The sequence below is a fragment of the Engystomops pustulosus genome, chromosome 5, assembly GCF_040894005.1.
Source record: "Engystomops pustulosus chromosome 5, aEngPut4.maternal, whole genome shotgun sequence".
Lineage (NCBI taxonomy): Eukaryota > Metazoa > Chordata > Amphibia > Anura > Leptodactylidae > Engystomops > Engystomops pustulosus.
In genome coordinates this window covers 727,487-799,575 of record NC_092415.1, presented here as the reverse complement: position 1 = coordinate 799,575, position 72,089 = coordinate 727,487, and positions in this window count along the sequence as shown.

Genomic DNA, 72,089 nt, shown 5'->3' with positions numbered 1-72,089 from the left:
ATGGTGCACAGTTATTATTATGGTGCACAGTTATTATTATGGTGCACAGTTATTATTATAGTGCACAGTTATTATTATTATTATGATTATTATTATTATGGAGCACAGTTATTATTATAGAGCACAGTTATTATTATGGAGCACAGATATTATTATGGAGCACAATTATTATTATAGAGCACATTTATTATTATAGAGCACAGTTATTATTATGGGGCACAGTTATTATTATGGATCACAGTTATTATTATGGATCACAGTTATTATTATAGAGCACAGTTATTATAGTGCACAGTTATTATTATAGAGCACAGTTATTATTATAGAGCACAGTTATTATTATGGTGCACAGTTATTATTATGGTGCACAGTTATTATTATAGAGCACAGTTATTATTATGGAGCACAGTTATTATTATGGGGCACAGTTATTATTATGGAGCACAGTTATTATTATGGAGCACAGTTATTATTATAGAGCACAGTTATTATTATGGTGCACAGTTATTATTATGGAGCACAGTTATTATTATGGAGCACAGTTATTATTATGGAGCACAGTTATTATTATGGTGCACAGTTATTATTATGGAGCACAGTCATTATTATGGTGCACAGTTATTATTATGGAGCACAGTTATTATTATGGAGCACAATTATTATTATTATTATTATTATTGTTATTATTATAGAGCACAGTTATTATTATGGAGCACAGTTATTATTATAGAGCACAGTTATTATTATGGAGCACAGTTATTATAGTGCACAGTTATTATTATAGAGCACAGTTATTATTATAGAGCACAGTTATTATTATGGTGCACAGTTATTATTATGGTGCACAGTTATTATTATGGAGCACAGTTATTATTATAGAGCACAGTTATTTTAATGAAGCACAGTTATTATTATAGAGCACAGTTATTATTATGGGGCACAGTTATTATTATAGTGAACAGTTATTATTATCGTGCACAGTTATTATTCTAGAGCACAGTTATTATTATGGAGCACAGTTATTATTATGGTGCACAGTTATTATTATAGTGCACAGTTATTATTATGGAGCACAGTTATTATTATGGAGCACAATTATTATTATAGAGCACATTTATTAATATAGAGCACAGTTATTATTATGGTGCACAGTTATTATTATGGTGCACAGTTATTATTATAGTGCACAGTTATTATTATGGAGCACAGTTATTATTATGGAGCACAATTATTATTATAGAGCACATTTATTATTATAGAGCACAGTTATTATTATGGAGCACAGTTATTATTATGGTGCACAGTTATTATTATAGAGCACAGTTATTATTATGGTGCACAGTTATTATTATAGAGCACAGTTATTATTATAGAGCACAGTTATTATTATGGTGCACAGTTGTTATTATTATAGAGCACAGTTATTATTATGGAGCACAGTTATTATTATGGTGCACAGTTATTATTATGGTGCACAGTTATTATTATAGAGCACAGTTATTATTATGGTGCACAGTTATTATTATAGAGCACAGTTATTATTATAGAGTACAGTTATTATTATGGAGCACAGTTATTATTATAGAGCACAGTTATTATTATAGTGCAAAGTTATTATTATAGAGCACAGTTATTATTATAGTGCACAGTTATTATTATGGAGCACAGTTATTATTATAGAGCACAGTTATTATTATGGTGCACAGTTATTATTATGGAGCACAGTTATTATTATGGAGCACAGTTATTATTATGGGGCACAGATATTATTATGGTGCACAGTTATTATTATAGAGCACAGCTATTATTATGGTGCACAGTTATTATTATGGAGCACAGTTATTATTATGGAGCACAGTTATTATTATGGAGAATAGTTATTATTATAGAGCACAGTTATTATTATGGAGCACAGTTATTATTATAGAGCACAGTTATTATTATGGAGCACAGTTATTATTATGGTGCACAGTTATTATTATGGAGCACAGTTATTATTATGGAGCACAGTTATTATTATAGAGCACAGTTATTATTATGGAGCACAGTTATTATTATAGAGCACAGTTATTATTATGGAGCACAGTTATTATTATGGTGCACAGTTATTATTATGGAGCACAGTTATTATTATGGAGCACAGTTATTATTATAGAGCACAGTTATTATTATGGAGCACAGTTATTATTATAGAGCACAGTTATTATTATGGTGCACAGTTATTATTATGGAGCACAGTTATTATTATGGTGCACAGTTATTAATATGGGGCACAGTTATTATTATGGGGCACAGTTATTATTATAGAGCACAGTTATTATTATAGTGCACAGTTATTATTATGGTGCACAGTTATTATTATGGTGCACAGTTATTATTATAGAGCACAGTTATTATTATAGAGCACAGTTATTATTATGGTGCACAGTTGTTATTATTATAGAGCACAGTTATTATTATGGAGCACAGTTATTATTATGGAGCACAGTTATTATTATGGAGCACAGTTATTATTATGGTGCACAGTTATTAATATAGAGCACAGTTATTATTATGGTGCACAGTTATTATTATAGAGCACATTTATTATTATGGTGCACAGTTATTAATATAGAGCACAGTTATTATTATGGAGCACAGTTATTATTATAGAGCACAGTTATTATTATGGAGCACAGTTATTATTATAGAGCACAGTTATTATTATAGAGCACAGTTATTATTATGGAGCACAGTTATTATTATAGAGCACAGTTATTATTATGGAGCACAGTTATTATTATAGAGCGCAGTTATTATTATAGAGCACAGTTATTATTATAGAGCAAAGTTATTATTATGGAGCACAGTTATTATTATAGAGCACAGTTATTATTATAGTGAACAGTTATTATTATAGAGCACAGTTATTATTATAGAGCACAGTTATTATTATAGAGCAAAGTTATTATTATGGAGCACAGTTATTATTATAGAGCACAGTTATTATTATAGTGAACAGTTATTATTATGAAGCACAGTTATTATTATAGAGCACAGTTATTATTATAGAGCACAGTTATTATTATAGTGCAAAGTTATTATTATGGAGCACAATTATTATTATAGAGCACAGTTATTATTATAGAGCACAGTTATTATTATGGAGCACAGTTATTATTATAGAGCGCAGTTATTATTATAGAGCACAGTTATTATTATGGAGCACAGTTATTATTATACTGCAAAGTTATTATTATGGAGCACAGTTAATATTATAGAGCACAGTTGTTATTATTATGGAGCACAGTTATTATTATGGAGCACAGTTATTATTATAGAGCACAGTTATTATTATGGAGCACAGTTATTATTATGGAGCACAGTTATTATTATAGTGCAAAGTTATTATTATAGAGCACAGTTATTATTATCGTGCACAGTTATTATAATGATGCACAGTTATTATAATGATGCACAGTTATTATTATAGTGAACAGTTATTATAATAGAGCACAGTTATTATTATAGAGCACATTTATTATTATAGAGCACAGTTATTATAGAGCACAGTTATTATTATAGAGCACAGTTATTATTATGGACCACAGTTATTATTATAGAGCACAGTTATTATTATAGTGAACAGTTATTATTATAGAGCACAGTTATTATTATGGAGCACAGTTATTATTATGGAGCACAGTTATTATTATAGTGCAAAGTTATTATTATAGAGCACAGTTATTATTATGGTGCACAGTTATTATTATGGGGCACAGTTATTATTATAGAGCACAGTTATTATTATAGTGCAAAGTTATTATTATAGAGCACAGTTATTATTATAAAGCACAGTTATTATTATAGTGCATAGTTATTATTATAGAGCACAGTTATTATTATAGAGCACAGTTATTATTATGGAGCACAGTTATTATTATAGTGCATAGTTATTATTATAGAGCACAGTTATTATTATGGAGCACAGTTATTATTATCGTGCACAGTTATTATTATAGAGCACAGTTGTTATTATTATGGAGCACAGTTATTATTATAGAGCACAGTTATTATTATAGTGCACAGTTATTATTATAGAGCACAGTTGTTATTATTATGGAGCACAGTTATTATTATAGAGCATGGCTATTATTATAGAGCACAGTTATGATTATGGAGCACAGTTATGATTATGGAGCACAGTTATTATTATAGAGCACAGTTATTATTATGGAGCACAGTTGTTATTATTATAGAGCACAGTTATTATTATAGAGCAAAGTTATTATTATGGAGCACAGTTATTATTATAGAGCACAGTTATTATTATAGAGCACAGTTATTATTATAGAGCACAGTTATTATTATGGGGCACAGTTATTATTATGGAGCATAGTTATTATTATTATTATTATTATTATTATTATGGGGCACAGTTATTATTATTATTATTATTATTATTATTATTATTATTATTATTATTATTATTATTATTATGGAGCACAGTTATTATTATAATTATTATTATTATGGTGCACAGTTATTATTATGGAGCATAGTTATTAATATGGAACATAGTTATTATTATGGAGCACAGTTATTAATATGGTGCACAGTCATTATTATGGTGCACAGTTGTTATTATTATTATTATTATGGGGCACAGTTATTATTATGGGGCACAGTTATTATTATTATTGGGCACAGTTATTATTAAGGAGCACAGTTATTATTATGGAGCACAGTTATTATTATAGAGCACAGTTATTATTATAATACACTGTTATTATTATGGTGCACAGTTATTATTATGGAGCACAGTTATTATTATAGTGCACAGTTATTATTATGGTGCACAGTTATTATTATGGGGCACAGTTATTATTATGGAGCACAGTTATTATTATGGAGCACAGTTATTATTATGGGGCACAGTTATTATTATGGAGCACAGTTATTATTATAGTGCACAGTTATTATTATGGAGCACAGTTATTATTATGGAGCACAATTATGATTATGGAGCACATTTATTATTATAGAGCATATTTATTATATGGAGCACAGTTATTATTATAGAGCACAGTTATTATTATAGAGCACAGTTATTATTATAGAGCACAGTTATTATTATGGGGCACAGTTATTATTATGGGGCACAGTTATTATTATGGTGCACAGTTATTATTATAGAGCACAGTTATTATTATGGTGCACAGTTATTATTATGGTGCACAGTTATTATTATAGTGAACAGTTATTATTATTGTGCACAGTTATTATTATAGAGCACAGTTATTATTATGGGGCACAGTTATTATTATGGAGCACAGTTATTATTATGGATCACAGTTATTATTATGGTGCACAGTTATTATTATGGTGCACAGTTATTATTATAGAGCACAGTTATTATTATGGAGCACAGTTATTATTATGGGGCACAGTTATTATTATAGAGCAGAGTTATTATTATAGTGCACAGTTATTATTATGGTGCACAGTTATTATTATAGAGCACAGTTATTATTATGGAGCACAGTTATTATTATAGAGCACAGTTATTATTATTGAGCACAGTTATTATTATGGTGCACAGTTATTATTATAGAGCACAGTTATTATTATGGAGCACAGTTATTATTATGGTGCACAGTTATTATTATAGAGCACAGTTATTATTTTGGAGCACAGTTATTATTATGGAGCACAGTTATTATTATAGAGCACAGTTATTATTATGGTGCACAGTTATTATTATAGAGCACAGTTGTTATTATTATGGAGCACAGTTATTATTATGGAGCACAGTTATTATTATGGTGCACAGTTATTATTATAGAGCACAGTTATTATTATGGAGCACAGTTATTATTATAGAGCACTGTTATTATTATGGAGCACAGTTATTATTATAGAGCACAGTTATTATTATGGAGCACAGTTATTATTATAGAGCACAGTTATTATTATAGAGCACTGTTATTATTATGGAGCACAGTTATTATTATAGAGCACAGTTATTATTATGGAGCACAGTTATTATTATAGTGCACAGTTATTATTATGGTGCACAGTTATTATTATGGTGCACAGTTATTATTATGGAGCACAGTTATTATTATGGTGCACAGTTATTATTATAGAGCACAGTTATTATTATGGAGCACAGTTATTATTATGGAGCACAGTTATTATTATGGAGCACAGTTATTATTATAGAGCACAGTTATTATTATGGTGCACAGTTATTATTATGGAGCACAGTTGTTATTATTATAGAGCACAGTTATTATTATAGAGCACAGTTATTATTATGGTGCACAGTTATTATTATAGAGCACAGTTATTATTATAGAGCACAGGTATTATTATAGAGCACAGTTATTATTATAGAGCACAGTTATTATTATAGAGCACAGTTATTATTATCGAGCACAGTTATTATTATAGTGCAAAGTTATTATTATGGAGCACAATTATTATTATAGAGCACAGTTATTATTATAGTGCACAGTTATTATTATGGAGCACAGTTATTATTATAGAGCACAGTTATTATTATGGTGCACAGTTATTATTATGGTGCACAGTTATTATTATAGTGCACAGTTATTATTATTATTATGATTATTATTATTATGGAGCACAGTTATTATTATAGAGCACAGTTATTATTATGGAGCACAGATATTATTATGGAGCATAATTATTATTATAGAGCACATTTATTATTATAGAGCACAGTTATTATTATGGGGCACAGTTATTATTATGGAGCACAGTTATTATTATGGAGCACAGTTATTATTATAGAGCACAGTTATTATTATAGAGCACAGTTATTATTATGGAGCACAGTTATTATTATAGTGAACAGTTATTATTATGGAGCACAGTTATTATTATAGAGCACAGTTATTATTATGGAGCACAGTTATTATTATAGTGCAAAGTTATTATTATGGAGCACAATTATTATTATAGAGCACAGTTATTATTATAGTGCACAGTTATTATTATGGAGCACAGTTATTATTATAGAGCACAGTTATTATTATGGTGCACAGTTATTATTATGGTGCACAGTTATTATTATGGTGCACAGTTATTATTATAGTGCACAGTTATTATTATTATTATGATTATTATTATTATGGAGCACAGTTATTATTATAGAGCACAGTTATTATTATGGAGCACAGATATTATTATGGAGCACAATTATTATTATAGAGCACATTTATTATTATAGAGCACAGTTATTATTATGGGGCACAGTTATTATTATGGATCACAGTTATTATTATGGATCACAGTTATTATTATAGAGCACAGTTATTATAGTGCACAGTTATTATTATAGAGCACAGTTATTATTATAGAGCACAGTTATTATTATGGTGCACAGTTATTATTATGGTGCACAGTTATTATTATAGAGCACAGTTATTATTATGGAGCACAGTTATTATTATGGGGCACAGTTATTATTATGGAGCACAGTTATTATTATGGAGCACAGTTATTATTATAGAGCACAGTTATTATTATGGTGCACAGTTATTATTATGGAGCACAGTTATTATTATGGAGCACAGTTATTATTATGGAGCACAGTTATTATTATGGTGCACAGTTATTATTATGGAGCACAGTCATTATTATGGTGCACAGTTATTATTATGGAGCACAGTTATTATTATGGAGCACAATTATTATTATTATTATTATTATTGTTATTATTATAGAGCACAGTTATTATTATGGAGCACAGTTATTATTATAGAGCACAGTTATTATTATGGAGCACAGTTATTATAGTGCACAGTTATTATTATAGAGCACAGTTATTATTATAGAGCACAGTTATTATTATGGTGCACAGTTATTATTATGGTGCACAGTTATTATTATGGAGCACAGTTATTATTATAGAGCACAGTTATTTTAATGAAGCACAGTTATTATTATAGAGCACAGTTATTATTATGGGGCACAGTTATTATTATAGTGAACAGTTATTATTATCGTGCACAGTTATTATTCTAGAGCACAGTTATTATTATGGTGCACAGTTATTATTATGGAGCACAGTTATTATTATGGAGCACAGTTATTATTATGGTGCACAGTTATTATTATAGTGCACAGTTATTATTATGGAGCACAGTTATTATTATGGAGCACAATTATTATTATAGAGCACATTTATTAATATAGAGCACAGTTATTATTATGGTGCACAGTTATTATTATGGTGCACAGTTATTATTATAGTGCACAGTTATTATTATGGAGCACAGTTATTATTATGGAGCACAATTATTATTATAGAGCACATTTATTATTATAGAGCACAGTTATTATTATGGAGCACAGTTATTATTATGGTGCACAGTTATTATTATAGAGCACAGTTATTATTATGGTGCACAGTTATTATTATAGAGCACAGTTATTATTATAGAGCACAGTTATTATTATGGTGCACAGTTGTTATTATTATAGAGCACAGTTATTATTATGGAGCACAGTTATTATTATGGTGCACAGTTATTATTATGGTGCACAGTTATTATTATAGAGCACAGTTATTATTATGGTGCACAGTTATTATTATAGAGCACAGTTATTATTATAGAGTACAGTTATTATTATGGAGCACAGTTATTATTATAGAGCACAGTTATTATTATAGTGCAAAGTTATTATTATAGAGCACAGTTATTATTATAGTGCACAGTTATTATTATGGAGCACAGTTATTATTATGGAGCACAGTTATTATTATAGAGCACAGTTATTATTATGGAGCACAGTTATTATTATAGAGCACAGTTATTATTATGGTGCACAGTTATTATTATGGAGCACAGTTATTATTATGGAGCACAGTTATTATTATGGGGCACAGATATTATTATGGTGCACAGTTATTATTATAGAGCACAGCTATTATTATGGTGCACAGTTATTATTATGGAGCACAGTTATTATTATGGAGCACAGTTATTATTATGGAGAATAGTTATTATTATAGAGCACAGTTATTATTATGGAGCACAGTTATTATTATAGAGCACAGTTATTATTATGGAGCACAGTTATTATTATGGTGCACAGTTATTATTATGGAGCACAGTTATTATTATGGAGCACAGTTATTATTATAGAGCACAGTTATTATTATGGAGCACAGTTATTATTATAGAGCACAGTTATTATTATGGAGCACAGTTATTATTATGGTGCACAGTTATTATTATGGAGCACAGTTATTATTATGGAGCACAGTTATTATTATAGAGCACAGTTATTATTATGGAGCACAGTTATTATTATAGAGCACAGTTATTATTATGGTGCACAGTTATTATTATGGAGCACAGTTATTATTATGGTGCACAGTTATTAATATGGGGCACAGTTATTATTATGGGGCACAGTTATTATTATAGAGCACAGTTATTATTATAGTGCACAGTTATTATTATGGTGCACAGTTATTATTATGGTGCACAGTTATTATTATAGAGCACAGTTATTATTATAGAGCACAGTTATTATTATGGTGCACAGTTGTTATTATTATAGAGCACAGTTATTATTATGGAGCACAGTTATTATTATGGAGCACAGTTATTATTATGGAGCACAGTTATTATTATGGTGCACAGTTATTAATATAGAGCACAGTTATTATTATGGTGCACAGTTATTATTATAGAGCACATTTATTATTATGGTGCACAGTTATTAATATAGAGCACAGTTATTATTATGGAGCACAGTTATTATTATGGAGCACAGTTATTATTATAGAGCACAGTTATTATTATGGAGCACAGTTATTATTATAGAGCACAGTTATTATTATAGAGCACAGTTATTATTATGGAGCACAGTTATTATTATAGAGCACAGTTATTATTATGGAGCACAGTTATTATTATAGAGCGCAGTTATTATTATAGAGCACAGTTATTATTATAGAGCAAAGTTATTATTATGGAGCACAGTTATTATTATAGAGCACAGTTATTATTATAGTGAACAGTTATTATTATAGAGCACAGTTATTATTATAGAGCACAGTTATTATTATAGAGCAAAGTTATTATTATGGAGCACAGTTATTATTATAGAGCACAGTTATTATTATAGTGAACAGTTATTATTATGAAGCACAGTTATTATTATAGAGCACAGTTATTATTATAGAGCACAGTTATTATTATAGTGCAAAGTTATTATTATGGAGCACAATTATTATTATAGAGCACAGTTATTATTATAGAGCACAGTTATTATTATGGAGCACAGTTATTATTATAGAGCACAGTTATTATTATAGAGCGCAGTTATTATTATAGAGCACAGTTATTATTATGGAGCACAGTTATTATTATACTGCAAAGTTATTATTATGGAGCACAGTTAATATTATAGAGCACAGTTGTTATTATTATGGAGCACAGTTATTATTATGGAGCACAGTTATTATTATAGAGCACAGTTATTATTATGGAGCACAGTTATTATTATGGAGCACAGTTATTATTATAGTGCAAAGTTATTATTATAGAGCACAGTTATTATTATCGTGCACAGTTATTATAATGATGCACAGTTATTATAATGATGCACAGTTATTATTATAGTGAACAGTTATTATAATAGAGCACAGTTATTATTATAGAGCACATTTATTATTATAGAGCACAGTTATTATAGAGCACAGTTATTATTATAGAGCACAGTTATTATTATAGAGCACAGTTATTATAATGATGCACAGTTATTATTATAGTGAACAGTTATTATTATAGAGCACAGTTATTATTATGGAGCACAGTTATTATTATGGAGCACAGTTATTATTATAGTGCAAAGTTATTATTATAGAGCACAGTTATTATTATGGTGCACAGTTATTATTATGGGGCACAGTTATTATTATAGAGCACAGTTATTATTATAGTGCAAAGTTATTATTATAGAGCACAGTTATTATTATAAAGCACAGTTATTATTATAGTGCATAGTTATTATTATAGAGCACAGTTATTATTATAGAGCACAGTTATTATTATGGAGCACAGTTATTATTATAGTGCATAGTTATTATTATAGAGCACAGTTATTATTATGGAGCACAGTTATTATTATCGTGCACAGTTATTATTATAGAGCACAGTTATTATTATAGTGAACAGTTATTATTATGGACCACAGTTATTATTATAGAGCACAGTTATTATTATAGAGCACAGTTATTATTATAGTGAAGAGTTATTATTATGGACCACAGTTATTATTATAGAGCACAGTTATTATTATAGACCACAGTTATTATTATAGTGAAGAGTTATTATTATGGACCACAGTTATTATTATAGAGCACAGTTATTATTATAGTGAACAGTTATTATTATGGACCACAGTTATTATTATAGGGCACAGTTATTATTATGGAGCACAGTTATTATTATTATTATTATTATTATTATTATTATTATTATTATGGAGCACAGTTATTATTATGGAGCACAGTTATTATTATATAGCACAGTTATTATTATAGTGCAAAGTTATTATTATAGCGCACAGTTATTATTATTATTATTATGGTGCACAGTTATTATTATAGAGCACAGTTATTATTATGGTGCACAGTTATTATTATAGAGCACAGTTATTATTATGGTGCACAGTTATTATTATAGTGAACAGTTATTATTATCGTGCACAGTTATTATTATGGAGCACAGTTATTATTATGCAGCACAGTTATTATTATGGTGCACAGTTATTATTATGGAGCACAATTATTATTATGGAGCACAGTTATTATTATAGAGCACAGTTATTATTATGGGGCACAGTTATTATTATGGAGCACAGTTATTATTATGGTGCACAGTTATTATTATAGTGCACAGTTATTATTATAGAGCACAGTTATTATTATGGTGCACAGTTATTATTATAGAGCACAGTTATTATTATGGGGCACAGTTATTATTGTTGAGCACAGTTATTATTATGGAGCACAGTTATTATTATGGAGCACAGTTATTATTATAGAGCACAGTTATTATTATGGGGCACAGTTATTATTGTTGAGCACAGTTATTATTATGGAGCACAGTTATTATTATGGAGCACAGTTATTATTATAGAGCATAGTTATTATTATAGTGAACAGTTATTATTATGAAGCACAGTTATTATTATAGAGCACAGTTATTATTATGGGGCACAGTTATTATTGTTGAGCACAGTTATTATTATAGTGCACAGTTATTATTATGGAGCACAGTTATTATTATGGAGCACAGTTATTATTATAGAGCACAGTTATTATTATGGAGCACAGTTATTATTATGGAGCACAGTTATTATTATAGAGCACAGTTATTATTATGGAGCACAGTTATTATTATAGAGCACAGTTATTATTATAGAGCACAGTTATTATTATGGAGCACAGTTATTATTATAGAGCACAGTTATTATTATAGAGCACAGTTATTATTATAGTGAACAGTTATTATTATGGACCACAGTTATTATTATAGAGCACAGTTATTATTATGGAGCACAGTTATTATTATATAGCACAGTTATTATTATAGCGCACAGTTATTATTATTATTATTATTATTATGGTGCACAGTTATTATTATAGAGCACAGTTATTATTATGGTGCACAGTTATTATTATAGAGCACAGTTATTATTATGGTGCACAGTTATTATTATAGTGAACAGTTATTATTATCGTGCACAGTTATTATTATGGAGCACAGTTATTATTATAGAGCACAGTTATTATTATAGAGCACAGTTATTATTATGGGGCACAGTTATTATTATGGAGCACAGTTATTATTATGGAGCACAGTTATTATTATGCAGCACAGTTATTATTATGGAGCACAGTTATTATTATAGAGCACAGTTATTATTATGGAGCACAGTTATTATTATGGAGCACAGTTATTATTATGGGGCACAGTTATTATTATGGAGCACAGTTATTATTATGGAGCACAGTTATTATTATAGAGCACAGTTATTATTATGGAGCACAGTTATTATTATGAAGCACAGTTATTATTATAGAGCACAGTTATTATCATAGAGCACAGTTATTATTATAGAGCACATTTATTATTATGGTGCACAGTTATTATTATGGTGCACAGTTATTATTATAGAGCACAGTTATTATTATGGAGCACAGTTATTATTATGGAGCACAGTTATTATTATAGAGCACAGTTATTATGGTGCACAGTTATTATTATGGTGCACAGTTATTATTATAGAGCACAGTTATTATTATAGAGCACAGTTATTATGGTGCACAGTTATTATTATGGAGCACAGTTATCATTATAGAGCACAGTTATTATTATGGAGCACAGTTATTATTATGGAGCACAGTTATTATTATAGAGCACAGTTATAATGGTGCACAGTTATTATTATGGTGCACAGTTATTATTATGGTGCACAGTTATTATTATAGAGCACAGTTATTATTATAGAGCACAGTTATTATGGTGCACAGTTATTATTATGGAGCACAGTTATTATTATAGAGCACAGTTATTATGGTGCACAGTTATTATTATGGAGCACAGTTATTATTATAGAGCACAGTTATTATGGTGCACAGTTATTATTATGGTGCACGGTTATTATTATTATTATTATTATTATGGTGCACAGTTATTATTATAGAGCACTGTTATTATGGTGCACAGTTATTATTATGGTGCACAGTTATTATTATAGAGCACAGTTATTATTATATAGCACAGTTATTATTATATAGCACAGTTATTATTATAGTGCAAAGTTATTATTATAGCGCACAGTTATTATTATTATTATTATGGAGCACAGTTATTATTATGGAGCACAGTTATTATTATATAGCACAGTTATTATTATAGTGCAAAGTTATTATTATAGCGCACAGTTATTATTATTATTATTATGGTGCACAGTTATTATTATAGAGCACAGTTATTATTATGGTGCACAGTTATTATTATGGTGCACAGTTATTATTATAGTGAACAGTTATTATTATGCAGCACAGTTATTATTATGGTGCACAGTTATTATTATGGAGCACAATTATTATTATAGAGCACAGTTATTATTATGGAGCACAGTTATTATTATATAGCACAGTTAATATTATAGAGCACAGTTATTATTATGGAGCACAGTTATTATTATAGAGCACAGTTATTATTATAGAGCACAGTTATCATTATGGTGCACAGTTATTATTATAGTGAACAGTTATTATTATAGAGCACAGTTATTATTATAGAGCACAGTTATTATTATAGAGCACAGTTATTATAATGATGCACAGTTATTATTATAGTGAACAGTTATTATTATAGTGAACAGTTATTATTATAGAGCACAGTTATTATTATGGAGCACAGTTATTATTATAGTGCACAGTTTTTATTATAGAGCACAGTTATTATTATGGCGCACAGTTATTATTATGGAGCACAGTTATTATTATAGAGCACAGTTATTATTATGGAGCACAGTTATTATTATGGAGCACAGTTATTATTATGGTGCACAGTTATTATTATAGAGCACAGTTATTATTATGGTGCACAGGTATTGTTATAGAGCACAGTTATTATTATGGAGCACAGTTATTATTATAGAGCACAGTTATTATTATGGTGCACAGTTATTATTATAGAGCACAGTTATTATTATGGAGCACAGTTATTATTATGGAGCACAGTTATTATTATAGAGCACAGTTATTATTATGGACCACAGTTATTATTATAGAGCACAGTTATTATTATGGCGCACAGTTATTATTATGGAGCACAGTTATTATTATAGAGCACAGTTATTATTATGGAGCACAGTTATTATTATGGAGCACAGTTATTATTATGGTGCACAGTTATTATTATAGAGCACAGTTATTATTATGGTGCACAGGTATTGTTATAGAGCACAGTTATTATTATGGAGCACAGTTATTATTATAGAGCACAGTTATTATTATGGTGCACAGTTATTATTATAGAGCACAGTTATTATTATGGTGCACAGTTATTATTATAGTGAACAGTTATTATTATGCAGCACAGTTATTATAATGATGCACAGTTAATATTATAGTGAACAGTTATTATTATAGAGCACAGTTATTATTATAGAGCACAGTTATTATTATAGAGCACAGTTATTATAATGATGCACAGTTATTATTATAGTGAACAGTTATTATTATAGTGAACAGTTATTATTATAGAGCACAGTTATTATTATAGAGCACAGTTATTATTATGGAGCACAGTTATTATTATAGTGCACAGTTATTATTATAGAGCACAGTTATTATTATGGAGCACAGTTATTATTATAGAGCACAGTTATTATTATAGAGCACAGTTATTATTATGGAGCACAGTTATTATTATAGAGCACAGTTATTATTATGGGGCACAGTTATTATTATGGAGCACAGTTATTATTATGGAGCACAGTTATTATTATGGTGCACAGTTATTATTATAGAGCACAGTTATTATTATGGAGCACAGTTATTATTATAGAGCACAGTTATTATTATGGAGCACAGTTATTATTATGGTGCACAGTTATTATTATAGAGCACAGTTATTATTATGGTGCACAGGTATTGTTATAGAGCACAGTTATTATTATGGAGCACAGTTATTATTATAGAGCACAGTTATTATTATAGTGCACAGGTATTATTATAGAGCACAGTTATTATTATGGTGCACAGGTATTATTATAGAGCACAGTTGTTATTATTATAGAGCACAGTTATTATTATGGAGCACAGTTGTTATTATTATAAAGCACAGTTATTATTCTGGGGCACAGTTATTATTATAGAGCACAGTTATTATTATGGAGCACAGTTATTATTATAGAGCACAGTTATTATTATGGAGCACAGTTATTATTATGGTGCACAGTTATTATTATAGAGCACAGTTATTATTATGGAGCACAGTTATTATTATATAGCACAGTTATTATTATAGTGCAAAGTTATTATTATAGCGCACAGTTATTATTATTATTATTATGGTGCACAGTTATTATTATAGAGCACAGTTATTATTATGGTGCACAGTTATTATTATAGAGCACAGTTATTATTATGGTGCACAGTTATTATTATAGTGAACAGTTATTATTATCGTGCACAGTTATTATTATGGAGCACAGTTATTATTATGCAGCACAGTTATTATTATGGAGCACAGTTATTATTATGCAGCACAGTTATTATTATGGTGCACAGTTATTATTATGGAGCACAGTTATTATTATGGAGCACAGTTATTATTATGGGGCACAGTTATTATTATGAAGCACAGTTATTATTATAGAGCACAGTTATTATCATAGAGCACAGTTATTATTATGGAGCACAGTTATTATTATGGTGCACAGTTATTATTATGGTGCACAGTTATTATTATAGAGCACAGTTATTATTATAGAGCACAGTTATTATGATGCACAGTTATTATTATGGTGCACAGTTATTATTATAGAGCACAGTTATTATTATAGAGCACAGTTATTATGGTGCACAGTTATTATTATTGAGCACAGTTATTATTATGGAGCACAGTTATTATTATGGAGCACAGTTATTATTATGGAGCACAGTTATTATTATGGTGCACAGTTATTATTATGGTGCACAGTTATTATTATAGAGCACAGTTATTATTATAGAGCACAGTTATTATGGTGCACAGTTATTATTATGGAGCACAGTTATTATTATAGAGCACAGTTATTATGGTGCACAGTTATTATTATATAGCACAGTTATTATTATAGTGCAAAGTTATTATTATAGCGCACAGTTATTATTATTATTATTATGGTGCACAGTTATTATTATAGAGCACAGTTATTATTATGGTGCACAGTTATTATTATAGAGCACAGTTATTATTATGGTGCACAGTTATTATTATAGTGAACAGTTATTATTATGCAGCACAGTTATTATTATGGAGCACAATTATTATTATGGAGCACAGTTATTATTATGGTGCACAGTTATTATTATAGAGCACAGTTATTATGGTGCACAGTTATTATTATGGAGCACAGTTATTATTATAGAGCACAGTTATTATGGTGCACAGTTATTATTATGGAGCACAGTTATTATTATAGAGCACAGTTATTATGGTGCACAGTTATTATTATGGTGCACGGTTATTATTATTATTATTATTATGGTGCACAGTTATTATTATAGAGCACCGTTATTATGGTGCACAGTTATTATTATAGAGCACAGTTATTATTATGGTGCACAGTTATTATTATAGAGCACAGTTATTATTATGGTGCACAGTTATTATTATGGTGCACAGTTATTATTATGGAGCACAATTATTATTATGGAGCACAGTTATTATTATGGGGCACAGTTATTATTATGGAGCACAGTTATTATTATAGTGAACAGTTATTATTATCGTGCACAGTTATTATTATGGAGCACAGTTATTATTATAGAGCACAGTTATTATTATGGGGCACAGTTATTATTATAGAGAACAGTTATTATTATGGAGCACAGTTATTATTATAGAGCACAGTTATTATTATAGTGCAAAGTTATTATTATAGCGCACAGTTATTATTATTATTATTATGGTGCACAGTTATTATTATAGAGCACAGTTATTATTATGGTGCACAGTTATTATTATAGAGCACAGTTATTATTATGGTGCACAGTTATTATTATAGTGAACAGTTATTATTATGCAGCACAGTTATTATTATGGAGCACAATTATTATTATGGAGCACAGTTATTATTATGGTGCACAGTTATTATTATAGAGCACAGTTATTATGGTGCACAGTTATTATTATGGAGCACAGTTATTATTATAGAGCACAGTTATTATGGTGCACAGTTATTATTATGGAGCACAGTTATTATTATAGAGCACAGTTATTATGGTGCACAGTTATTATTATGGTGCACGGTTATTATTATTATTATTATTATGGTGCACAGTTATTATTATAGAGCACCGTTATTATGGTGCACAGTTATTATTATAGAGCACAGTTATTATTATGGTGCACAGTTATTATTATAGAGCACAGTTATTATTATGGTGCACAGTTATTATTATGGTGCACAGTTATTATTATGGAGCACAATTATTATTATGGAGCACAGTTATTATTATGGGGCACAGTTATTATTATGGAGCACAGTTATTATTATAGTGAACAGTTATTATTATCGTGCACAGTTATTATTATGGAGCACAGTTATTATTATAGAGCACAGTTATTATTATGGGGCACAGTTATTATTATAGAGAACAGTTATTATTATGGAGCACAGTTATTATTATAGAGCACAGTTATTATTATGGAGCACAGTTATTATTATGGAGCACAGTTATTATTATGGTGCACAGTTATTATTATAGAGCACAGTTATTATTATGGTGCACAGGTATTGTTATAGAGCACAGTTATTATTATGGAGCACAGTTATTATTATAGAGCACAGTTATTATTAAAGTGCACAGGTATTATTATAGAGCACAGTTATTATTATAGAGCACAGTTATTATTATAGAGCACAGTTAGTATTATCGAGCACAGTTATTATTATGGTGCACAGGTATTATTATAGAGCACAGTTGTTATTATTATAGAGCACAGTTATTATTATGGAGCACAGTTGTTATTATTATAAAGCACAGTTATTATTATGGAGCACAGTTTTTATTATGGAGCACAGTTATTATTATAGTGCACAGTTATTATTATGGAGCACAGTTATTATTATAGAGCACAGTTATTATTATGGAGCACAGTTATTATTATGGTGCACAGTTATTATTATGGGGCACAGTTATTATTATGGAGCACAGTTATTATTATGGTGCACAGTTATTATTATAGAGCACAGTTATTATTATGGAGCACAGTTATTATTATGGAGCACAGTTATTATTATAGAGCACAGTTATTATTATGGAGCACAGTTATTATTATGGAGCACAGTTATTATTATGGTGCACAGTTATTATTATAGAGCACAGTTATTATTATGGTGCACAGGTATTATTATAGAGCACAGTTGTTATTATTATAGAGCACAGTTATTATTATGGAGCACAGTTATTATTATAGTGCAAAGTTATTATTATAGAGCACAGCTATTATTATGGAGCACAGTTATTATTATAGAGCACAGTTATTATTATGGAGCACAGTTATTATTATGGAGCACAGTTAATATTATAGAGCACAGTTGTTATTATTATAGAGCACAGTTATTATTATGGAGCACAGTTATTATTATAGAGCACAGTTATTATTATAGTGAACAGTTATTATTATGGACCACAGTTATTATTATAGAGCACAGTTATTATTATAGAGCATAGTTATTATTATAGTGAAGAGTTATTATTATGGACCACAGTTATTATTATAGAGCACAGTTATTATTATGGAGCACAGTTATTATTATGGAGCACAGTTATTATTATGGTGCACAGTTATTATTATAGAGCACAGTTATTATTATGGTGCACAGGTATTATTATAGAGCACAGTTGTTATTATTATAGAGCACAGTTATTATTATGGAGCACAGTTATTATTATAGAGCACAGTTATTATTATGGAGCACAGTTATTATTATGGAGCACAGTTATTATTATCGTGCACAGTTATTATTATAGAGCACAGTTATTATTATGGTGCACAGTTATTATTATAGAGCACAGTTATTATTATGGTGCACAGGTATTATTATAGAGCACAGTTGTTATTATTATAGAGCACAGTTATTATTATGGAGCACAGTTATTATTATACTGCAAAGTTATTATTATAGAGCACAGCTATTATTATGGAGCACAGTTATTATTATAGAGCACAGTTATTATTATAGAGCACAGTTAATATTATAGAGCACAGTTATTATTATAGAGCACAGTTGTTATTATTATAGAGCACAGTTATTATTATGGAGCACAGCTATTATTATGGAGCACAGTTATTATTATAGAGCACAGTTATTATTATAGAGCACAGTTATTATTATGGAGCACAGTTAATATTATAGAGCACAGTTATTATTATAGAGCACAGTTGTTATTATTATAGAGCACAGTTATTATTATGGAGCACAGTTATTATTATGGAACACAGTTATTATTATAGTGCAAAGTTATTATTATAGAGCACAGTTATTATTATTATTATGGGCACAGTTATTATTATTATTATGGTGCACAGTTATTATTATTATTATGGGCACAGTTATTATTATTATTATGGGCACAGTTATTATTATTATTATGGGCACAGTTATTATTATTATTATGGTGCACAGTTATTATTATTATTATGGGCACAGTTATTTTTATGGAGCACAGTTATTATTATCGTGCACAGTTATTATTATAGAGCACAGTTATTATTATAGAGCACAGTTATTATTATACTGCACAGTTATTATTATGGAGCACAGTTATTATTATAGAGCACAGTTATTATTATAGAGCACAGTTATTATTATAGAGCACAGTTATTATTATAGTGCACAGTTATTATTATGGAACACAGTTATTATTATGGTGCACAGTTATTATTATAGAGCACAGTTATTATTATGGGCACAGTTATTATTATGGAGCACAGTTATTATTATGGTGCACAGTTATTATTATGGAGCACAGTTATTATTATAGAGCACAGTTATTATTATAGAGCACAGTTGTTATTATTATGGAGCACAGTTATTATTATAGAGCACAGTTATTATTATAGCGAACAGTTATTATTATGGAGCACAGTTATTATTATGGAGCAGTTATTATTATAGAGCACAGTTATTATTATGGAGCACAGTTATTATTATAGAGCACAGTTATTATTATAGTGAACAGTTATTATTATGGACCACAGTTATTATTATAGAGCACAGTTATTATTATAGAGCATAGTTATTATTATAGTGAAGAGTTATTATTATGGACCACAGTTATTATTATAGAGCACAGTTATTATTATAGAGCACAGTTATTATTATAGTGAACAGTTATTATTATGGACCACAGTTATTATTATAGAGCACAGTTATTATTATGGACCACAGTTATTATTATAGAGCACAGTTATTATTATGGAGCACAGTTATTATTATAGAGCACAGTTATTATTATAGAGCACAGTTATTATTATAGTGCAAAGTTATTATTATAGCGCACAGTTATTATTATTATTATTATGGAGCACAGTTATTATTATGGAGCACAGTTATTATTATGGAGCACAGTTATTATTATAGAGCACAGTTATTATTATGGTGCACAGTTATTATTATGGAGCACAGTTATTATTATAGAGCACAGTTATTATTATGGGGCACAGTTATTATTATAGAGCACAGTTATTATTATGGAGCACAGTTATTATTATAGAGCACAGTTATTATTATGGTGCACAGTTATTATTATGGAGCACAGTTATTATTATATTGCAAAGTTATTATTATAGAGCACAGTTATTATTATGAAGCACAGTTATTATTATGGAGCACAGTTATTATTATGGAGCACAGTTATTATTATAGTGAACAGTTATTATTATGGACCACAGTTATTATTATAGAGCACAGTTATTATTATGGAGCACAGTTATTATTATGGAGCACAGTTATTATTATGGGGCACAGTTATTATTATGGTGCACAGTTATTATTATAAAGCACAGTTATTATTATAAAGCACAGTTATTATTATAGCGCACAGTTATTATTATTATTATTATGGTGCACAGTTATTATTATAGAGCACAGTTATTATTATGGTGCACAGTTATTATTATAGAGCACAGTTATTATTATAGAGCACAGTTATTATTATAGTGAACAGTTATTATTATGGACCACAGTTATTATTATAGAGCACAGTTATTATTATAGAGCATAGTTATTATTATATAGCACAGTTATTATTATAGTGCATAGTTATTATTATGGAGCACAGTTATTATTATGGAGCACAGTTATTATTATGGAGCACAGTTATTATTATGGACCACAGTTATTATTATAGAGCACAGTTATTATTATAGTGAACAGTTATTATTATGGACCACAGTTATTATTATAGAGCACAGTTATTATTATGGAGCACAGTTATTATTATATAGCACAGTTATTATTATAGTGCAAAGTTATTATTATAGCGCACAGTTATTATTATAGTGCAAAGTTATTATTATAGCGCACAGTTATTATTATTATTATTATGGTGCACAGTTATTATTATAGAGCACAGTTATTATTATAGTGAACAGTTATTATTATGGACCACAGTTATTATTATAGAGCACAGTTATTATTATAGTGAACAGTTATTATTATGGACCACAGTTATTATTATAGAGCACAGTTATTATTATAGAGCATAGTTATTATTATAGTGAAGAGTTATTATTATGGACCACAGTTATTATTATAGAGCACAGTTATTATTATAGAGCACAGTTATTATTATGGTGCACAGTTATTATTATAGAGCACAGTTATTATTATGGAGCACAGTTATTATTATATAGCACAGTTATTATTATAGCGCACAGTTATTATTATTATTATTATGGTGCACAGTTATTATTATTATTATTATAGCGCACAGTTATTATTATTATTATTATGGAGCACAGTTATTATTATAGTGAACAGTTATTATTATCGTGCACAGTTATTATTATGGGGCACAGTTATTATTATGCAGCACAGTTATTATTATGGAGCACAGTTATTATTATAGAGCACAGTTATTATTATGCAGCACAGTTATTATTATGGTGCACAGTTATTATTATGGAGCACAGTTATTATTATGGTGCACAGTCATTATTATAGTGAACAGTTATTATTATCGTGCACAGTTATTATTATGGGGCACAGTTATTATTATGCAGCACAGTTATTATTATGGAGCACAGTTATTATTATGCAGCACAGTTATTATTATGGTGCACAGTTATTATTATGGTGCACAGTTATTATTATAGAGCACAGTTATTATTATAGAGCACAGTTATTATTATAGTGAACAGTTATTATTATGGTGCACAGTTATTATTATGGTGCACAGTTATTATTATAGAGCACAGTTATTATTATAGTGAACAGTTATTATTATCGTGCACAGTTATTATTATGGGGCACAGTTATTATTATGCAGCACAGTTATTATTATGGAGCACAGTTATTATTATGCAGCACAGTTATTATTATGGTGCACAGTTATTATTATGGGGCACAGTTATTATTATAGAGCACAGTTATTATTATGAAGCACAGTTATTATTATAGAGCACAGTTATTATCATAGAGCACAGTTATTATTATGGAGCACAGTTATTATTATGGTGCACAGTTATTATTATGGTGCACAGTTATTATTATAGAGCACAGTTATTATTATAGAGCACAGTTATTATGGTGCACAGTTATTATTATGGTGCACAGTTATTATTATAGAGCACAGTTATTATTATAGAGCACAGTTATTATGGTGCACAGTTATTATTATGGAGCACAGTTATTATTATAGAGCACAGTTATTATTATAGAGCACAGTTATTATTATGGTGCACAGTTATTATTATGGAGCACAATTATTATTATGGAGCACAGTTATTATTATGGAGCACAGTTATTATTATGGAGCACAGTTATTATTATAGAGCACAGTTATAATGGTGCACAGTTATTATTATGGTGCACAGTTATTATTATAGAGCACAGTTATTATTATAGAGCACAGTTATTATTATGGAGCACAGTTATTATTATAGAGCACAGTTATTATGGTGCACAGTTATTATTATGGAGCACAGTTATTATTATAGAGCACAGTTATTATGGTGCACAGTTATTATTATGGTGCACGGTTATTATTATTATTATTATTATGGTGCACAGTTATTATTATAGAGCACCGTTATTATGGTGCACAGTTATTATTATGGTGCACAGTTATTATTATAGAGCACAGTTATTATTGTAGAGCACAGTTATTATTATGGTGCACAGTTATTATTATGGTGCACAGTTATTATTATAGAGCACAGTTATTATTATGGAGCACAGTTATTATTATAGAGCACAGTTATTATTATAGAGCACATGTATTATTATGGAGCACAGTTATTATTATTATTATTATGGTGCACAGTTATTATTATGGAGCACAGTTATTATTATAATGCACTGTTATTATTATGGTGCACAGTTATTATTATAGAGCACAGTTATTATTATAGAGCACAGTTATTATTATAGAGCACAGTTATTATGGTGCACAGTTATTATTATGGAGCACAGTTATTATTATAGAGCACAGTTATTATGGTGCACAGTTATTATTATGGTGCACGGTTATTATTATTATTATTATTATGGTGCACAGTTATTATTATAGAGCACCGTTATTATGGTGCACAGTTATTATTATGGTGCACAGTTATTATTATAGAGCACAGTTATTATTGTAGAGCACAGTTATTATTATGGTGCACAGTTATTATTATGGTGCACAGTTATTATTATAGAGCACAGTTATTATTATGGAGCACAGTTATTATTATAGAGCACAGTTATTATTATAGAGCACAGTTATTATTATGGTGCACAATTATTATTATAGAGCACAGTTATTATTATGGAGCACAGTTATTATTATAGAGCACAGTTATTATTATGGAGCACAGTTATTATTATTATTATTATGGTGCACAGTTATTATTATGGTGCACAGTTATTATTATAATGCACTGTTATTATTATGGAGCACAGTTATTATTATGGAGCACAGTTATTATTATAGAGCACAGTTATTATGGTGCACAGTTATTATTATGGTGCACAGTTATTATTATAGAGCACAGTTATTATTATAGAGCACAGTTATTATGGTGCACAGTTATTATTATGGAGCACAGTTATTATTATAGAGCACAGTTATTATTGTAGAGCACAGTTATTATTATGGTGCACAGTTCTTATTATAGAGCACAGTTATTATTATGGAGCACAGTTATTATTATAGAGCACAGTTATTATTATAGAGCACAGTTATTATTATGGTGCACAGTTCTTATTATGGTGCACAGTTATTATTATAGTGAACAGTTATTATTATCGTGCACAGTTATTATTATGGAGCACAGTTATTATTATGGAGCACAGTTATTATTATGGGGCACAGTTATTATTATGGTGCACAGTTATTATTATGGAGCACAGTTATTATTATGGAGCACAGTTATTATTATTGAGCACATTTATTATTCTAGAGCACAGTTATTATTATGGAGCACAGTTATTATTATAGTGCACAGTTATTATTATAGAGCACAGTTATTATTATAGTGCACAGTTATTATTATGGAGCACAGTTATTATTATGGAGCACAGTTATTATTATGGGCACAGTTATTATTATGGAGTACAGTTATTATTATAGAGCACAGTTATTATTATGGTGCACAGTAATTATTATGGAGCACAGTTATTTTTATGGAGTACAGTTATTATTATGGGGCACAGTTATTATTATGGGGCACAGTTATTATTATGGAGCACAGTTATTATTATGGGGCACAGTTATTATTTTTATTATTATTATTATGGGGCACAGTTATTATTATGGAGCACAGTTATTATTATGGAGCACAGTTATTATTATGGTGCACAGTTATTATTATGGAGCACAGTTATTATTATGGGGCACAGTTATTATTATTATTATTATTATTATTATTATGGGGCACAGTTATTATTATGGAGCACAGTTATTATTATGGAGGACAGTTATTATTATAGGGCACAGTTATTATTATGGGGCACAGTTATTATTATGGAGCACAGTTATTATTATTATTATTATTATGGAGCACAGTTATTATTATGGTGCACAGTTATTATTATAGAGCACATTTATTATTCTAGAGCACAGTTTTTATTATGGAGCACAGTTATTATTATAGTGCACAGTTATTATTATAGAGCACAGTTATTATTATGGTGCACAGTTATTATTATAGAGCACAGTTATTATTATGGAGCACAGTTATTATTATGGAGCACAGTTATTATTATAGAGCACAGTTATTATTATGGTGCACAGTTATTATTATAGAGCACAGTTGTTATTATTATGGAGCACAGTTATTATTATGGAGCACAGTTATTATTATGGAGCACAGTTATTATTATAGAGCACAGTTATTATTATGGTGCACAGTTATTATTATGGAGCACAGTTGTTATTATTATAGAGCACAGTTATTATTATAGAGCACAGTTATTATTATGGTGCACAGTTATTATTATAGAGCACAGTTATTATTATAGAGCACAGGTATTATTATAGAGCACAGTTATTATTATGGAGCACAGTTATTATTATAGAGCACAGTTATTATTATCGAGCACAGTTATTATTATAGTGCAAAGTTATTATTATGGAGCACAATTATTATTATAGAGCACAGTTATTATTATAGTGCACAGTTATTATTATGGAGCACAGTTATTATTATAGAGCACAGTTATTATTATGGTGCACAGTTATTATTATGGTGCACAGTTATTATTATAGTGCACAGTTATTATTATTATTATGATTATTATTATTATGGAGCACAGTTATTATTATAGAGCACAGTTATTATTATGGAGCACAGATATTATTATGGAGCACAATTATTATTATAGAGCACATTTATTATTATAGAGCACAGTTATTATTATGGGGCACAGTTATTATTATGGAGCACAGTTATTATTATGGAGCACAGTTATTATTATAGAGCACAGTTATTATTATAGAGCACAGTTATTATTATAGAGCACAGTTATTATTATAGAGCACAGTTATTATTATGGAGCACAGTTATTATTATAGTGAACAGTTATTATTATGGAGCACAGTTATTATTATAGAGCACAGTTATTATTATCGAGCACAGTTATTATTATAGTGCAAAGTTATTATTATGGAGCACAATTATTATTATAGAGCACAGTTATTATTATAGTGCACAGTTATTATTATGGAGCACAGTTATTATTATAGAGCACAGTTATTATTATGGTGCACAGTTATTATTATGGTGCACAGTTATTATTATGGTGCACAGTTATTATTATAGTGCACAGTTATTATTATTATTATGATTATTATTATTATGGAGCACAGTTATTATTATAGAGCACAGTTATTATTATGGAGCACAGATATTATTATGGAGCACAATTATTATTATAGAGCACATTTATTATTATAGAGCACAGTTATTATTATGGGGCACAGTTATTATTATGGATCACAGTTATTATTATGGATCACAGTTATTATTATAGAGCACAGTTATTATTATAGAGCACAGTTATTATTATGGAGCACAGTTATTATTATGGTGCACAGTTATTATTATGGTGCACAGTTATTATTATGGTGCACAGTTATTATTATAGTGCACAGTTATTATTATTATTATGATTATTATTATTATGGAGCACAGTTATTATTATAGAGCACAGTTATTATTATGGAGCACAGATATTATTATGGAGCACAATTATTATTATAGAGCACATTTATTATTATAGAGCACAGTTATTATTATGGGGCACAGTTATTATTATGGATCACAGTTATTATTATGGAGCACAGTTATTATTATGGGGCACAGTTATTATTATGGATCACAGTTATTATTATGGTGCACAGTTATTATTATAGAGCACAGTTATTATTATGGAGCACAGTTATTATTATGGAGCACAGTTATTATTATGGAGCACAGTTATTATGGTGCACAGTTATTATTATTATTATTATGGTGCACAGTTATTATTATAGAGCACAGTTATTATTATAATGCACTGTTATTATTATGGTGCACAGTTATTATTATAGAGCACAGTTATTATTATGGAGCACAGTTATTATTATGGAGCACAGTTATTATTATGGTGCACAGTTGTTATTATTATTATTATTATGGTGCACAGTTATTATTATAATGCACTGTTATTATTATGGTGCACAGTTATTATTATAGAGCACAGTTATTATTATGGAGCACAGTTATTATTATAGAGCACAGTTATTATTATGGAGCACAGTTATTATAGTGCACAGTTATTATTATAGAGCACAGTTATTATTATAGAGCACAGTTATTATTATGGTGCACAGTTATTATTATGGTGCACAGTTATTATTATAGAGCACAGTTATTATTATGGAGCACAGTTATTATTATGGGGCACAGTTATTATTATGGAGCACAGTTATTATTATGGAGCACAGTTATTATTATAGAGCACAGTTATTATTATGGTGCACAGTTATTATTATGGAGCACAGTTATTATTATGGAGCACAGTTATTATTATGGTGCACAGTTATTATTATGGAGCACAGTCATTATTATGGTGCACAGTTATTATTATGGAGCACAGTTATTATTATGGAGCACAATTATTATTATTATTATTATTATTGTTATTATTATAGAGCACAGTTATTATTATGGAGCACAGTTATTATTATAGAGCACAGTTATTATTATGGAGCACAGTTATTATAGTGCACAGTTATTATTATAGAGCACAGTTATTATTATAGAGCACAGTTATTATTATGGTGCACAGTTATTATTATGGTGCACAGTTATTATTATGGTGCACAGTTATTATTATGGAGCACAGTTATTATTATAGAGCACAGTTATTTTAATGAAGCACAGTTATTATTATAGAGCACAGTTATTATTATGGGGCACAGTTATTATTATAGTGAACAGTTATTATTATCGTGCACAGTTATTATTCTAGAGCACAGTTATTATTATGGAGCACAGTTATTATTATGGTGCACAGTTATTATTATGGAGCACAGTTATTATTATGGAGCACAGTTATTATTATGGTGCACAGTTATTATTATAGTGCACAGTTATTATTATGGAGCACAGTTATTATTATGGAGCACAATTATTATTATAGAGCACATTTATTATTATAGAGCACAGTTATTATTATGGTGCACAGTTATTATTATGGTGCACAGTTATTATTATAGTGCACAGTTATTATTATGGAGCACAGTTATTATTATGGAGCACAATTATTATTATAGAGCACATTTATTATTATAGAGCACAGTTATTATTATGGAGCACAGTTATTATTATGGTGCACAGTTATTATTATAGAGCACAGTTATTATTATGGTGCACAGTTATTATTATGGTGCACAGTTATTATTATAGAGCACAGTTATTATTATAGAGCACAGTTATTATTATGGAGCACAGTTATTATTATGGTGCACAGTTATTATTATAGAGCACAGTTATTATTATGGTGCACAGTTATTATTATGGTGCACAGTTATTATTATAAAGCACAGTTATTATTATAGAGCACAGTTATTATTATGGTGCACAGTTGTTATTATTATAGAGCACAGTTATTATTATGGAGCACAGTTATTATTATGGTGCACAGTTATTATTATGGTGCACAGTTATTATTATAGAGCACAGTTATTATTATGGTGCACAGTTATTATTATAGAGCACAGTTATTATTATAGAGTACAGTTATTATTATGGAGCACAGTTATTATTATAGAGCACAGTTATTATTATAGTGCAAAGTTATTATTATAGAGCACAGTTATTATTATAGTGCACAGTTATTATTATGGAGCACAGTTATTATTATAGAGCACAGTTATTATTATGGTGCACAGTTATTATTATGGAGCACAGTTATTATTATGGAGCACAGTTATTATTATGGGGCACAGCTATTATTATGGTGCACAGTTATTATTATAGAGCACAGCTATTATTATGGTGCACAGTTATTATTATGGAGCACAGTTATTATTATGGAGCACAGTTATTATTATGGAGCACAGTTATTATTATAGAGCACAGTTATTATTATGGAGCACAGTTATTATTATAGAGCACAGTTATTATTATGGAGCACAGTTATTATTATGGTGCACAGTTATTATTATGGAGCACAGTTATTATTATGGAGCACAGTTATTATTATAGAGCACAGTTATTATTATGGAGCACAGTTATTATTATAGAGCACAGTTATTATTATGGAGCACAGTTATTATTATGGTGCACAGTTATTATTATGGAGCACAGTTATTATTATGGAGCACAGTTATTATTATGGAGCACAGTTATTATTATAGAGCACAGTTATTATTATGGTGCACAGTTATTATTATGGAGCACAGTTATTATTATGGTGCACAGTTATTAATATGGGGCACAGTTATTATTATGGGGCACAGTTATTATTATAGAGCACAGTTATTATTATAGTGCACAGTTATTATTATGGTGCACAGTTATTATTATGGTGCACAGTTATTATTATAGAGCACAGTTATTATTATAGAGCACAGTTATTACTATGGTGCACAGTTGTTATTATTATAGAGCACAGTTATTATTATGGAGCACAGTTATTATTATGGAGCACAGTTATTATTATGGTGCACAGTTATTAATATAGAGCACAGTTATTATTATAGAGCACAGTTATTATTATAGAGCACATTTATTATTATGGTGCACAGTTATTAATATAGAGCACAGTTATTATTATAGAGCACAGTTATTATTATGGAGCACAGTTATTATTATGGAGCACAGTTATTATTATAGAGCACAGTTATTATTATGGTGCACAGTTATTAATATAGAGCACAGTTATTATTATAGAGCACAGTTATTATTATGGAGCACAGTTATTATTATGGAGCACAGTTATTATTATAGAGCACAGTTATTATTATGGAGCACAGTTATTATTATAGAGCACAGTTATTATTATAGAGCACAGTTATTATTATGGAGCACAGTTATTATTATAGAGCACAGTTATTATTATGGAGCACAGTTATTATTATGGTGCACAGTTATTATTATAGAGCGCAGTTATTATTATAGAGCACAGTTATTATTATAGAGCAAAGTTATTATTATGGAGCACAGTTATTATTATAGAGCACAGTTATTATTATAGTGAACAGTTATTATTATAGAGCACAGTTATTATTATAGAGCACAGTTATTATTATAGAGCAAAGTTATTATTATGGAGCACAGTTATTATTATAGAGCACAGTTATTATTATAGTGAACAGTTATTATTATGAAGCACAGTTATTATTATAGAGCACAGTTATTATTATATAGCACAGTTATTATTATAGTGCAAAGTTATTATTATGGAGCACAATTATTATTATAGAGCACAGTTATTATTATAGAGCACAGTTATTATTATGGAGCACAGTTATTATTATAGAGCACAGTTATTATTATAGAGCGCAGTTATTATTATAGAGCACAGTTATTATTATAGAGCACAGTTATTATTATGGAGCACAGTTATTATTATAGAGCACAGTTGTTATTATTATGGTGCACAGTTATTATTATAGAGCACAGTTATTATTATGGGGCACAGTTATTATTATGGAGCACAGTTATTATTATGGAGCACAGTTATTATTATGGAGCACAATTATTATTATAGAGCACATTTATTATTATGGAGCACATTTATTATTATGGGGCACAGTTATTATTATAGAGCACAGTTATTATTATGGGGCACAGTTATTATTATAGAGCACAGTTATTATTATAGAGCACAGTTATTATTATAGAGCACAGTTATTATTATGGTGCACAGTTGTTATTATTATAGAGCACAGTTATTATTATGGAGCACAGTTATTATTATGGAGCACAGTTATTATTATGGAGCACAGTTATTATTATGGTGCACAGTTATTAATATAGAGCACAGTTATTATTATGGTGCACAGTTATTATTATAGAGCACATTTATTATTATGGTGCACAGTTATTAATATAGAGCACAGTTATTATTATGGAGCACAGTTATTATTATGGAGCACAGTTATTATTATAGAGCACAGTTATTATTATGGAGCACAGTTATTATTATAGAGCACAGTTATTATTATAGAGCACAGTTATTATTATGGAGCACAGTTATTATTATAGAGCACAGTTATTATTATGGAGCACAGTTATTATTATAGAGCGCAGTTATTATTATAGAGCACAGTTATTATTATAGAGCAAAGTTATTATTATGGAGCACAGTTATTATTATAGAGCACAGTTATTATTATAGTGAACAGTTATTATTATAGAGCACAGTTATTATTATAGAGCACAGTTATTATTATAGAGCAAAGTTATTATTATGGAGCACAGTTATTATTATAGTGAACAGTTATTATTATGAAGCACAGTTATTATTATAGAGCACAGTTATTATTATAGAGCACAGTTATTATTATAGTGCAAAGTTATTATTATGGAGCACAATTATTATTATAGAGCACAGTTATTATTATAGAGCACAGTTATTATTATGGAGCACAGTTATTATTATAGAGCACAGTTATTATTATAGAGCGCAGTTATTATTATAGAGCACAGTTATTATTATAGAGCACAGTTATTATTATGGAGCACAGTTATTATTATAGAGCACAGTTGTTATTATTATGGTGCACAGTTATTATTATAGAGCACAGTTATTATTATGGGGCACAGTTATTATTATGGAGCACAGTTATTATTATGGAGCACAGTTATTATTATGGAGCACAATTATTATTATAGAGCACATTTATTATTATGGAGCACATTTATTATTATGGGGCACAGTTATTATTATAGAGCACAGTTATTATTATGGGGCACAGTTATTATTATAGAGCACAGTTATTATTATGGAGCACAGTTATTATTATAGAGCACAGTTATTATTATGGTGCACAGTTATTATTCTAGAGCACAGTTATTATTATGGAGCACAGTTATTATTATGGAGCACAATTATTATTATAGAGCACAATTATTATTATAGAGCACAGTTATTATTATGGTGCACAGTTATTATTATGGAGCACAGTTATTATTATGGAGCACAGTTATTATTATAGAGCACAGTTATTATTATGGTGCACAGTTATTATTATAGAGCACAGTTATTATTATTATGGAGCACAGTTATTATAGAGCACAGTTATTATTATGGAGCACAGTTATTATTATAGAGCACAGTTATTATTATAGAGCACAGTTATTATTATGGTGCACAGTTATTATTATAGAGCACAGTTATTATTATGGTGCACAGTTATTATTATAGAGCACAGTTATTATTATGGAGCACAGTTATTATTATGGTGCACAGTTATTATTATAGAGCACAGTTATTATTATGGTACACAGTTATTATTATAGAGCACAGTTATTATTATGGTGCACAGTTATTATTATGGGGCACAGTTATTATTATGGAGCACAGTTATTATTATGGTGCACAGTTATTATTATAGAGCACAGTTATTATTATGGAGCACAGTTATTATTATAGAGCACAGTTATTATTATGGTGCACAGTTATTATTATAGAGCACAGTTATTATTATGGAACACAGTTATTATTATGGAGCACAGTTATTATAATGGTGCACAGTTATTATTATAGAGCACAGTTATTATTATGATGCACAGTTATTATTATGGTGCACAGTTATTATTATAGTGAACAGTTATTATTATGGAGCACAGTTATTATTATGGAGCACAATTATTATTATGGATAACAGTTATTATTATGGAGCACAGTTATTATTATAGAGCACAGTTATTATTATAGAGCACAGTTATTATTATGGTGCACAGTTATTATTATAGAGCACAGTTATAATTATAGTGCACATTTATTATTATGGAGCACAGTTATTATTATGGGGCACAGTTATTATTATGGATAACAGTTATTATTATGGAGCACAGTTATTATTATAGAGCACAGTTATTATTATAGAGCACAGTTATTATTATGGATAACAGTTATTATTATGGTACACAGTTATTATTATGGAGCACAGGTATTATTATAGAGCACAGTTATTATTATGGGGCACAGTTATTATTATAGTGCACAGTTATTATTATGGAGCACAGTTATTATTATGGAGCACAGTTATTATTATAGAGCACAGTTATTATTATAGAGCACAGTTATTATTATAGAGCACAGTTATTATTATGGGGCACAGTTATTATTATGGTGCACAGTTATTATTATAGAGCACAGTTATTATTATGGAGCACAGTTATTATTATGGAGCACAGTTATTATTATGGAGCACAGTTATTATTATAGAGCACAGTTATTATTATGGTGCACAGTTATTATTATAGAGCACAGTTATTATTATAGAGCACAGTGATTATTATGGAGCACAGTAATTATTATAGAGCACAGTTATTATTATAGAGCACAGTTATTATTATCGTGCACAGTTATTATTAAAGAGCACAGTTATTATTATGGAGCACAGTTATTATTATGGAGCACAGTTATTATTATAGAGCACAGTTATTATTATGGAGCACAGTTATTATTATAGAGCACAGTTATTATTATGGAGCACAGTTATTATTATAGAGCACGGTTATTATTATAGAGCACAGTTATTATTATGGAGCACAGTAATTATTATAGAGCACAGTTATTATTAAAGAGCACAGTTATTATTATGGAGCACAGTTATTATTATGGAGCACAGTTATTATTATAGAGCACAGTTATTATGGAGCACAGTTATTATTATAGAGCAAAGTTATTATTATGGGGCACAGTTATTATTATAGAGCACAGTTATTATTATGGAGCACAGTTATTATTATGGAGCACAGTTATTATTATAGAGCACAGTTATTATTATGGTGCACAGTTATTATTATAGTGCACAGTTATTATTATTATTATTATAATTATTATTATTATTATGGAGCACAGTTATTATTATAGAGCACAGTTATTATTATGGAGCACAGTTATTATTATGGAGCACATTTATTATTATGGGGCACAGTTATTATTATTATTATTATTATTATGGAGCACAGTTATTATTATAGAGCACAGTTATTATTATGGAGCACATTTATTATTATGGGGCACAGTTATTATTATAGAGCACAGTTATTATTATGGGGCACAGTTATTATTATAGAGCACAGTTATTATTATGGAGCACAGTTATTATTATGGAGCACAGTTATTATTATAGAGCACAGTTATTATTATGGTGCACAGTTATTATTATAGTGCACAGTTATTATTATTATTATTATAATTATTATTATTATTATGGAGCACAGTTATTATTATAGAGCACAGTTATTATTATGGAGCACAGTTATTTTTATGGAGCACATTTATTATTATGGGGCACAGTTATTATTATTATTATTATTATTATGGAGCACAGTTATTATTATAGAGCACAGTTATTATTATGGAGCACATTTATTATTATGGGGCACAGTTATTATTATAGAGCACAGTTATTATTATGGGGCACAGTTATTATTATAGAGCACAGTTATTATTATGGGGCACAGTTATTATTATGGAGCACAGTTATTATTATAGAGCACAGTTATTATTATGGATCACAGTTATTATTATGGTGCACAGTTATTATTATAGAGCACAGTTATTATTATGGAGCACAGTTATTATTATAGAGCACAGTTATTATTATGGAGCACAGTTATTATTATGGAGCACAGTTATTATTATAGAGCACAGTTATTATTATGGTGCACAGTTATTATTATAGAGCACAGTTGTTATTATTATGGAGCACAGTTATTATTATAGAGCATGGTTATTATTATAGAGCACAGTTATTATTATGGAGCACAGTTATTATTATAGAGCACAGTTATTATTATAGAGCAAAGTTATTATTATGGAGCACAGTTATTATTATAGAGCAAAGTTATTATTATGGAGCACAGTTATTATTATAGAGCACAGTTATTATTATAGAGCACAGTTATTATTATTGAGCACAGTTATTATTATGGAGCACAGTTATTATTATAGTGAACAGTTATTATTATAGAGCACAGTTATTATTATTGAGCACAGTTATTATTATGGAGCACAGTTATTATTATAGTGAACAGTTATTATTATAGAGCACAGTTATTATTATTGAGCACAGTTATTATTATGGAGCACAGTTATTATTATAGTGAACAGTTATTATTATGGTGCACAGTTATTATTATGGGGCACAGTTATTATTATAGAGCACAGTTATTATTATGGTGCACAGTTATTATTATAGAGCACAGTTATTATTATAGAGCACAGTTATTATTATAGAGCACAGTTATTATTATGGTGCACAGTTATTATTATTATAATTATGATTATTATTATTATGGTGCACAGTTATTATTATAGAGCACAGTTATTATTATGGAGCACAGTTATTATTATAGAGCACAGTTATTATTATGGAGCTCAGTTATTATTATAGAGCACAGTTATTATTATGGAGCACAATTATTATTATAGAGCACAGTTATTATTATGGAGCACATTTATTATTATGGGGCACAGTTATTATTATAGAGCACAGTTATTATTATGGGGCACAGTTATTATTATAGAGCACAGTTATTATTATGGAGCACATTTATTATTATAGTGAACAGTTATTATTATCGTGCACAGTTATTATTATGGAGCACAGTTATTATTATAGTGCACAGTTATTATTATGGAGCACAGTTATTATTATGGTGCACGGTTATTATTATGGTTCACAGTTATTATTATGGAGCACAGTTATTATTATGGTGCACAGTTATTATTATGGAGCACAGTTATTATTATAGTGCACAGTTATTATTATAGTGCACAGTTATTATTATGGAGCACAGTTATTATTATGGAGCACAATTATTATTATAGAGCACATTTATTATTATAGAGCACAGTTATTATTATGGTGCACAGTTATTATTCTAGAGCACAGTTATTATTATAGAGCACAGTTATTATTATAGAGCACAGTTATTATTATGGAGCACAGTTATTATTATAGTGCACAGTTATTATTATGGAGCACAGTTATTATTATGGTGCACAGTTATTATTATAGTGCACAGTTATTATTATGGAGCACAGTTATTATTATGGAGCACAATTATTATTATAGAGCACATTTATTATTATAGAGCACAGTTATTATTATGGTGCACAGTTATTATTATGGTGCACAGTTATTATTATAGTGCACAGTTATTATTATGGAGCACAGTTATTATTATGGAGCACAATTATTATTATAGAGCACATTTATTATTATAGAGCACAGTTATTATTATATTATTATAGTGCATAGTTATTATTATAGAGCACAGTTATTATTATAATACACTGTTATTATTATGGAGCACAGTTATTATTATAGAGCACAGTTATTATTATAGAGCACAGTTATTATTATGGAGCACAGTTATTATTATAATGCACAGTTATTATTATAGAGCACAGTTATTATTATAGAGTACAGTTATTATTATGGAGCACAGTTATTATTATAGAGCACTGTTATTATTATAGTGCAAAGTTATTATTATAGAGCACATTTATTATTATAGAGCACAGTTATTATTATGGTGCACAGTTATTATTATGGAGCACAGTTATTATTATGGACAACAGTTATTATTATAGTGCACAGTTATTATTATAGTGCACAGTTATTATTATGGAGCACAGTTATTATTATGGTGCACAGTTATTATTATGGAGCACAGTTATTATTATAGAGCACAGTTATTATTATGGAGCACAGTTATTATTATGGAAAACAGTTATTATTATGGGGCACAGCTATTATTATGGTGCACAGTTATTATTATAGAGCACAGTTATTATTATGGTGCACAGTTATTATTACAGTGCACAGTTATTATTATGGGGCACAGTTATTATTATAGAGCACATTTATTATTATGGGGCACAGTTTTTATTATGGTGCACAGTTATTATTATAGTGCACAGTTATTATTATGGAGCACAGTTATTATTATGGAGCACAGTTATTATTATAGTGCACAGTTATTATTATGGAGCACAATTATTATTATGAAGCACATTTATTATTATGGAGCACAGTTATTATAATGGGGCACAGTAATTATTATAGTGCACAGTTATTATTATGGAGCACAATTATTATTATGAAGCACATTTATTATTATGGAGCACAGTTATTATTATAGAGCACAGTTATTATTATGGAGCACAGTTATTATTATGGAGCACAGTTATTATGGTGCACAGTTATTATTATGGTGCACAGTTATTATTATTATTATTATGGTGCACAGTTATTATTATTATTATTATGGTGCACAGTTATTATTATTATTATTATGGAGCACAGTTATTATTATAGAGCACAGTTATTATTATGGTGCACAGTTATTATTATAGTGCACAGTTATTATTATGTTGCACAGTTATTATTATAGTGCACAGTTATTATTATGGAGCACAGTTATTATTATGGGGCACAGTTATTATTATGGTGCACAGTTATTATTATAGTGCACAGTTATTATTATGGAGCACAATTATTATTATGGAGCACATTTATTATTATGGAGCACAGTTATTATTATGGGGCACAGTTATTATTATGGTGCAAAGTTATTATTATGGAGCACAGTTATTATTATGGAGCACAGATATTATTATAGAGCACAGTTATTATGGTGCACAGTTATTATTATGGTGCACAGTTATTATTATTATTATTATTATTATTATTATGGTGCACAGTTATTATTATGGGGCACAGTTATTATTATGGAGCACAGTTATTATTATGGTGCACAGTTATTATTATGGAGCACAATTATTATTATGGAGCATAGTTATTATTATGGAGCACAGTTATTAATATGGTGCACAGTCATTATTATGGTGCACAGTTATTATTATGGAGCACAGTTATTATTATGGGGCACAGTTATTATTATAGAGCACAGTTATTATTATGAGGCACAGTTATTATTATAGAGCACAGTTATTATTATGGAGCACAGTTATTATTATAGAGCACATTTATTTTTATGGAGCACAATTATTATTATAGAGCACAGTTATTATTATGGTGCACAGTTATTATTATAGAGCACAGTTATTATTATGGTGCACAGTTATTATTATGGAGCACAGTTATTATTATAGTGCACAGTTATTATTATGGAGCACAATTATTATTATGGAGCACATTTATTATTATGGAGCACAGTTATTATTATGGGGCACAGTTAATATTATGGAGCACAGTTATTATTATGGGGCACAGTTATTATTATGGTGCACAGTTATTATTATAGAGCACAGTTATTATTATGGTGCACAGTTATTATTATAGAGCACAGTTATTATTATGGGGCATAGTTATTATTATGGTGCACAGTTATTATTATAGAGCACAGTTATTATTATGGTGCACAGTTATTATTATGGAGCACAGTTATTATTATAGAGCACATTTATTTTTATGGTGCACAGTTATTATTATAGAGCACAGTTATTATTATGGTGCACAGTTATTATTATAGAGCACAGTTATTATTATGGTGCACAGTTATTATTATTATTATTATTATTATTATTATTATTATTATGGTGCACAGTTATTATTATGGAGCACAGTTATTATTATTATTATTATTATTATTATTATTATTATGGTGCACAGTTATTATTATGGTGCACAGTTATTATTATAGTGCACAGTTATTATTATGGAGCACAGTTATTATTATGGTGCACAGTTATTATTATAGAGCACAGTTATTATTATGGAGCACAATTATTATTATGGAGCACAGTTATTATTATGGAGCACAGTTATTAATATGGTGCACAGTCATTATTATGGTGCACAGTTGTTATTATGGAGCACAGTTATTATTATGGGGCACAGTTATTATTATGGAGTACAGTTATTATTATTATTATTATTATTATGGTGCACAGTTATTATTATAGAGCACAGTTATTATTATGGAGCACAGTTATTATTATGGTGCACAGTCATTATTATGGTGCACAGTTATTATTATGGAGCACAGTTATTATTATGGGGCACAGTTATTATTATGGAGCACAGTTATTATTATGGAGCACAGTTATTATTATAGAGCACAGTTATTATTATAGAGCACAGTTATTATTATGGGGCACAGTTATTACTATGGGGCACAGTTATTATTATGGAGCACAGTTATTTTTATGGAGCACAGTTATTATTATGGTGCACAGTTATTATTATAGAGCACAGTTATTATTATAGAGCACAGTTATTATTATGGAGCACAATTATTATTATGGAGCATAGTTATTATTATGGAGCACAGTTATTATTATGGAGCACAGTTATTATTATAGAGCACAGTTATTATTATGGAGCACAGTTATTATTATGGAGCACAGTTATTATTATGGTGCACAGTTATTATTATGGAGCACAATTATTATTATGGAGCATAGTTATTATTATGGAGCACAGTTATTATTATGGAGCACAATTATTATTATGGAGCATAGTTATTATTATGGAGCACAGTTATTATTATGGAGCACAGTTATTATTATAGAGCACAGTTATTATTATGGAGCACAGTTATTATTATGGAGCACAGTTATTATTATGGAGCACAGTCATTATTATAGAGCACAGTTATTATTATGGAGCACAGTTATTATTATAGAGCACAGTTATTATTATAGAGCACAGTTATTATTATGGAGCACAGTTATTATTATAGAGCACAGTTATTATTATGGAGCACAGTTATTATTATGGGGCACAGTTATTATTATAGAGCACATTTATTATTATGGTGCACAGTTATTATTATAGAGCACAGTTATTATTATGTAGCACAGTTATTATTATAGAGCACAGATATTATTATGGAGCACAGTTATTATTATGGGGCACAGTTATTATTATAGAGCACATTTATTATTATGGTGCACAGTTATTATTATGGGGCACAGTTATTATTATAGAGCACAGTTATTATTATGGAGCACAGTTATTATTATAGAGCACAGTTATTATTATGGAGCACAGTTATTATTATGGGGCACAGTTATTATTATAGAGCACATTTATTATTATGGTGCACAGTTATTATTATAGAGCACAGTTATTATTATGGTGCACAGTTATTATTATAGAGCACAGTTATTATTATGGAGCACAGTTATTATTATGGAGCACAGTTATTATTATGGTGCACAGTCATTATTATGGTGCACAGTTATTATTATGGAGCACAGTTATTATTATGGGGCACAGTTATTATTATGGGGCACAGTTATTATTATGGTGCACAGTCATTATTATGGTGCACAGTTATTATTATGGAGCACAGTTATTATTATAGAGCACAGTTATTATTATAGAGCACAGTTATTATTATGGTGCACAGTTATTATTATAGAGCACAGTTATTATTATGGGGCACAGTTATTATTATGGGGCACAGTTATTATTATGGAGCACAGTTATTATTATAGAGCACAGTTATTATTATAGAGCAAAGTTATTATTATAGTGCAAAGTTATTATTATGGAGCACAGTTATTATTATAGAGCACAGTTATTATTATAGTGTACAGTAATTATTATAGAGCACAGTTATTATTATAGTGAACAGTTATTATTATAGAGCACAGTTATTATTATGGTGCACAGTTATTATTATAGAGCACAGTTATTATTATGGTGCACAGTTATTATTATAGAGCACAGTTATTATTATAGAGCACAGTTATTATTATAGAGCACAGTTATTATTATGGTGCACAGTTATTATTATAGAGCACAGTTATTATTATGGTGCACAGTTATTATTATAGTGCACAGTTATTATAGAGCACAGTTATTATTATAGTGCAAAGTTATTATTATGGAGCACAATTATTATTATAGAGCACAGTTATTATTATAGAGCACAGTTATTATTATGGTGCACAGTTATTATTATAGTGCACAGTTATTATTATGGAGCACAGTTATTATTATAGGGCACAGTTATTATTATAGTGCACAGTTATTATTATGGAGCACAGTTATTATTATGGAGCACACTTATTATTATGGTGCACAGTTATTATTATAGTGCACAGTTATTATTATGGAGCACAGTTATTATTATGGTGCACAGTAATTATTATAGTGCACAGTTATTATTATGGAGCACAGTTATTATTATAGAGCACAGTTATTATTATAGAGCACAGTTATTATTATGGTGCACAGTTATTATTATGGAGCACAGTTATTATTATAGGGCACAGTTATTATTATAGTGCGCAGTTATTATTATAGAGCACAGTTGTTATTATTATGGAGCACAGTTATTATTATGGAGCACAGTTATTATTATGGTGCACAGTTATTATTATAGAGCACAGTTATTATTATAGAGCACAGTTATTATTATGGTGCACAGTTATTATTATAGAGCACAGTTATTATTATGGTGCACAGTTATTATTATAGTGTACAGTTATTATTATAGAGCACAGTTATTATTATAGTGAACAGTTATTATTATCGTGCACAGTTATTATTATGGAGCACAGGTATTATTATTATTATTATTATTATTATTAGGGTGCACAGTTATTATTATAGAGCACAGTTATTATTATGGGGCACAGTTATTATTATAGAGCACAGTTATTATTATGGAGCACAGTTATTATTATAGAGCACAGTTATTATTATAGTGAACAGTTATTATTATGGAGCACAGTTAATATTATAGAGCACAGTTATTATTATAGAGCACAGTTGTTATTATTATAGAGCACAGTTATTATTATGGAGCACAGTTATTATTATAGTGCAAAGTTATTATTATAGAGCACAGCTATTATTATAGAGCACAGTTATTATTATACAGCACAGTTATTATTATAGAGCACAGTTGTTATTATTATAGAGCACAGTTATTATTATGGAGCACAGTTATTATTATAGAGCACAGTTATTATTATGGAGCACAGTTATTATTATGGAGCACAGTTATTATTATAGTGAACATTTATTATTATGGAGCACAGTTATTATTATGGAGCACAGTTATTATTATAGAGCATAGTTATTATGTGGAGCACAGTTATTATTATAGAGCACAGTTATTATTATAGAGCACAGTTATTATTATGGAGCACAGTTATTATTATAGCACACAGTTATTATTATTATTATTATTATTATTATGGTGCACAGTTATTATTATAGAGCACAGTTATTATTATAGTGCAAAGTTATTATTATAGCGCACAGTTGTTATTATTATTATTATTATTATGGTGCACAGTTATTATTATGGAGCACAGTTATTATTATGGAGCACAGTTATTATGGTGCACAGTTATTATTATTATTATTATAATGCACAGTAATTATTATAGAGCACAGTTATTATTATAATGCACTGTTATTATTATGGTGCACAGTTATTATTATAGAGCACAGTTATTATTATGGAGCACAGTTATTATTATAGAGCACAGTTATTATTATGGAGCACAGTTATTAAAGTGCACAGTTATTATTATAGAGCACAGTTATTATTATGGGGCACAGTTATTATTATGGGGCACAGTTATTATTATTATTGGGCACAGTTATTATTATGGAGCACAGTTATTATTATGGAGCACAGTTATTATTATAGAGCACAGTTATTATTATAATGCACTGTTATTATTATGGTGCACAGTTATTATTATAGAGCACAGTTATTATTATGGAGCACAGTTATTATTATAGAGCACAGTTATTATTATGGTGCACAGTTATTATTATGGTGCACAGTTATTATTATGGAGCACAGTTATTATTATGGTGCACAGTTATTATTATAGAGCACAGTTATTATTGTGGTGCACAGTTATTATTATGGTGCACAGTTATTATTATAGAGCACAGTTATTATTATGGAGCACAGTTATTATTATGGGGCACAGTTATTATTATGGAGCACAGTTATTATTATGGGGCACAGTTATTATTATGGAGCACAGTTATTATTATGGAGCACAGTTATTATTATGGAGCACAGTTATTATTATAGAGCACAGTTATTATTATGGTGCACAGTTATTATTATGGAGCACAGTTATTATTATGAAGCACAGTTATTATTATGGAGCACAGTTATTATTATAGAGCACAGTTATTATTATGGTGCACAGTTATTATTATGGAGCACAGTTATTATTATGGAGCACAGTCATTATTATGGTGCACAGTTATTATTATGGAGCACAGTTATTATTATGGAGCACAGTTATTATTATGGGGCACAGTTATTATTATGGTGCACAGTCATTATTATGGTGCACAGTTATTATTATGGAGCACAGTTATTATTATGGGGCACAGTTATTATTATGGGGCACAGTTATTATTATGGAGCACAGTTATTATTATGGTGCACAGTTATTATTATGGGGCACAGTTATTATTATGGGGCACAGTTATTATTATAGAGCACAGTTATTATTATAGAGCACAGTTATTATTATGGGGCACAGTTATTATTATGGAGCACAGTTATTATTATGGTGCACAGTCATTATTATGGTGCACAGTTATTATTATGGAGCACAGTTATTATTATGGGGCACAGTTATTATTATGGGGCACAGTTATTATTATAGAGCACAGTTATTATTATAGAGCACAGTTATTATTATGGGGCACAGATATTATTATAGAGCACAGTTATTATTATAGAGCACAGTTATTATTATGGGGCACAGTTTTTATTATGGAGCACAGTTATTATTATGGTGCACAGTCATTATTATGGTGCACAGTTATTATTATGGAGCACAGTTATTATGGTGCACAGTTATTATTATTATTATTATGGTGCACAGTTATTATTATAGAGCACAGTTATTATTATAATGCACTGTTATTATTATGGTGCACAGTTATTATTATAGAGCACAGTTATTATTATGGAGCACAGTTATTATTATGGAGCACAGTTATTATTATGGTGCACAGTTGTTATTATTATTATTATTATGGTGCACAGTTATTATTATAATGCACTGTTATTATTATGGTGCACAGTTATTATTATAGAGCACAGTTATTATTATGGAGCACAGTTATTATTATAGAGCACAGTTATTATTATGGAGCACAGTTATTATAGTGCACAGTTATTATTATAGAGCACAGTTATTATTATAGAGCACAGTTATTATTATGGTGCACAGTTATTATTATGGTGCACAGTTATTATTATAGAGCACAGTTATTATTATGGAGCACAGTTATTATTATGGGGCACAGTTATTATTATGGAGCACAGTTATTATTATGGAGCACAGTTATTATTATAGAGCACAGTTATTATTATGGTGCACAGTTATTATTATGGAGCACAGTTATTATTATGGAGCACAGTTATTATTATGGAGCACAGTTATTATTATGGTGCACAGTTATTATTATGGAGCACAGTCATTATTATGGTGCACAGTTATTATTATGGAGCACAGTTATTATTATGGAGCACAATTATTATTATTATTATTATTATTGTTATTATTATAGAGCACAGTTATTATTATGGAGCACAGTTATTATTATAGAGCACAGTTATTATTATGGAGCACAGTTATTATAGTGCACAGTTATTATTATAGAGCACAGTTATTATTATAGAGCACAGTTATTATTATGGTGCACAGTTATTATTATGGTGCACAGTTATTATTATGGTGCACAGTTATTATTATGGAGCACAGTTATTATTATAGAGCACAGTTATTTTAATGAAGCACAGTTATTATTATAGAGCACAGTTATTATTATGGGGCACAGTTATTATTATAGTGAACAGTTATTATTATCGTGCACAGTTATTATTCTAGAGCACAGTTATTATTATGGAGCACAGTTATTATTATGGTGCACAGTTATTATTATGGAGCACAGTTATTATTATGGAGCACAGTTATTATTATGGTGCACAGTTATTATTATAGTGCACAGTTATTATTATGGAGCACAGTTATTATTATGGAGCACAATTATTATTATAGAGCACATTTATTATTATAGAGCACAGTTATTATTATGGTGCACAGTTATTATTATGGTGCACAGTTATTATTATAGTGCACAGTTATTATTATGGAGCACAGTTATTATTATGGAGCACAATTATTATTATAGAGCAAATTTATTATTATAGAGCACAGTTATTATTATGGAGCACAGTTATTATTATGGTGCACAGTTATTATTATAGAGCACAGTTATTATTATGGTGCACAGTTATTATTATGGTGCACAGTTATTATTATAGAGCACAGTTATTATTATAGAGCACAGTTATTATTATAGAGCACAGTTATTATTATGGAGCACAGTTATTATTATGGTGCACAGTTATTATTATAGAGCACAGTTATTATTATGGTGCACAGTTATTATTATGGTGCACAGTTATTATTATAGAGCACAGTTATTATTATAGAGCACAGTTATTATTATGGTGCACAGTTGTTATTATTATAGAGCACAGTTATTATTATGGAGCACAGTTATTATTATGGTGCACAGTTATTATTATGGTGCACAGTTATTATTATAGAGCACAGTTATTATTATGGTGCACAGTTATTATTATAGAGCACAGTTATTATTATAGAGTACAGTTATTATTATGGAGCACAGTTATTATTATAGAGCACAGTTATTATTATAGTGCAAAGTTATTATTATAGAGCACAGTTATTATTATAGTGCACAGTTATTATTATGGAGCACAGTTATTATTATAGAGCACAGTTATTATTATGGTGCACAGTTATTATTATGGAGCACAGTTATTATTATGGAGCACAGTTATTATTATGGGGCACAGCTATTATTATGGTGCACAGTTATTATTATAGAGCACAGCTATTATTATGGTGCACAGTTATTATTATGGAGCACAGTTATTATTATGGAGCACAGTTATTATTATGGAGCACAGTTATTATTATAGAGCACAGTTATTATTATGGAGCACAGTTATTATTATAGAGCACAGTTATTATTATGGAGCACAGTTATTATTATGGTGCACAGTTATTATTATGGAGCACAGTTATTATTATGGAGCACAGTTATTATTATAGAGCACAGTTATTATTATGGAGCACAGTTATTATTATAGAGCACAGTTATTATTATGGAGCACAGTTATTATTATGGTGCACAGTTATTATTATGGAGCACAGTTATTATTATGGAGCACAGTTATTATTATAGAGCACAGTTATTATTATGGAGCACAGTTATTATTATAGAGCACAGTTATTATTATGGTGCACAGTTATTATTATGGAGCACAGTTATTATTATGGTGCACAGTTATTAATATGGGGCACAGTTATTATTATGGGGCACAGTTATTATTATAGAGCACAGTTATTATTATAGTGCACAGTTATTATTATGGTGCACAGTTATTATTATGGTGCACAGTTATTATTATAGAGCACAGTTATTATTATAGAGCACAGTTATTACTATGGTGCACAGTTGTTATTATTATAGAGCACAGTTATTATTATGGAGCACAGTTATTATTATGGAGCACAGTTATTATTATGGTGCACAGTTATTAATATAGAGCACAGTTATTATTATGGTGCACAGTTATTATTATAGAGCACATTTATTATTATGGTGCACAGTTATTAATATAGAGCACAGTTATTATTATAGAGCACAGTTATTATTATGGAGCACAGTTATTATTATGGAGCACAGTTATTATTATAGAGCACAGTTATTATTATGGTGCACAGTTATTAATATAGAGCACAGTTATTATTATAGAGCACAGTTATTATTATGGAGCACAGTTATTATTATGGAGCACAGTTATTATTATAGAGCACAGTTATTATTATGGAGCACAGTTATTATTATAGAGCACAGTTATTATTATAGAGCACAGTTATTATTATGGAGCACAGTTATTATTATAGAGCACAGTTATTATTATGGAGCACAGTTATTATTATGGTGCACAGTTATTATTATAGAGCGCAGTTATTATTATAGAGCACAGTTATTATTATAGAGCAAAGTTATTATTATGGAGCACAGTTATTATTATAGAGCACAGTTATTATTATAGTGAACAGTTATTATTATAGAGCACAGTTATTATTATAGAGCACAGTTATTATTATAGAGCAAAGTTATTATTATGGAGCACAGTTATTATTATAGAGCACAGTTATTATTATAGTGAACAGTTATTATTATGAAGCACAGTTATTATTATAGAGCACAGTTATTATTATATAGCACAGTTATTATTATAGTGCAAAGTTATTATTATGGAGCACAATTATTATTATAGAGCACAGTTATTATTATAGAGCACAGTTATTATTATGGAGCACAGTTATTATTATAGAGCACAGTTATTATTATAGAGCGCAGTTATTATTATAGAGCACAGTTATTATTATAGAGCACAGTTATTATTATGGAGCACAGTTATTATTATAGAGCACAGTTGTTATTATTATGGTGCACAGTTATTATTATAGAGCACAGTTATTATTATGGGGCACAGTTATTATTATGGAGCACAGTTATTATTATGGAGCACAGTTATTATTATGGAGCACAATTATTATTATAGAGCACATTTATTATTATGGGGCACAGTTATTATTATAGAGCACAGTTATTATTATGGGGCACAGTTATTATTATAGAGCACAGTTATTATTATAGAGCACAGTTATTATTATAGAGCACAGTTATTATTATGGTGCACAGTTGTTATTATTATAGAGCACAGTTATTATTATGGAGCACAGTTATTATTATGGAGCACAGTTATTATTATGGAGCACAGTTATTATTATGGTGCACAGTTATTAATATAGAGCACAGTTATTATTATGGTGCACAGTTATTATTATAGAGCACATTTATTATTATGGTGCACAGTTATTAATATAGAGCACAGTTATTATTATGGAGCACAGTTATTATTATAGAGCACAGTTATTATTATGGAGCACAGTTATTATTATAGAGCACAGTTATTATTATAGAGCACAGTTATTATTATGGAGCACAGTTATTATTATAGAGCACAGTTATTATTATGGAGCACAGTTATTATTATAGAGCGCAGTTATTATTATAGAGCACAGTTATTATTATAGAGCAAAGTTATTATTATGGAGCACAGTTATTATTATAGAGCACAGTTATTATTATAGTGAACAGTTATTATTATAGAGCACAGTTATTATTATAGAGCACAGTTATTATTATAGAGCAAAGTTATTATTATGGAGCACAGTTATTATTATAGAGCACAGTTATTATTATAGTGAACAGTTATTATTATGAAGCACAGTTATTATTATAGAGCACAGTTATTATTATAGAGCACAGTTATTATTATAGTGCAAAGTTATTATTATGGAGCACAATTATTATTATAGAGCACAGTTATTATTATAGAGCACAGTTATTATTATGGAGCACAGTTATTATTATAGAGCACAGTTATTATTATAGAGCGCAGTTATTATTATAGAGCACAGTTATTATTATAGAGCACAGTTATTATTATGGAGCACAGTTATTATTATAGAGCACAGTTGTTATTATTATGGTGCACAGTTATTATTATAGAGCACAGTTATTATTATGGGGCACAGTTATTATTATGGAGCACAGTTATTATTATGGAGCACAGTTATTATTATGGAGCACAATTATTATTATAGAGCACATTTATTATTATGGAGCACATTTATTATTATGGGGCACAGTTATTATTATAGAGCACAGTTATTATTATGGGGCACAGTTATTATTATAGAGCACAGTTATTATTATGGAGCACAGTTATTATTATAGAGCACAGTTATTATTATGGTGCACAGTTATTATTCTAGAGCACAGTTATTATTATGGAGCACAGTTATTATTATGGAGCACAATTATTATTATAGAGCACAATTATTATTATAGAGCACAGTTATTATTATGGTGCACAGTTATTATTATGGAGCACAGTTATTATTATGGAGCACAGTTATTATTATAGAGCACAGTTATTATTATGGTGCACAGTTATTATTATAGAGCACAGTTATTATTATTATGGAGCACAGTTATTATAGAGCACAGTTATTATTATGGAGCACAGTTATTATTATAGAGCACAGTTATTATTATAGAGCACAGTTATTATTATGGTGCACAGTTATTATTATAGAGCACAGTTATTATTATGGTGCACAGTTATTATTATAGAGCACAGTTATTATTATGGAGCACAGTTATTATTATGGTGCACAGTTATTATTATAGAGCACAGTTATTATTATGGTACACAGTTATTATTATAGAGCACAGTTATTATTATGGTGCACAGTTATTATTATGGGGCACAGTTATTATTATGGAGCACAGTTATTATTATGGTGCACAGTTATTATTATAGAGCACAGTTATTATTATGGAGCACAGTTATTATTATAGAGCACAGTTATTATTATGGTGCACAGTTATTATTATAGAGCACAGTTATTATTATGGAACACAGTTATTATTATGGAGCACAGTTATTATAATGGTGCACAGTTATTATTATAGAGCACAGTTATTATTATGATGCACAGTTATTATTATGGTGCACAGTTATTATTATAGTGAACAGTTATTATTATGGAGCACAGTTATTATTATGGAGCACAATTATTATTATGGATAACAGTTATTATTATGGAGCACAGTTATTATTATAGAGCACAGTTATTATTATAGAGCACAGTTATTATTATGGTGCACAGTTATTATTATAGAGCACAGTTATAATTATAGTGCACATTTATTATTATGGAGCACAGTTATTATTATGGGGCACAGTTATTATTATGGATAACAGTTATTATTATGGAGCACAGTTATTATTATAGAGCACAGTTATTATTATAGAGCACAGTTATTATTATGGATAACAGTTATTATTATGGTACACAGTTATTATTATGGAGCACAGGTATTATTATAGAGCACAGTTATTATTATGGGGCACAGTTATTATTATAGTGCACAGTTATTATTATGGAGCACAGTTATTATTATGGAGCACAGTTATTATTATAGAGCACAGTTATTATTATAGAGCACAGTTATTATTATAGAGCACAGTTATTATTATGGGGCACAGTTATTATTATTGAGCACAGTTATTATTATGGTGCACAGTTATTATTATAGAGCACAGTTATTATTATGGAGCACAGTTATTATTATGGAGCACAGTTATTATTATGGAGCACAGTTATTATTATAGAGCACAGTTATTATTATGGTGCACAGTTATTATTATAGAGCACAGTTATTATTATAGAGCACAGTTATTATTATGGAGCACAGTAATTATTATAGAGCACAGTTATTATTATAGAGCACAGTTATTATTATCGTGCACAGTTATTATTAAAGAGCACAGTTATTATTATGGAGCACAGTTATTATTATGGAGCACAGTTATTATTATAGAGCACAGTTATTATTATGGAGCACAGTTATTATTATAGAGCACAGTTATTATTATGGAGCACAGTTATTATTATAGAGCACGGTTATTATTATAGAGCACAGTTATTATTATGGAGCACAGTAATTATTATAGAGCACAGTTATTATTAAAGAGCACAGTTATTATTATGGAGCACAGTTATTATTATGGAGCACAGTTATTATTATAGAGCACAGTTATTATGGAGCACAGTTATTATTATAGAGCAAAGTTATTATTATGGGGCACAGTTATTATTATAGAGCACAGTTATTATTATGGAGCACAGTTATTATTATGGAGCACAGTTATTATTATAGAGCACAGTTATTATTATGGTGCACAGTTATTATTATAGTGCACAGTTATTATTATTATTATTATAATTATTATTATTATTATGGAGCACAGTTATTATTATAGAGCACAGTTATTATTATGGAGCACAGTTATTATTATGGAGCACATTTATTATTATGGGGCACAGTTATTATTATTATTATTATTATTATGGAGCACAGTTATTATTATAGAGCACAGTTATTATTATGGAGCACATTTATTATTATGGGGCACAGTTATTATTATAGAGCACAGTTATTATTATGGGGCACAGTTATTATTATAGAGCACAGTTATTATTATGGAGCACAGTTATTATTATGGAGCACAGTTATTATTATAGAGCACAGTTATTATTATGGTGCACAGTTATTATTATAGTGCACAGTTATTATTATTATTATTATAATTATTATTATTATTATGGAGCACAGTTATTATTATAGAGCACAGTTATTATTATGGAGCACAGTTATTATTATGGAGCACATTTATTATTATGGGGCACAGTTATTATTATTATTATTATTATTATGGAGCACAGTTATTATTATAGAGCACAGTTATTATTATGGAGCACATTTATTATTATGGGGCACAGTTATTATTATAGAGCACAGTTATTATTATGGGGCACAGTTATTATTATAGAGCACAGTTATTATTATGGGGCACAGTTATTATTATGGAGCACAGTTATTATTATAGAGCACAGTTATTATTATGGATCACAGTTATTATTATGGTGCACAGTTATTATTATAGAGCACAGTTATTATTATGGAGCACAGTTATTATTATAGAGCACAGTTATTATTATGGAGCACAGTTATTATTATGGAGCACAGTTATTATTATAGAGCACAGTTATTATTATGGTGCACAGTTATTATTATAGAGCACAGTTGTTATTATTATGGAGCACAGTTATTATTATAGAGCATGGTTATTATTATAGAGCACAGTTATTATTATGGAGCACAGTTATTATTATAGAGCACAGTTATTATTATAGAGCAAAGTTATTATTATGGAGCACAGTTATTATTATAGAGCAAAGTTATTATTATGGAGCACAGTTATTATTATAGAGCACAGTTATTATTATAGAGCACAGTTATTATTATTGAGCACAGTTATTATTATGGAGCACAGTTATTATTATAGTGAACAGTTATTATTATAGAGCACAGTTATTATTATTGAGCACAGTTATTATTATGGAGCACAGTTATTATTATAGTGAACAGTTATTATTATAGAGCACAGTTATTATTATTGAGCACAGTTATTATTATGGAGCACAGTTATTATTATAGTGAACAGTTATTATTATGGTGCACAGTTATTATTATGGGGCACAGTTATTATTATAGAGCACAGTTATTATTATGGTGCACAGTTATTATTATAGAGCACAGTTATTATTATAGAGCACAGTTATTATTATAGAGCACAGTTATTATTATGGTGCACAGTTATTATTATTATAATTATGATTATTATTATTATGGTGCACAGTTATTATTATAGAGCACAGTTATTATTATGGAGCACAGTTATTATTATAGAGCACAGTTATTATTATGGAGCTCAGTTATTATTATAGAGCACAGTTATTATTATGGAGCACAATTATTATTATAGAGCACAGTTATTATTATGGAGCACATTTATTATTATGGGGCACAGTTATTATTATAGAGCACAGTTATTATTATGGGGCACAGTTATTATTATAGAGCACAGTTATTATTATGGAGCACATTTATTATTATAGTGAACAGTTATTATTATCGTGCACAGTTATTATTATGGAGCACAGTTATTATTATAGTGCACAGTTATTATTATGGAGCACAGTTATTATTATGGTGCACGGTTATTATTATGGTTCACAGTTATTATTATGGAGCACAGTTATTATTATGGTGCACAGTTATTATTATGGAGCACAGTTATTATTATAGTGCACAGTTATTATTATAGTGCACAGTTATTATTATGGAGCACAGTTATTATTATGGAGCACAATTATTATTATAGAGCACATTTATTATTATAGAGCACAGTTATTATTATGGTGCACAGTTATTATTCTAGAGCACAGTTATTATTATAGAGCACAGTTATTATTATAGAGCACAGTTATTATTATGGAGCACAGTTATTATTATAGTGCACAGTTATTATTATGGAGCACAGTTATTATTATGGTGCACAGTTATTATTATAGTGCACAGTTATTATTATGGAGCACAGTTATTATTATGGAGCACAATTATTATTATAGAGCACATTTATTATTATAGAGCACAGTTATTATTATGGTGCACAGTTATTATTATGGTGCACAGTTATTATTATAGTGCACAGTTATTATTATGGAGCACAGTTATTATTATGGAGCACAATTATTATTATAGAGCACATTTATTATTATAGAGCACAGTTATTATTATATTATTATAGTGCATAGTTATTATTATAGAGCACAGTTATTATTATAATACACTGTTATTATTATGGAGCACAGTTATTATTATAGAGCACAGTTATTATTATAGAGCACAGTTATTATTATGGAGCACAGTTATTATTATAATGCACAGTTATTATTATAGAGCACAGTTATTATTATAGAGTACAGTTATTATTATGGAGCACAGTTATTATTATAGAGCACTGTTATTATTATAGTGCAAAGTTATTATTATAGAGCACATTTATTATTATAGAGCACAGTTATTATTATGGTGCACAGTTATTATTATGGAGCACAGTTATTATTATGGACAACAGTTATTATTATAGTGCACAGTTATTATTATAGTGCACAGTTATTATTATGGAGCACAGTTATTATTATGGTGCACAGTTATTATTATGGAGCACAGTTATTATTATAGAGCACAGTTATTATTATGGAGCACAGTTATTATTATGGAAAACAGTTATTATTATGGGGCACAGCTATTATTATGGTGCACAGTTATTATTATAGAGCACAGTTATTATTATGGTGCACAGTTATTATTACAGTGCACAGTTATTATTATGGGGCACAGTTATTATTATAGAGCACATTTATTATTATGGGGCACAGTTTTTATTATGGTGCACAGTTATTATTATAGTGCACAGTTATTATTATGGAGCACAGTTATTATTATGGAGCACAGTTATTATTATAGTGCACAGTTATTATTATGGAGCACAATTATTATTATGAAGCACATTTATTATTATGGAGCACAGTTATTATAATGGGGCACAGTAATTATTATAGTGCACAGTTATTATTATGGAGCACAATTATTATTATGAAGCACATTTATTATTATGGAGCACAGTTATTATTATAGAGCACAGTTATTATTATGGAGCACAGTTATTATTATGGAGCACAGTTATTATGGTGCACAGTTATTATTATGGTGCACAGTTATTATTATTATTATTATGGTGCACAGTTATTATTATTATTATTATGGTGCACAGTTATTATTATTATTATTATGGAGCACAGTAATTATTATGGAGCACAGTTATTATTATGGTGCACAGTTATTATTATGGGCACAGTTATTATTATAGTGCACAGTTATTATTATAGTGCACAGTTATTATTATGTTGCACAGTTATTATTATAGTGCACAGTTATTATTATGGAGCACAGTTATTATTATGGGGCACAGTTATTATTATGGTGCACAGTTATTATTATAGTGCACAGTTATTATTATGGAGCACAATTATTATTATGGAGCACATTTATTATTATGGAGCACAGTTATTATTATGGGGCACAGTTATTATTATGGTGCAAAGTTATTATTATGGAGCACAGTTATTATTATGGAGCACAGATATTATTATAGAGCACAGTTATTATGGTGCACAGTTATTATTATGGTGCACAGTTATTATTATTATTATTATTATTATTATTATGGTGCACAGTTATTATTATGGGGCACAGTTATTATTATGGAGCACAGTTATTATTATGGTGCACAGTTATTATTATGGAGCACAATTATTATTATGGAGCATAGTTATTATTATGGAGCACAGTTATTAATATGGTGCACAGTCATTATTATGGTGCACAGTTATTATTATGGAGCACAGTTATTATTATGGGGCACAGTTATTATTATAGAGCACAGTTATTATTATGAGGCACAGTTATTATTATAGAGCACAGTTATTATTATGGAGCACAGTTATTATTATAGAGCACATTTATTTTTATGGAGCACAATTATTATTATAGAGCACAGTTATTATTATGGTGCACAGTTATTATTATAGAGCACAGTTATTATTATGGTGCACAGTTATTATTATGGAGCACAGTTATTATTATAGTGCACAGTTATTATTATGGAGCACAATTATTATTATGGAGCACATTTATTATTATGGAGCACAGTTATTATTATGGGGCACAGTTAATATTATGGAGCACAGTTATTATTATGGGGCACAGTTATTATTATGGTGCACAGTTATTATTATAGAGCACAGTTATTATTATGGTGCACAGTTATTATTATAGAGCACAGTTATTATTATGGGGCATAGTTATTATTATGGTGCACAGTTATTATTATAGAGCACAGTTATTATTATGGTGCACAGTTATTATTATGGAGCACAGTTATTATTATAGAGCACATTTATTTTTATGGTGCACAGTTATTATTATAGAGCACAGTTATTATTATGGTGCACAGTTATTATTATAGAGCACAGTTATTATTATGGTGCACAGTTATTATTATTATTATTATTATTATTATTATTATTATGGTGCACAGTTATTATTATGGTGCACAGTTATTATTATAGTGCACAGTTATTATTATGGAGCACAGTTATTATTATGGTGCACAGTTATTATTATAGAGCACAGTTATTATTATGGAGCACAATTATTATTATGGAGCACAGTTATTATTATGGAGCACAGTTATTATTATGGTGCACAGTTATTATTATGGAGCACAGTTATTATTATTATTATTATTATTATTATTATTATTATTATGGTGCACAGTTATTATTATGGTGCACAGTTATTATTATAGTGCACAGTTATTATTATGGAGCACAGTTATTATTATGGTGCACAGTTATTATTATAGAGCACAGTTATTATTATGGAGCACAATTATTATTATGGAGCACAGTTATTATTATGGAGCACAGTTATTAATATGGTGCACAGTCATTATTATGGTGCACAGTTGTTATTATGGAGCACAGTTATTATTATGGGGCACAGTTATTATTATGGAGTACAGTTATTATTATTATTATTATTATTATGGTGCACAGTTATTATTATAGAGCACAGTTATTATTATGGAGCACAGTTATTATTATGGTGCACAGTCATTATTATGGTGCACAGTTATTATTATGGAGCACAGTTATTATTATGGGGCACAGTTATTATTATGGAGCACAGTTATTATTATGGAGCACAGTTATTATTATAGAGCACAGTTATTATTATAGAGCACAGTTATTATTATGGGGCACAGTTATTACTATGGGGCACAGTTATTATTATGGAGCACAGTTATTTTTATGGAGCACAGTTATTATTATGGTGCACAGTTATTATTATAGAGCACAGTTATTATTATAGAGCACAGTTATTATTATGGAGCACAATTATTATTATGGAGCATAGTTATTATTATGGAGCACAGTTATTATTATGGAGCACAGTTATTATTATAGAGCACAGTTATTATTATGGAGCACAGTTATTATTATGGAGCACAGTTATTATTATGGTGCACAGTTATTATTATGGAGCACAATTATTATTATGGAGCATAGTTATTATTATGGAGCACAGTTATTATTATGGAGCACAATTATTATTATGGAGCATAGTTATTATTATGGAGCACAGTTATTATTATGGAGCACAGTTATTATTATAGAGCACAGTTATTATTATGGAGCACAGTTATTATTATGGAGCACAGTTATTATTATGGAGCACAGTCATTATTATAGAGCACAGTTATTATTATGGAGCACAGTTATTATTATAGAGCACAGTTATTATTATAGAGCACAGTTATTATTATGGAGCACAGTTATTATTATAGAGCACAGTTATTATTATGGAGCACAGTTATTATTATGGGGCACAGTTATTATTATAGAGCACATTTATTATTATGGTGCACAGTTATTATTATAGAGCACAGTTATTATTATGTAGCACAGTTATTATTATAGAGCACAGATATTATTATGGAGCACAGTTATTATTATGGGGCACAGTTATTATTATAGAGCACATTTATTATTATGGTGCACAGTTATTATTATGGGGCACAGTTATTATTATAGAGCACAGTTATTATTATGGAGCACAGTTATTATTATAGAGCACAGTTATTATTATGGAGCACAGTTATTATTATGGGGCACAGTTATTATTATAGAGCACATTTATTATTATGGTGCACAGTTATTATTATAGAGCACAGTTATTATTATGGTGCACAGTTATTATTATAGAGCACAGTTATTATTATGGAGCACAGTTATTATTATGGAGCACAGTTATTATTATGGTGCACAGTCATTATTATGGTGCACAGTTATTATTATGGAGCACAGTTATTATTATGGGGCACAGTTATTATTATGGGGCACAGTTATTATTATGGGGCACAGTTATTATTATGGTGCACAGTCATTATTATGGTGCACAGTTATTATTATGGAGCACAGTTATTATTATAGAGCACAGTTATTATTATAGAGCACAGTTATTATTATGGTGCACAGTTATTATTATAGAGCACAGTTATTATTATGGGGCACAGTTATTATTATGGGGCACAGTTATTATTATGGAGCACAGTTATTATTATAGAGCACAGTTATTATTATAGAGCAAAGTTATTATTATAGTGCAAAGTTATTATTATGGAGCACAGTTATTATTATAGAGCACAGTTATTATTATAGTGTACAGTAATTATTATAGAGCACAGTTATTATTATAGTGAACAGTTATTATTATAGAGCACAGTTATTATTATGGTGCACAGTTATTATTATAGAGCACAGTTATTATTATGGTGCACAGTTATTATTATAGAGCACAGTTATTATTATAGAGCACAGTTATTATTATAGAGCACAGTTATTATTATGGTGCACAGTTATTATTATAGAGCACAGTTATTATTATGGTGCACAGTTATTATTATAGTGCACAGTTATTATAGAGCACAGTTATTATTATAGTGCAAAGTTATTATTATGGAGCACAATTATTATTATAGAGCACAGTTATTATTATAGAGCACAGTTATTATTATGGTGCACAGTTATTATTATAGTGCACAGTTATTATTATGGAGCACAGTTATTATTATAGGGCACAGTTATTATTATAGTGCACAGTTATTATTATGGAGCACAGTTATTATTATGGAGCACACTTATTATTATGGTGCACAGTTATTATTATAGTGCACAGTTATTATTATGGAGCACAGTTATTATTATGGTGCACAGTAATTATTATAGTGCACAGTTATTATTATGGAGCACAGTTATTATTATAGAGCACAGTTATTATTATAGAGCACAGTTATTATTATGGTGCACAGTTATTATTATGGAGCACAGTTATTATTATAGGGCACAGTTATTATTATAGTGCGCAGTTATTATTATAGAGCACAGTTATTATTATGGAGCACAGTTATTATTATGGAGCACAGTTATTATTATGGTGCACAGTTATTATTATAGAGCACAGTTATTATTATAGAGCACAGTTATTATTATGGTGCACAGTTATTATTATAGAGCACAGTTATTATTATGGTGCACAGTTATTATTATAGTGTACAGTTATTATTATAGAGCACAGTTATTATTATAGTGAACAGTTATTATTATCGTGCACAGTTATTATTATGGAGCACAGGTATTATTATTATTATTATTATTATTATTAGGGTGCACAGTTATTATTATAGAGCACAGTTATTATTATGGGGCACAGTTATTATTATAGAGCACAGTTATTATTATGGAGCACAGTTATTATTATAGAGCACAGTTATTATTATAGTGAACAGTTATTATTATGGAGCACAGTTAATATTATAGAGCACAGTTATTATTATAGAGCACAGTTGTTATTATTATAGAGCACAGTTATTATTATGGAGCACAGTTATTATTATAGTGCAAAGTTATTATTATAGAGCACAGCTATTATTATAGAGCACAGTTATTATTATAGAGCACAGTTATTATTATAGAGCACAGTTGTTATTATTATAGAGCACAGTTATTATTATGGAGCACAGTTATTATTATAGAGCACAGTTATTATTATGGAGCACAGTTATTATTATGGAGCACAGTTATTATTATAGTGAACATTTATTATTATGGAGCACAGTTATTATTATGGAGCACAGTTATTATTATAGAGCATAGTTATTATGTGGAGCACAGTTATTATTATAGAGCACAGTTATTATTATAGAGCACAGTTATTATTATGGAGCACAGTTATTATTATAGCACACAGTTATTATTATTATTATTATTATTATTATGGTGCACAGTTATTATTATAGAGCACAGTTATTATTATAGTGCAAAGTTATTATTATAGCGCACAGTTGTTATTATTATTATTATTATTATGGTGCACAGTTATTATTATGGAGCACAGTTATTATTATGGAGCACAGTTATTATGGTGCACAGTTATTATTATTATTATTATAATGCACAGTAATTATTATAGAGCACAGTTATTATTATAATGCACTGTTATTATTATGGTGCACAGTTATTATTATAGAGCACAGTTATTATTATGGAGCACAGTTATTATTATAGAGCACAGTTATTATTATGGAGCACAGTTATTAAAGTGCACAGTTATTATTATAGAGCACAGTTATTATTATGGGGCACAGTTATTATTATGGGGCACAGTTATTATTATTATTGGGCACAGTTATTATTATGGAGCACAGTTATTATTATGGAGCACAGTTATTATTATAGAGCACAGTTATTATTATAATGCACTGTTATTATTATGGTGCACAGTTATTATTATAGAGCACAGTTATTATTATGGAGCACAGTTATTATTATAGAGCACAGTTATTATTATGGTGCACAGTTATTATTATGGTGCACAGTTATTATTATGGAGCACAGTTATTATTATGGTGCACAGTTATTATTATAGAGCACAGTTATTATTGTGGTGCACAGTTATTATTATGGTGCACAGTTATTATTATAGAGCACAGTTATTATTATGGAGCACAGTTATTATTATGGGGCACAGTTATTATTATGGAGCACAGTTATTATTATGGGGCACAGTTATTATTATGGAGCACAGTTATTATTATGGAGCACAGTTATTATTATGGAGCACAGTTATTATTATAGAGCACAGTTATTATTATGGTGCACAGTTATTATTATGGAGCACAGTTATTATTATGAAGCACAGTTATTATTATGGAGCACAGTTATTATTATAGAGCACAGTTATTATTATGGTGCACAGTTATTATTATGGAGCACAGTTATTATTATGGAGCACAGTCATTATTATGGTGCACAGTTATTATTATGGAGCACAGTTATTATTATGGAGCACAGTTATTATTATGGGGCACAGTTATTATTATGGTGCACAGTCATTATTATGGTGCACAGTTATTATTATGGAGCACAGTTATTATTATGGGGCACAGTTATTATTATGGGGCACAGTTATTATTATGGAGCACAGTTATTATTATGGTGCACAGTTATTATTATGGGGCACAGTTATTATTATGGGGCACAGTTATTATTATAGAGCACAGTTATTATTATAGAGCACAGTTATTATTATGGGGCACAGTTATTATTATGGAGCACAGTTATTATTATGGTGCACAGTCATTATTATGGTGCACAGTTATTATTATGGAGCACAGTTATTATTATGGGGCACAGTTATTATTATGGGGCACAGTTATTATTATAGAGCACAGTTATTATTATAGAGCACAGTTATTATTATGGGGCACAGATATTATTATAGAGCACAGTTATTATTATAGAGCACAGTTATTATTATGGGGCACAGTTTTTATTATGGAGCACAGTTATTATTATGGTGCACAGTCATTATTATGGTGCACAGTTATTATTATGGAGCACAGTTATTATTATGGGGCACAGTTATTATTATGAGGCACAGTTATTATTATAGAGCACAGTTATTATTATAGAGCACAGTTATTATTATGGGGCACAGTTATTATTATAGAGCACAGTTATTATTATAGAGCACAGTTATTATTATGGGGCACAGTTATTATTATAGTGCAAAGTTATTATTATGGAGCACAGTTATTATTATAGAGCACAGTTATTATTATGGTGCACAGTTATTATTATAGAGCACAGTTATTATTATGGTGCACAGTTATTATTATAGAGCACAGTTATTATTATGGAGCACAGTTATTATTATCGTGCACAGTTACTATTATGGAGCACAGTTATTATTATAGTGAACAGTTATTATTATGGAGCACAGTTATTATTATAGATCACAGTTATTATTATAGTGAACAGTTATTATTATCGTGCACAGTTACTATTATGGAGCACAGTTATTATTATAGTGAACAGTTATTATTATGGAGCACAGTTATTATTATAGTGAACAGTTGTTATTATTATAGAGCACAGTTATTATTATGGAGCACAGTTATTATTATAGAGCACAGTTGTTATTATGGAGCACAGTTATTATTATAGAGCACAATTATTATTATGGTGCACAGTTATTATTATAGAGCACAGTTATTATTATGGAGCACAGTTACTATTATAGAGCACAGTTATTATTATAGAGCACAGTTGTTATTATTATAGTGCACAGTTATTATTATGAAGCACAGTTATTATTATAGTGCAAAGTTATTATTATAGAGCAAAGTTATTATTATAGAGCACAGTTATTATTATAGAGCACAGTTATTATTATAGAGCACAGTTATTATTATAGTGAACAGCTATTATTATGGAGCACAGTTATTATTATAGAGCACAGTTATTATTATAGAGCACAGTTATTATTATAGTGAACAGCTATTATTATGGAGCACAGTTATTATTATAGAGCACAGTTATTATTATAGAGCACAGTTATTATTATAGTGAACAGCTATTATTATGGAGCACAGTTATTATTATAGAGCACAGTTATTATTATAGAGCACAGTTATTATTATGGGGCACAGTTATTATTATGGAGCACAGTTATTATTATGGAGCACAGTTATTATTATGGTGCACAGTTATTATTATAGAGCACAGTTATTATTATGGTGCACAGTTATTATTATAGAGCACAGTTGTTATTATGGAGCACAGTTATTATTATCGTGCACAGTTATTATTATAGAGCACAGTTATTATTATGGAGCACAGTTATTATTATAGAGCACAGTTGTTATTATGGAGCACAGTTATTATTATCGTGCACAGTTATTATTATAGAGCACAGTTATTATTATGGAGCACAGTTATTATTATGGAGCACAATTATTATTATGGAGCACAGTTATTATTATGGTGCACAGTTATTATTATTATTATTATGGTGCACAGTTATTATTATAGAGCACAGTTATTATTATAATGCACTGTTATTATTATGGTGCACAGTTATTATTATAGAGCACAGTTATTATTATGGAGCATAGTTATTATTATACAGCATAGTTATTATTATGGAGCACAGTTATTAATATGGTGCACAGTCATTATTATGGTGCACAGTTATTATTATTATTATTCTGGTGCACAGTTATTATTATAGAGCACAGTTATTATTATGGGGCACAGTTATTATTATGGGGCACAGTTATTATTATGGGGCACAGTTATTATTATAGAGCACAGTTATTATTATAATGCACTGTTATTATTATGGTGCACAGTTATTATTATAGAGCACAGTAATTATTATGGAGCACAGTTATTATTATAGAGCACAGTTATTATTATAGAGCACAGTTATTATTATAGAGCACAGTTATTATTATTATTGGGCACAGTTATTATTATGGAGCACAGTTATTATTATGGAGCACAGTTATTATTATAGAGCACAGTTATTATTATGGTGCACAGTTATTATTATGGTGCACAGTTATTATTATGGAGCACAGTTATTATTATGGTGCACAGTTATTATTATAGAGCACAGTTATTATTATAGTGCACAGTTATTATTATGGAGCACAGTTATTATTATGGAGCACAGTTGTTATTATTATAGAGCACAGTTATTATTATGGTGCACAGTTATTATTATGGAGCACAGTTATTATTATGGAGCACAGTTATTATTATGGGGCACAGTTATTATTATAGAGCACAGTTATTATTATGGTGCACAGTTATTATTATGGAGCACAGTTATTATTATGGAGCACAGTTATTATTATGGGGCACAGTTATTATTATGGAGCACAGTTATTATTATGGAGCACAGTTATTATTATAGAGCACAGTTATTATTATGGAGCACAGTTATTATTATGGAGCACAGTTATTATTATGGAGCACAGTTATTATTATAGTGCACAGTTCTTATTATGGAGCACAGTTATTATTATGGAGCACAGTTATTATTATAGAGCACAGTTATTATTATGGAGCACAGTTATTATGGAGCACAGTTATTATTATGGGGCACAGTTATTATTATAGAGCACAGTTATTATAATGGGGCACAGTTATTATTATGGAGCACAGTTATTATTATGAAGCACAGTTATTATTATGGAGCACAGTTATTATTATAGTGCACAGTTATTATTATAGAGCACAGTTATTATTATGGAGCACAGTTATTATTATGGAGCACAGTTATTATTATGGAGCACAGTTATAATTATAGTGCACAGTTATTATTATAGAGCACAGTTATTATTATGGAGCACAGTTATTATTATAGAGCACAGTTGTTATTATTATGGTGCTCAGTTATTATTATGGTGCACAGTTATTATTATTATTATTATTATTATTATTATTATTATTATTATGGTGCACAGTTATTATTATTATTATTATTATTATTATTATTATTATGGTGCACATTTATTATTATTATTATTATTATTATTATTATTATGGGGCACAGTTATTATTATGGTGCACAGTTATTATTATGGAGCACAGTTATTATTATAGAGCACAGTTATTATTATAGAGCTCAGTTATTATTATGGTGCACAGTTATTATTATAGAGCACAGTTATTATTATAGAGCTCAGTTATTATTATAGTGCACAGTTATTATTATTATTATTATTATTATTATGGGGCACAGTTATTATTATGGTGCACAGTTATTATTATGGAGCACAGTTATTATTATAGAGCACAGTTATTATTATAGAGCTCAGTTATTATTATGGTGCACAGTTATTATTATGGTGCACAGTTATTATTATGGAGCACAGTTATTATTATTATTATTATTATTATTATGATGGTGCACAGTTATTATTATAGTGCACAGTTATTATTATGGAGCACAGTTATTATTATAGAGCACAGTTATTATAATAGTGCACAGTAATTATTATGGAGCACAGTTATTATTATGGAGCACAGTTATTATTATAGTGCACAGTTATTATTATGGTGCACAGTTATTATTATGGAGCACAGTTATTATTATAGAGCACAGTTATTATTATGGAGCACAGTTATTATTATAGAACACAGTTATTATTATTATTATTATTATTATTATGGAGCACAGTTATTATTATAGTGCACAGTTATTATTATAGTGCACAGTTATTATTATAGAGCACAGTTATTATTATGGAGCACAGTTATTATTATAGAGCACAGTTATTATTATAGAACACAGTTATTATTATTATTATTATTATTATAGTGCACAGTTATTATTATGGAGAACAGTTATTATTATAGAGCACAGTTATTATTATGGAGCACAGTTATTATTATGGAGCACAGTTATTATTATAGAGCACAGTTATTATGGTGCACAGTTATTATTATGGTGCACAGTTATTATTATAGAGCACAGTTATTATTATAGAGCACAGTTATTATTATGGAGCACAGTTATTATTATAGAACACAGTTATTATTATTATTATTATTATTATTATGGAGCACAGTTATTATTATAGAGCACAGTTATTATTATAGAGCACAGTTATTATTATGGTGCACAGTTATTATTATAGAGCACAGTTATTATTATGGAGCACAGTTATTATTATAGAGCACAGTTATTATTATAGAACACAGTTATTATTATTATTATTATTATTATTATTATAGTGCACAGTTATTATTATGGAGAACAGTTATTATTATAGAGCACAGTTATTATTATGGAGCACAGTTATTATTATAGTGCACAGTTATTATTATAGAGCACAGTTATTATTATGGAGCACAGTTATTATTATAGAGCACAGTTATTATTATGGAGCACAGTTATTATTATAGTGCACAGTTATTATTATAGAGCACAGTTATTATTATGGAGCACAGTTATTATTATAGAGCACATTTATTATTATGGTGCACAGTTGTTGTTATTATTATAGAGCACAGTTATTATTATGGAGCACAGTTATTATGGAGCACAGTTATTATTATAGAGCACAGTTATTATTATAGTGCACTGTTATTATTATTATTATTATTATTATTATTATTATGGAGCACAGTTATTATTATTATTATTATTATTATTATTATTATATAGCACAGTTATTATTATGGAGCACAGTTATTATTATAGAGCACAGTTATTATTATGGTGCACAGGTATTATTATAGAGCACAGTTATTATTATAGAGCACAGTTATTATTATGGTGCACAGTTATTATTATAGTGCACAGTTATTATTATGGAGCACAGTTATTATTATGGAGCACAGTTATTATTATAGTGCACAATTATTATTATGGAGCACAGTTATTATTATGGAGCACAGTTATTATTATGGTGCACAGTTATTATTATGGTGCACAGTTATTATTATGGAGCACAGTTATTTTTATGGAGCACAGTTATTATTATAGACCACAGTTATTATTATAGACCACAGTTATTATTATAGTCCACAGCTGTTATTATTAAGGAGCACAGTTATTATTATGGTACACAGTTATTATTCTGGAGCACAGTTATTATTATGGGGCACAGTTATTATTATGGTACACAGTTATTATTATGGAGCACAGTTATTATTATAGTGCACAGTTATTATTATGGAGCACAGTTATTATTATGGGGCACAGTTATTATTATGTAGCACAGTTATTATTATGGTGCACAGTTATTATTATGGAGCACAGTTATTATTATGGAGCACAGTTATTATTATGGGGCACAGTTATTATTATAGAGCACAGGTATTATTATAGAGCACAGTTATTATTATAGAGCACAGTTATTATTATGGAGCACAGTTATTATTATGGGGCACAGTTATTATTATAGAGCACAGGTATTATTATAGAGCACAGTTATTATTATAGTGCACAGTTATTATTATAGAGCACAGTTATTATTATGGGGCACATTTATTATTATAGAGCACAGGTATTATTATAGAGCACAGTTATTATTATAGAGCACAGTTATTATTATAGTGCACAGTTATTATTATAGAGCACAGTTATTATTATGGGGCACAGTTATTATTATAGAGCACAGGTATTATTATAGAGCACAGTTATTATTATGGTGCACAGTTATTATTATAGAGCACAATTATTATTATAGTGCACAGTTATTATTATAGAGCACAGTTATTATTATGGAGCACAGTTATTATTATGGAGCACAGTTATTATTATAGAGCACAGTTATTATTATGGTGCACAGTTATTATTATGGTGCACAGTTATTATTATAGAGCACAGTTATTATTATAGAGCACAGTTATTATTATGGAGCACAGTTATTATTATAGAGCACAGTTATTATTATAGAGCACAGTTATTATTATGGTGCACAGTTATTATTATAGAGCACAGTTATTATTATGGAGCACAGTTATTATTATAGAGCACAGTTATTATTATAGAACACAGTTATTATTATTATTATTATTATTATTATTATAGTGCACAGTTATTATTATGGAGAACAGTTATTATTATAGAGCACAGTTATTATTATGGAGCACAGTTATTATTATAGTGCACAGTTATTATTATAGAGCACAGTTATTATTATGGAGCACAGATATTATTATAGAGCACATTTATTATTATGGTGCACAGTTGTTGTTATTATTATAGAGCACAGTTATTATTATGGAGCACAGTTATTATTATGGAGCACAGTTATTATGGAGCACAGTTATTATTATAGAGCACAGTTATTATTATAGTGCACAGTTATTATTATTATTATTATTATTATTATTATTATGGAGCACAGTTATTATTATTATTATTATTATTATTATTATTATTATTATTATTATGGTGCACAGTTATTATTATAGTGCACAGTTATTATTATGGAGCACAGTTATTATTATAGAGCACAGTTATTATTATGGTGCACAGGTATTATTATAGAGCACAGTTATTATTATAGAGCACAGTTATTATTATGGTGCACAGTTATTATTATAGTGCACAGTTATTATTATGGAGCACAGTTATTATTATGGAGCACAGTTATTATTATAGTGCACAATTATTATTATGGAGCACAGTTATTATTATGGAGCACAGTTATTATTATGGTGCACAGTTATTATTATGGTGCACAGTTATTATTATGGAGCACAGTTATTATTATAGACCACAGTTATTATTATAGACCACAGTTATTATTATAGTCCACAGCTGTTATTATTAAGGAGCACAGTTATTATTATGGTACACAGTTATTATTCTGGAGCACAGTTATTATTATGGGGCACAGTTATTATTATGGTACACAGTTATTATTATGGAGCACAGTTATTATTATAGTGCACAGTTATTATTATGGAGCACAGTTATTATTATGGGGCACAGTTATTATTATGGTGCACAGTTATTATTATGGAGCACAGTTATTATTATGGAGCACAGTTATTATTATGGGGCACAGTTATTATTATAGAGCACGGGTATTATTATAGAGCACAGTTATTATTATAGAGCACAGTTATTATTATGGAGCACAGTTATTATTATGGGGCACAGTTATTATTATAGAGCACAGGTATTATTATAGAGCACAGTTATTATTATAGTGCACAGTTATTATTATAGAGCACAGTTATTATTATGGGGCACATTTATTATTATAGAGCACAGGTATTATTATAGAGCACAGTTATTATTATAGAGCACAGTTATTATTATAGTGCACAGTTATTATTATAGAGCACAGTTATTATTATGGGGCACAGTTATTATTATAGAGCACAGGTATTATTATAGAGCACAATTATTATTATAGTGCACAGTTATTATTATAGAGCTCAGTTATTATTACGGAGCACAGTTATTATTATAGAGCACAGTTATTATTATAGTGCACAATTATTATTATAGAGCACAGTTATTATTATAGAGCACAGTTATTATTATGGAGCACAGTTATTATTATGGAGCACAGTTATTATTATAGAGCACAGTTATTATTATGGAGCACAGTTATTATTATGGAGCACAGTTATTATTATAGAGCACAGTTATTATTATGGAGCACAGTTATTATTATGGAGCACAGTTACTATTATGGAGCACAATTATTATTATGGTGCACAGTTATTATTATAGAGCACAGTTATTATTATGGAGCACAGTTATTATTATGGTGCACAGTTATTATAATGGAGCACAGTTATTATTATAGAGCACAGTTATTATTATGGAGCACAGTTATCATTATAGAGCACAGTTATTATTATGGTACACAGTTATTATTATGGAGCACAGTTATTATTATAGAGCACAGTTATTATTATGGAGCACAGTTATTATTATGGGGCACAGTTATTATTATGGGGCACAGTTATTATTATAGAGCACAGGTATTATTATAGAGCACAGTTATTATTATAGAGCACAGTTATTATTATGGGGTACAGTTATTATTATAGAGCACAGTTATTATTATGGGGCACAGTTATTATTATAGAGCACAGGTATTATTATAGAGCATAGTTATTATTATAGAGCACAGTTATTATTATGGGGCACAGTTATTATTATAGAGCACAGGTATTATTATAGAGCATAGTTAATATTATAGAGCACAGTTATTATTATAGAGCACAGTTATTATTATGGGGCACAGTTATTATTATAGAGCACAGGTATTATTATAGAGCATAGTTATTATTATAGAGCACAGTTATTATTATGGGGCACAGTTATTATTATAGAGCACAGGTATTATTATAGAGCACAGTTATTATTATAGACCACAGTTATTATTATGGGGCACAGTTATTATTATAGTGCACAATTATTATTATAGAGCACAGTTATTATTATAGAGCACAGTTATTATTATGGAGCACAGTTATTATTATGGAGCACAGTTATTATTATGGGGCACAGTTATTATTATGGGGCACAGTTATTATTATAGAGCACAGTTATTATTATAGAGCACAGTTATTATTATGGAGCACAGTTATTATTATGGAGCACAGTTATTATTATAGAGCACAGTTATTATTATGGGGCACAGTTATTATTATGGGGCACAGTTATTATTATAGAGCACAGTTATTATTATAGTGCACAGTTATTATTATGGAGCACAGTTATTATTATGGAGCACAGTTACTATTATGGAGCACAATTATTATTATGGTGCACAGGTATTATTATAGAGCACAGTTATTATTATGGAGCACAGTTATTATTATGGTGCACAGTTATTATAATGGAGCACAGTTATTATTATAGAGCACAGTTATTATTATGGAGCACAGTTATTATTATAGAGCACAGTTATTATTATGGTACACAGTTATTATTATGGAGCACAGTTATTATTATAGAGCACAGTTATTATTATAGAGCACAGTTATTATTATGGAGCACAGTTATTATTATGGGGCACAGTTATTATTATGGGGCACAGTTATTATTATAGAGCACAGGTATTATTATAGAGCACAGTTATTATTATAGAGCACAGTTATTATTATGGGGTACAGTTATTATTATAGAGCACAGTTATTATTATGGAGCACAGTTATTATTATAGAGCACAGTTATTATTATGGTACACAGTTATTATTATGGAGCACAGTTATTATTATAGAGCACAGGTATTATTACAGAGCATAGTTATTATTATAGAGCACAGTTATTATTATGGGGCACAGTTATTATTATGGAGCACAGTTATTATTATGGAGCAGTTATTATTATAGAGCACAGTTATTATTATGGGGCACAGTTATTATTATAGAGCACAGGTATTATTATAGAGCACAGTTATTATTATAGACCACAGTTATTATTATGGGGCACAGTTATTATTATGGGGCACAGTTATTATTATGGAGCACAGTTATTATTATGGAGCACAGTTATTATTATGGGGCACAGTTATTATTATAGAGCACAGTTATTATTATAGAGCACAGTTATTATTATGGGGCACAGTTATTATTATGGGGCACAGTTATTATTATAGAGCACAGTTATTATTATAGAGCACAGTTATTATTATGGAGCACAGTTATTATTATGGGGCACAGTTATTATTATAGTGCAAAGTTATTATTATAGTGCACAGTTATTATTATAGTGCACAGTTATTATTATGGAGCACAGTTATTATTATGGAGCACAGTTATTATTATGGTGCACAGTTATTATTATAGAGCACAGT